Consider the following 52,150-nt stretch of genomic DNA (forward strand, 5'->3'; position numbering starts at 1 on the left):
TATCAGTGTTTTTCTCAATAAACCGTAAGTGTAGACGGTTTAGTCTGGAAACATTTTCATTATAACACATTTTGTGTAGATAACAACACTTAACATCGATTATACGGATTCAAATTTTTACAGTGGTTGTTTGTTTCCCTAACTCACATTTTAGAACTATTTTAAAGCACGAATGCTGGGTTTTTGTTTCATCTGCAAATGATAGATTATGCCTTTAAGTTAGAATTCTTTTGTGTAGTGACGTAGTGGGTAACGTCGCACTGTGTTGATTTGTGTAATACTAATACCGCGACTGGATCTTTGGGGCACGTATCTATCTGAGGCCTGGGTTTATATGACCCGGTGCGAGCGGCAAGGGGAGTGGCATAAAGTGAAAGTTCCCGAGAGTCGTGCGGTGAGGAATATAACTTTTAAAGACATGATGTCTGAAAAGGAAGCCAATATCTTCCCCATCCAAGCTGCAGGCCTCTCACCTCTAAAAAGTGGACAAACCCGATCCCAATCACGTTAAATGTTTTCAGTTTGTCCGTTTGATTGTTTTTACACTGTGAGCTACCGTTTTACAAAGAATGAAGAGAATTTATGGAACTTGCCTGTAATGTATATGTGTCACACACCTGTAAATTCATTGACCAGCCTGAGGCCCATCACATCTCTGTACCAAAGATACCATTTCAAATCTGGGAAAAAAGGGAAATAAAAGTCATATTTACCTGCTTACTGGTATTTCGTATGGCTTATGGGGAAAGAATACCTTTACAAAATCGCCTCATTTGGAGGCTGGACATACTGGGAAGACAATGTAATTCTGTTTTAGCGTATTTATGAAAACAAGTGATTAGGTTATTTTATTTTAATCAATAGTCTTCTTTTCAGGAACTCTGAGCAGAATTTGAATTGAACAGCCTCCTCACTAAGAACTGGAGTAAAATAGTAATCTCATATCATCTGAAACACGAAAAACACTAAATAATACTATTTATAGGGTCTTTTTCTAGTATGTTTAATAATTATTATGTTTTTAATATTTTGTATCATATCATTATAATATATATACATTATATACATATAAAGGCCGAAAGATTGATTTAAAAAAAGATGTAGAGAGCAACATCCGCCACAAACTTGATTTCTTCCACATAAAAATATAAGTGTATCATAGAATGGGTTTGAACACGTGTTGCTGTGGAATCATGGTGGTTTGTATTCAGGTGTAATAACTACATGTATTGTATTGAATTATTTATAGTGCACTCAGAACAAGATGTGATCACTATACGAGTCACGTACAATTCCACGTCTCCTGCTTACCATACATCATGAAGTATATCAAGGTCAAAGTCTTCTCTCAGCTGGCTGCTCTTTTCGAGAGCTTTATGGCTAGTAAGCCCTACGTGCAGTGCTCTTTGGGGCAGCTGATGACCTCCAGTTACTTCAACGACCGTGTCATGATTGTGACAAAGCGACATGAGGACACACCCCCTTAGCTTTCTTGATCAACGGCAGCAGCCTGCTGTATGCGCCACCTACGACCAAGGAGCTTCAAAGACGAAACTCCTTGCTGCGACCCAGAGTGAGCATGGTGATTCTATAAGCCAGTTCGTAATTAGCTCATGTACACCTTGGTACAAATGACCTTTATTTTTTTTTTCTCAGTTGGTTAAGCACATGCATCACTCGTTTTCAAAGCGGTATAATGCATATGCTGCCCAATTTACATAACGATTTATGGAATTCGTGTTCAAACAAAGGATGAACTTATGTTTAGACCGGGGGGGGGGGGGGCATTTCATGAAGGAACTTGTCGGATAAAATATCTGACAAGTCAATCATATCCGACAAGTTTTGAGAAATTCTTTAGTCTGATTGGCTGATTTCTCTGAACTTGTCGGATATAATTGACTTGTCGGACATTTTATCCGACAAGTTCCTTCATGAAATGCCCCCCAGGTGACCAGAATAGTCCGTCAGTTGACACTTTAGCAAGCATCTAATTCATTGTTTCGTATAAATGCAATAACAACCTTTTTCTTTTGCTATTGCCAAATACCAGGCTTGCTGTCAGGTGGATGTGCTGGCAAGTACTATTTACATAAGGATCTCACGAATAATCATCACATTACAGATGCTTATCTCAGTGAATTAATAAACCAAAATGCCTGTTGGTACAAATGACCTTTTTCTGCTTATGCGCAAAGTGGAATTACGAACTGGTCGATTGCTTCAAGGAGTTGGTTGCTTTCAGTCACTGATCAGTGCTTGCAGTGACAGTACGACCGGAGTAGACCGTGTCATGTGACACTGCGTCATGAGGACACACCCCCAGCCTTCAGCTTTCTCGATCATTGGAAGCTGCAGGCGCCACCTACGACCCCTTATAGGGCTCACACCTGTAGATATCATGAATATCCCTGACCACATCACTGAATCGTACAAAGATACTAAAATAAATGAAGAAAAACTAATTTAAAATCAGAAATGCAGTTTGAAAAAAAAAACCATCTGAATTGCTGCAGATATTGAGTACGAATTCCTCTACAAACTGCATTTTTGTTGGACGATGAAATCTGCCTTAGTTTCTCATGGAATTTGAAAGGATTCATTCCATGCATGTACAGGAAATATGTGATTTTTTTTTAGTTAAAAGAACTCGTAGTCTTGCTCTACGAACCCTTGGACAGAGTTTGAGCTGCAGAACCCTCCGTGGAAATTTGAAGGATGAAAGAGTATATCTCACTTTTACAGGTTACTGAAGAAGAAACATTTCATTTCTCCCAGCTATTTTACAGAATTTTTTGAATGTTGAATGTTAACACACGTCTCTATTGTGAAACATTTACCCGCGTGAGCCCTATAGTAAAACGCAACTCAATTATGAGTTTTTCGGGTGATTATTTGTGTGTATGTGTATGTGTGTGTGTGTGTGTGTGTGTGTGTGCTTCAGTAAATAAACAGGGGGAAACTGTGTAGTGTAAATGAATCTTGCAGAACAAATTCATTGAATATTTAATGAACACCTATACATCACTCACACATCAGCGAGTTGTGAGTCTATAAAGCTTCAATTTGCATGAGGAAAAACAGTGTCTCGTGACAGAGATTCAAATCAATTCAATTCAAAATGAAATCTTATTTCCAATAAGACATGTTTGTTTGCACAAATCCAATGAAAACAAAACGTACAATGCATTACAACAAAAATGCATACATTATGATACTAATTGTTCAATAATGACAAATAACAAGATGGCAACTTTCTATTTAATCTTCAAGATCCACACACAATCTAAGCTTCACTTGGCGTATTATGCGTTGCAATAATAGAATAGTTACAACAGAATTAAACAGTGTGTGAGAAAGGAGTGGCATTACCAGTTTTCGAAAATGTCTCCACAAGGTTATGACCCCATTGACTTTTGTATAAGGTTTTACGTGAAAAAAGGAGAAGAAAATGCGATGAGATTAGAGTGCAATTTGCTTATTCGAAGGGCCAATCAAGGGTTTGTGAATAGGTAATATTTGTGACCCTCCACGGCAAAACGACCAATAAGTTGGAAATTTTTGTTTTTTAGATTCCAACACAATCACAAAGTTGAGATTCTAAGCTTTAAAATAATATAAAACACACCTTGTATGGACAAAGCAAGCTTTTTGAAAATACAATGACAAAGTGGGGATGTCAGACAGGGTAATTACAAGAATACTTAGTAGTGGAGAAAACGGGCTCGAAAGAACTGCGACCATTTAGAAGCGCAGAACCGTGTCCTGTTGTCCGAGGGACAAAAGATTGGATCAAATCTCCCTAGCAACTACTAGAAAGGACTAATCGGATTAAGATTAAACTTGGTACAGCTTTTTAAAAGACATACTTCTTAAATAATCTAAAATCTCAAGACCTAATATTGTATACTTCTTGAGTTATGCTTAGTTGTTTCAAAGCTTGAATGTGATAAAATCAAGCCTTTTTCGAATAGTTCATTTTGAAGTATGAGCTGGAGTGTATCAATGACAAGAACTATTTTGAATATTTCTAGTAAACTTTAGACCCTAATTTTGTCAGGTGGTAGATCCATAAATGGACTTTCAGAAAATAGAACATCGACCAGGCTACGAACTTACGAACGGTCTACGAACGGTCTACGAACGGCCTTCCTAAGAAGATCTTACGAAATTGTCTAAAAATCGTTCGTACGGCGTTCGTAGCAGTTCTTCGTAAAGGCATTGTGACCGAGCTTGGAAGACGGACGCCACAGCTATTGCTGCTCAAGTCATGGAGATTGAATTTAGCGACATCTACGCCGAGTTATTCTACAATCGACTTCATTCGGTCGGCACGCCTCTCGTGTTGCCTGACGTCACATGAGAGCAGGTAAACTTTGCAATTACCCCCCCCCCCCTTCACAACTTAAACCTAGTCCAATCAAGTGCTGCTCTTCACTAGGTCTCTCTGTCCCACCATTTACTGCAAACGCAGAAATTTTCATGGTACATCGATTTTCGCGTATTTTGCGCTACTTCTGGCTGGCGCGAAATCTAACACCCGCAAAAATATTTCACAATTTTTCTCTGCCCATTTTGACTGAGTTGACAATTGCGCACCGCGAATTCGAGAACCCGCGAATGGTTTCGAGCCGCTCAGAGCGAGAAATCAGTCACTCGAAAATATCGACATTTACATATCTCACTTTCTCTACATCTATACCAACACTATAAACCCTGACATATATTTTTCGTTAAAAAAGTGCAATGTCAGAACACACTTCAATTCAATACCATTTTATTTCAACCATCAATAAAAGCCTGGCATAAACGTATGCATTCGTCTGCTCATAATTGATCAATTTGACCCCGAAAAAAAGAAATACAGATCATGTTCAAAATAATTTTGACAAGTACAGAATAACAAAACATAGAACAAAGTCACGACTATTCTTACAAGTCAGGCCTAAAATAAGCAAGGGTAAAATTCAAGGTTTCCACTAGATATTGATAGTGTATCAATCAAACTTGCATAAGCAGATTAGATGAGTTAATGAACACGTCACATATACCTACTAGATTCGATTATGGAAAATAGTGATCCACTAAAAAGCAAAGCTTGTTGGACGTGGATGGCTAGGTAAATGATGAGTAAATAATATATTATTCGAGGGGGTTTTTTATAGCTATATTGTATTTGATATAGATTATTTAAGTCATTTGTAAAAAATATACATGTAGTTATATTGAGATACGTAGGTCGGGAAAAAAATAAAAATAGAATATCAATGCTAATGCCCGAACACTGTTGACTGAACCACGTGTACCGTGAAAATATGACAAGGACAATTTACACACTCGTACACACATTACCCACAAACAAATAAGACGCGAGACAGTACCGAGAAGAGAGAAGACGGTAACAATACAAGTCTACGAAGAACAAAAGACAGGAAAGGAAGAAGAGAGAAGAAAGAAGAGAGGTCTGCATACAGAACACGCCAAGTGCTGCGACATCAGGACAGGTGAAAGTCAGTCTGCCTGAAGATCGCCACACAGCGTGAAACCGCCGGTACCGGACAAGACGCCAAAGCACAGGTACGCCTAATATGCTCTGCTTTACAGCATGGAACACTTTTCATCAATCCTCAACAAGCTATATATTCCCGATGGATATATATATACCCAACGAAACCTTCTAGTTGGATCCATGGCGTATTTGAGACTCGTTCTTCTTATAATTATATATATAAACATAATATATATATATATATATATATATATATATGTGACCCGCTACAACAAAAGGATCCTAAAGTCGCTGACGGCTGAGTCAAGAAAATCGAGTTTGAAGTCGCATCATCAAAATTGGTCGAAACAATAGGATTTCTGTTTTTGGCATAATTTTGTAGTCTAATGTTTTGTCTATCATCTGCCGAAATTTCGCAGCTAGATGATCAAAGGAAAGGCAACAAATCAACATTTTTCTGGGTCATGATTTTCCGACTTTCAGCATAACAGAAACGTGTCAGAAGATTTGGATTTAGCGCCGCAGCTAGACTCCGCCCCTAGCAACGAGGGAAGGATCTTATTGGTCAGTGCGTGGCATCTTGATTACTGATTGGTCGTGCGTAGACCGCTGGCACTATTCAAGCTTGAATGAACATGGTGGAGGTCGCTAGGAGCGAGCCTTCTATTGTCAAGCGGTGAAAACTGTCTCGCCTCCCCTTGATAATGATAGCGTCGGGAGGAAAACTTTGAAGGCGTTTTTCTCGGAAACTCTGATTTCCTCAACTACTTGACACGCGGTAATTAAATCATCGATATCTCCGCAACCGAGTACTTTTACAAGTTGTGCTGTATATGAAATTAAAGTAGAAGAGTGAGGGAATAATGTCATGCCATTTTCAGAAAATGGTCCTTCCCCGACTTTCGGATCCTTTTGTTGTAGCGGGTCACATATATATATATATATATATATATATATAAAGAGAGAGAGAGAGAGATAGGTCTATATATACAAATAGATGTAAGAATTCCCTCGCTAGTCTTATCTTCCATGCAACAGGTTGACGTGGAATGTGCAAGTAATCACGTTCGGGAAAATACAAAGTTATTGTAGGTCACCTTGTATTCTTGATTTGTGGTTCTATAAATCTGTCTACTTGGATCCGAGTAGATTTCAAGAGGAGCTAAAACGGTGAATGATATTGACTCTTTCCAACTTGAGCTGACTACATCACGCCCATGATGTATGATAAGAGAAGTAATTGTTTGCATAATAACAAATGAACACACGCATACAAAAAGAAAAAACAAGTTACAAAGCACAATATAATATCGAGCAAACACATAAATGCACTGTTACAATATTCTTATGTGGCTGGGAATGTTTATTGGTGCCCATAAAAGCGACGACTGCAAAATTTGCCAAGTCAGCAAATTTTGCCAGTAGAGGCGTTGACACATCAGGGCTCCGGGTGTAGATATCAAATAATATTGTTTGCCTCGTTCCTCTGCTTTTCTTTTATCATAATAATAATAATAATAATAATAATAATGATAATATATACAGTGTGTATATATATATATATATATATATATATATATATATATATTATCATATATTCCTTTTCAGTTCTGTTCTTTGTTTGATTCTTTTCTAGGCTTTTCTTTGTTTTTTCAAAAAGCTGATATAGTTTGCTTAGAGTAAGGTTAATGGACTGGCTTTGTATGCGTGATTATTTATAATCAATATTATTTTGTTGTCGTGCATGGAAATTCATCATAATTATACATTGCATTAGATGCTGCCTTCCTTTAACAATCATGTGTATAGAAACACGGTCATCTCAGCTGCTTTGTTAGCTGATACAGATCATACTCACACATAACATTTAGGGAATTTGATTATCATTCCTCCTTGTACAATACCCGGTTTATTCAATTCATTGTTGCTTCAACTTTGCCATATTCCTTCAAGTAACGGCAAAGAAATCTTCAAACGTGCCATATTTTTGAAGTAACTATTTACTGATAAACTGAATTGAAAACAAGAATGAAATTCATTTTATCATTTCGTTGATGGTTCAACTCTGACGTATTCCCCCATATAAATAGGCCGTATACAGATAATCTGGATATTTCTGGTTGTTGGGTGCTGGTGGATTATATTGTTCACTGAAACTTCCAGATGATAGTAACAAGGTGTGTGTGACAGCAACCTTTGAAGGAAATGCACAGCAAAATCATAAACACTATTTATGTAGTAAGCAATCCAGATCAAACCGGCTGTGTGGTGTATTTACAACGTCTCTGAATCTCTGATAATGAAACACATACAAGAAGACGAAGGGCATGTTTTTATAATCGTCTATGGACAGATCGCATCATTCTTCTGTATCTGTCTCGCAGCGGGTCCCGACAAGCAGCATCAGCGTTTCCACCGTTTCACAAGCAGACGGGCGAGAAGAAGTAACGCTCAAGTATACAACCGCTGAATTTTGTTGTGCCTTGATTTGGCTCACCGTCATAACGTCCGCAGGAATTGCAATAACTTCATTAGGTATAATCACAGAAAATGGGATTGGGAAGAAACCCAGGGGATCGACCATTCAGAGTCGAGCGGGACGGCAGCGGCGATGGCGTAAAGGGCAGGAGCCAACATGACGAGCTTGCCCCGCTGCTGCCACAGAAAACAGGTAAGTTGATCCGTACTCTACGAGATCCTGCTATCTTCACAGACTTTTTACATCTTCCTATAAAGCAATTAGATTACTTTCCACGTGTATCCTGTCATGTAACTTGAGGGCGTTGGATGTTAAAAAAAAAGAAGAAGAAAGGAATACATGGAAATACAGTAAAATATTCGAAATGGTGGTGTCTGCTTTCCCCCTAAAACATAGCACAGAGAGCCACAACACTTAATCGAAGCAGCGTCACACCGTGTTATTGATTTGCCTATAGCTCATGGAAACACTTATTCATTTCCTTGTCTTTAATATGTATCTGCTCATTCAAACGTTTAAGCATGAAATTATCAATAATTATTCGAAACAAGCGATGTTTTGTGTAACATGAGTTTGTATAAAATTATAGACACAACCAGTTGTAGAGGATATCTAGACAGCAGACATCGTTTGGAGCTCTCCGCATTACCACCTAGTCCTGAGAATGGTCTATGGATAATGGATTGAAATGATTATATTTATGTAAACATTTGAAGCTTTTGATTTGCTTTATTGGTTTCTGTATCATCATTGTACATACACATTCATATACAAACATAAATATAAGTTGCATTTTCTTCTTCATTGCCTTTGTACAATGTACATCAAGAGTACAACAAAACATACAACAATGAATAATACAGAGGGGCTACAGCATAAGCGTGGCTTGATTTACGTGCAGCCCCCGTAGCATTTTTACATAATAATATAATATACATCGGAAGGGGAATAGGAGGGAGGGATGACTTGCTTCGCTTTTGTTTTCACGTTGATGTGATATCCATCACAACTATTATACAATATTTTACATCACAACTATTACACAATATTTTACAAAATTAAGCTAGTTAGGTGAAATTGAATATAAGATTTGCTAAATAGTTTTCCCGCGAGGGGGAGGGACGTGTTCTTTCCCTCAGCACAGGGCAGATCATTGTACAAAGGATGCATAGGGCGTTTTATTTTTTTCTCCTTTAAATGTCTTTTACTTTGATCTCTTACTGCAGATCTAAGAGATCACGGGAAATAAGCCAGTCTCCCAGGACTTTCCCGATACATTTCTCTCTTGTGTCTTGTCCCACACACACGCGTAGATCATTATTCCTTGCACCCCTCATAATCTTGATGATATTATCATTATGCTCTTTTTTTAGACCTACCGGTCAAAAAATATACACGGCCGATACAGAACGGAGATGAAAGCATTGAGTAATGATATGATTGAGAGGTTTATGATTCAATGCAGCATGCGTAATTCATATTTGACATAAACACCCTGCCCTTTCCCGAGATTTGTTTCCTCTTCGCACATTATCCGCAATTTCATAAGTTTTCTTCCTGTAAGTGATAAAAAAGTATTTTGCATAGACACCTCTACAATAACTTATTCTCCGGTAGTCCCTACATAAAGATTCCAATTAAAACAAAAGCAAAGAATTAGGATTCAATACAAACAGTCAGTGACGTCGTCTATTCTGAAATGCCTTGCTGCCTTGTGCTCCTGTCACAAAACAGTTAGAGCGAATAGCTGTATGTCCCATTTCCAAGTCAGTTTAGGTAATATGAAATTTAATTTAATTTTTTGAAAACATTGTTACAGAACAGTAATATGCAAACGTTCCAAACCCCTCTGATATATTATTATTTTGGGCGTCAGACAAATCAAGTGAATGTCGTATTGCTGTTTTCGAAATGTTTGACAAACAATTTCTGACGACTAAAATTCAAAAAATGAATGTCTTTTGCCCACGCTTTCCATCTTATTTTTCACAATTTTTTTTCCATAAATTATACTATAGTAATGAGGAGTTGGGTGTGGGAGGGGAGGGGAATGAGGGAGGGATCGAGATGACAAACAAAACAGAGTATATGCAGTGTGTATGAAATTCATCTGAACATTACATGCATGCATCTGTAAAATGATTATGATAGCTGATAGACTAATTCCATGAACGCAGTGGCGGATCCAGGGGGGGGGGGCGCGCAACCGGGGCACCCCCCTTTATTTTTTCGCAAGAAACAAAATTAATAAAAAGAAAAAAAAAGGAAATGAAACCCGGAAGTGGCACCAGAAATGTTAGTTGTGCCCCCCCCCCCCTTTACAGAATTCCTGGATCCGCCCACATGACCCATGTGAACGTATGTCATCTTCCCCGATGCTATCGTCTAATACTTAAAGCGGAAAGCAATTTGGATCTGTTCACATACTCCACAAGCAATATGTAGCCTGGTACTGTGACATAAATCCGATGTTCCACAATGGCTTGATAGTGCAAAACGAAGGTTACGATCAGTGTTGACTTTAAAGGGAAGCAGTCCTGAGATTTTCACTGTACTGATAATTAAGAAGAGTAAAAAATATAACCTTTCACCAATTTATACGCGTGGACATCAAAAATTGTCTCCGTACGCGATTTTAAAAAAATAATTCCTGCAAGCGATCGTGTAAGAGCCTGCCAAAAGGTGCAACGTCATTGATGCCCTACTCTCAAGTTGACAGCCGTAACTCAGAAAACCAATTTAAGTGTTCAAAATGATCATATCTGATTTTTTCATAAAATGTGACAATATGTGGTTTTATTATTTCAAACAAAATATTTCAACCTTATTTATATATATATATATATATAATTAATATAAAAATAAATAGTAAACATGTATTTATAAATAACTAGGGATGACGAGCAGAACACCGCTGGAAAGAGTTGTGCATCGATGACGTATGACTCTCCGCCAAGACTTGCTCATTTGCAGAGTTACACTTTTTTAACCGAAGTGTACGAGCTTATTTGGTGATTTGAAAGTTTGTTTTTGATGAAAGTAGTTCATTGGAGGTACCAACAACAACATATATTTTTTTTTTAATTTCGTGAGGACTACGTCCCTTTAAGGGGACCTCCGGATGATTTTCAGATTTCTACATTTGAACAACTATAAACTATAGTTAAACTGAGTACAGAGTTTCAGAAATTATAGTGACTGGCATGAGGAATGAGAATGTTTTCAAAATTCATAACAATTTGCAATGAATACGGATGATGAAATGGCAGCCTCACCGTAATCATGAGTTGGGGCTCAAGGAAGCAGAACAAAGAAGAAGGCATGCAAAGATTCTTCACAGGTGAACTGGTTGAGCAAGCGGTATTGTAAGAGAATTATACACTGCTACATTTCTGAAATATGTGAGGCTCTCACATCATCAACACTGTTCAGTGTAGTTTGTTTAAGATTTTTAGTTAATTGGTTTCTCTGCTCAAGGACCACAATAAATTTCACGAATCTATACATGAAGGTTTCGATTTATGTACTGCATTGTGTAAAATTATGAAAATCATCTGGAGTGCCCCTTTAACTGCTTTCGAATTTGTTTTAATCGTTTGTTTGTTTGTTTGTTTTCTTTGTTTCTTCTGTCATTATGAAAAGTGGCGGGAAACAGACTGTGCTCCACTCGTTACATCCTCAGCTACATGATTTGTCTGGGTTTTACTATGAGCTACATAGCCCGTGCTAACATGAGTGTCGCCATAACTGCTATGGTCAATAGCAGCTACAGTGCTACCTACGACAACAGCTTCAACTTTTCATCCATCGAAACCTGCCCACCTCGCTACGATGAAGACAACATTAGTTCGCACGGCAAAGTAAGACCTCATCATAGTTAATAAATAGCTTTGTTTTCACTGGTTGTAGACGGAGGGAGAAAAAAAATACTTGGGCTTCACCAACGGTGAAATTATTTCATATTTTGATAAAACTGTAGGGTGCTGAATTGCAAGCCTAGCTAAATTCGACCGATATAAGAGAGAAGCTATGCATCACACACAACTAAATTTTAACTCAAGCGTGGCGATGAAATAACGCTCCTAAGCGTTAAAGAGGTCCCATTTATTTGTATACACGTATTAAAAAAAAATCGCATTGATGCTTCGTGTCAGAGTCCCGTTCTACAGCATTGTTCAATATTTAAAATCTAAATTTTTGAATATCATATTAAGTTTGTGAAGGTTATTTTGTTAGTAGCTCTGGGCCCTATTTTGTAAAGAGTAAAAATTGATTATACAGTTGGTTTCAACTGTAATTCTATGACAGCCTGTGTGGTAAGGACATTTAAAATCGACTTTATCTTTTGATAAAACGGGGCCCAGAGCGTAGAATATCAACATTATTTATTTAGTTTGCAGTTAAGGGGCACATCAGTCACAAGTGCTATACGCGGACTTGAATGCAAACTACGCCACGAAATAATCCTGTGCATCATTTGTTTTATAAAATGGGTCGAAAACTAACAGCATTTTTCACGTACATTTGTGGGTCGATACCAGTCAGCTACATGTAGCACTCGCTCAAGAGTCTAGATGTCCGAAGATGTTCGTCCCAAACATTTACGCACGTCGCACTCGGAAATCCTGCACATATGAGTCCTGTACGTTTAAGAGTATACGTACGCCACATGTTATGCACAGGAAAGGCCACATCAACGTGAAAACAAAAGCGAAGCAAGTCATCCCTCTCTCCGAACTAGAAGTTGTTTACAGGATTGACAGCGCGGATAGTAGCGCGCGACGCACTTGTAACAACTGATTGAGTGCGCACTACTAGTGTAAACATTATGACGTCAGGCCGTGCATGTTAGTGAGAAATTAATGCACCTACACGTGACTCATTTTAGCGCTTCCAATTGGCTACATTCTTGAACCCATTTTATAAAGGACTACACCCACAGTTGTAGAAAGTATTTTGTGATGGTGTTGAAAGTGTTCACCTGGCACTTCGTGGTGTTAATTTGACGCTGTAGCTAGGGATACTTTTGACATTGCGCTGGTATTGATTTGATAATGAGACTGCATGGTGTTGATTTGATATTGCTGGTGTTAATAATAATGGTTTAACAACCGTCCAGCTTCAATAGGAGACCACACCAACTGGTGTTACTGTGCACCTGTTAATGTGTTCACACGTTTGTTTGTTTTTTTTTTTGCTTTTGTTTTTTTTTATCAATACTTTATCGGAAAATTCTTGATCGTTTTGTTGAAGTTCAAAATCAAGAAGAATAACAGGAAGTAAGAGCTATTAAAAAAATAGCAACAAGTTTATATTTTGAAATGACACCCGGAGGTGCTAATCTAACACCATAAATGAGCACCCGAAATTTAACACCAGCTCGGTGTTTCAAATTTAACACCGAACTTTTTGCGATGTTGTATTACTGATGATTCTCGGGTCTAGTTTGCAATCTATGTGAATGTTATTATCATGATAATGCGTTTTTATTTTATACTATCCCATCACCCTGAAATCAACAACATGCTTAGAACAATCCATTTAGACCTAACAATATATATCCGCAAGAAAATTTAAGTACTACTTTAACCTTAAAAAAGAAAGTCACATGTTCCACTTAAAGGGATGGTACAGTATTGGTGGAGATGAGAAAGGGGCTTTAAACTTTTTGTGAGATACCAAGAAAACACTTATAATATACAAGTACAGAGCATACCATTTTAAGAGGAATTCAAAGTTTATTTGATGAAAATCGGGTTTGGAATGACTGAAACATCTAAAAACAAAGTAAAACAAAGCGATCGTAATAAAGTATGGGTCCCACACTCTATCAGAATCGCTCTTTTTTTGGATATCTCAGCCATTTCAAAAACAATTTTCATCAAATAAACGTTGAATTCCTCATAGAATTACGTGCTCTTTCATATTTCATAAGAGGTTTCTCATTATCTCACCAAAAAATAAACCTGAAATTAGATCTCAACCAAATCTGTACGATCCCTTTAAACTTGAGCAAACCGTATAATCTCGTGTAACTGCTCCTTTTTACCTCTTTGCAGTTCAAAGTCTCCAATAAAGCTGTGAAAAGAAAGTTTCTCTATATATCTTGTTTTTAATTAACAGTTCATGTAATATGAAATGCCAAGATATGAGATACGTGAATTTTTGGATTAGCGGGGACGGAACATGTCTTTGTAACGTTGTTGTTGTTGTTGTTGCTGGTGTTTCGAAACAGGGGAAACATGATTGTTGACGAAATATTAATTTACTAAGAATAATTATATGATAAATAAACATACGCTATTTTCAATCATCAACCATTTTTCCAAAATATTATGACATTATCCCAAATTAAGACGAATGTTACACCGCATACTTTTCCACCTTGTGATATGTATATTTGTTTAAATGGTTGTTAATCTTTTCCCCAGGATGGAGAGTTCCCTTGGGATGCGCACACCCAAGAACTGATTCTGTCCTCGTTCTACTATGGCTTCCCCGTCCTGCAGATTCCCGGCGGACTCCTCGCCGATGCTTACCCGAGATCCTCTCCCTGGGTCATCGGCTTTGGTCTGGTGCTCTCCGCTATCTGCAACTTCTTTGTTCCGCTCGCTGCACGCAGCGGAGTGACGGCGCTCGTCACGATAAGAATCATTCCTGGACTTCTGGAGGTAGGGGATAAAAGTGAATCTATTTCAAAGTCTTCTCAATAATAATGGAATTACAGAATACCGGTTTTGCGTCATATAAATTAGCATATTGGTGCGTTTAAGAGCCGCCGGAGGCGGCTCTCCCTTGGAGATGAATTTCAGCCCGAAGAGCTGAAATTCGTCTTTCCCGTCGTTTGGGGCCCAAAAAAAAGCCCGGGAACGGAACGGCCGTCAAAAAGTAGTTTGACCACACAATTTTTATGAAAACTGAGTGGTTTCGGAGGAAATCATATGAGAAATCATATGAGAAATCATATTAGTGAAATATTAAAGCATACATTTCTAAGAGGAATTCAAGGTTAACTTGAAGAAAATCAGTGTTGAAATTGCTGAGATTTCCAAGAGAAAAGCAACACAAAAATGATCCAGATAAAAGGTGGATCCCAGAGATTTTTATTAAAATCAACAACTTTCAATTTCTCTTACAATCATGTTCTTTCATACTTCATATGAATTGTTTCCAATTATCTCGCAAAACAGTTGCAATCTGAATCCCCATCTCAGCCAAAACTATTTTTCATCCCTTTAAAGTTAGTGCAGTTTTCTTTTTTGGCTTACAGAGCGGTTCATATCCTGCTGTATACTCTCTGCTGACTCGTTGGTCCCCCAGAGCAGACCGGAGCAAACTCCTGGCCATTGCACTGTCTGGTGAGTCCAGATATGTTATCATAAGACCATGATTATTAAAGGTTGGATAAAGCATACCATAAAATGAATATTGATGATGCTTCTTGGGGATATTTTGTATTTGGAAGGCTTTATGTGAGAGCACATGAATCCTATTTGAAAATTTATAGTAGCTTACCCTAATTTCATTCCATAAAATGTGTTTTTGTGTCTTGTGTGTCTTACACATGTCATCACATAAATATGGGCGGTGAGTTAGCTCTGTCGGTAGCGCGTCTGCCTCACAGTCCAAAGGATCCCGATTCGATTCGCGGAGAGAGTCACAACTCGTGCACGTAAAAGATCTCACTTCATTTTTACATCGCAAAGAGCAATGGTGTTTGACCCGGTGAGTGGTCCCGATCCACATCCAACTGGAACTCATAAAAGACCAGCTATTGCAGCTTAATGTTGGCTATCCAGCCATCTTCTCAGATGAAAATGAAACAAATAAACGAACATAATGCATTTTCATTACTTATTCGAAAAATTTAATGGCAGGACAACATTTTCTTGATATTAACAGGAGTATCAAGTGGTCAAATAATTGGTCCTCCGATTTCTGGCGTCATATCCCAGTCTGAAGCTGCAGGTGGCTGGCCAACAGCGTTCTACCTGTGTGGTAAGCAAAATCCAGTTTAATTATGTGCATGGCGTCGGGCGGGGGGGGGGGGGGGGGGTGCGTAAGGTGTTAGCTGCTGAAACCCGGAAGTGGAACCAGAAATGTAAACGCACCCCATTTGGTAACGCCCTAATGTGTAATAACCGTGGTCTCTCTCTCTATCTAGAGATCTTTTCACTTCACTTGCCTTTAATGTGTGAATGAGAAATTCAGCCCAAACCAATCCGTTTCCATACCAAGTGCCGAGTTCTTGGATTTTTATATTCAATGGATCTTGCTGGCCTTCTTTTGCTTATAGTGTCGAGCACGTGGGCTTTATTTCCCTCATCGTGTCTAGCTCGTGGGCCCGTTTTACTTGGTGCCAACTCGTGGAGTATATAATTTGATGGTCTAGGTCCAGTGGCGGATCCAGGCGGGGTTGCACCGGGCGCACGCCCCCCCCCCCCTTATTTTTTGTGAAAACAAAAGAAATTAAAACAAAATTGGGGATGGGGAGCGTACGCCCCCCCCCCCCCTTTGATTTTGTAAAGGCGCCCCCTCTTTACGGAATTCCTGGATCCGTTTCTGAGGTCTCATGGATTTTTCTTTTGTATGGCTCGTGGGTATTTTCTTATTGGATGACCCCGTTTGGCTTTGGAGGATTTCTTCTTTTTTTTTTCTTTTTTTTTGACGTGCGTGGTTTACTTCATTTACACAACATGTATCTGTGCATCTAATCGTCCTTTCAGTCCTTGAGTGCATTTTCGAAAATGACTTGCAAGGATTTCAGAATATTATGACATAACGTGTTACAACAACGACATAGTAATAACCACTATGATCTTGTCATTGTCCATATCGGCAGTGATCATAACATTGCTTATAATTTCGGTTATAATAGATATGACATTGATAAGTTTTTCATCTCGTTCTCACGCAGTGTAGATCAGTACAATAACTTTCGCAGTACGTCAAATACACAATTACACGTTCTGTTCAAGTCACATCAATTTTTCTTCCTCATTAACCAGGGTCTTTCGGCATTGCGTGGTTTATTCTGTGGAAACTGCTTGTCTACGAGTCACCAATGTCTCATCCGAGAATTTTGAATGAAGAAAAAGATTACATCCTGGCAGAGCTGCAGCTCGATAAAAAGGTAAAATTAAAAAGCAAACAAAAGAATTCACAAGACATATTTATACGCATTTTGTAGAAGAAAAAGTTACTCATATATTCATTGATTATAAGTCGGTTTTTTTTTTAAATTTCCAGTTAATAACTTTCATATCGATGAACAGTTTCGAACATTATGTCATCTTACCCCAAGGAATGGTTGTTGATGTTGTAGTGCCCAAGCCTTGTCTCAAGCTACATGTACGCCCATTATCGTCAAAATTGTTGTATAAAACAAAAAATGACTGACCCTTGTTGCGCTGGAAAAAGATATCGCTCTTGGTTGTAAAATTAATGAGACGCTCTAAATATCTTAGTTTTGCCTAGTCGAAAGGAGCATGCAATCGTTTGCCCGGTGTGAAATGTTGAGCCATTGCACTCGTCACCATTTACGACTTGCGTATAATTATTAAAACCGATTCTAAGTCCCGCCATTTTCACGTCTCTTGATATTTGTATGATAAAAGATCCGGTCCAGCAAGTATCCCTGGATGTCGATACTGACCTCACCACCGTTACTGGCCACAGTGTTCGCCGACTTTGCCGTTAACTGGGTGCTATTCATTTTGTCCACAAATCTACCAATATTCCTAACGGAGGTACTTCAGTTCAACGTATCACAGGTAAAAAGCATTCTAGATATTTTACTTTAATAATCAAACCGCATGAGTGTATTTTTACATATCGAACAGGCAGTTAAGAAGTGGTGACTTGTAAAACCAAAATTTGTGTTCTCCCTCAGCAGTGGGAGGAAATGAATTACAAAGCTAACGTCGTTATAAGAGGAACTGTGGTGGGAAAGAAAGTGGTGAAACATGTATGTGAAAATATCTGTATGATGTGTTCAATATACGTACTAGGTATGCAAACTGATAGGCCTTCTATCATAAAAAGCATGCATAAAACCAAATGGGATATGTAATACGATGCTATACAACAGAAATGTAAACATAAATACCAGAGCGATTACTAATAATCAATAATACAGTGCACTCCCGTTATAACGAACACCGCAACATTATCCACTCTATGTATTCTATCGTTTATCTGTTCGGTTATAACGAAATTTTGATATAACGAAAGAAAACTACCGGTCCCGAGTACTTCGTTATAACGGTAATCCACTGTAATAACCACAAATAATCAATAAACACTCACTGCAATAAGAAATAATGAACTAAGTGGTGTTAATTTTTCCCTTTCTCCGTAGGCTGGTTTTATCTCCTCCATTCCCTATATTCTGTTTTTCATCTTCATCACTGGAGGCGGGATTCTTGCCGACGCCATTCATTCCCGGGCCGGGATTTCCATCACAGCGACAAGAAAGATCATGACCACACTCGGTATGCGATTCGCTGCTCTGATTTTCTTGGTCGTATATTTACAGGGCCGGCGGAACCAGTGGGGGAGGGGGGGGGGGGGGGTGGTGGTGGATAATACATAACCGCTTGAAGACCCCCCACTTTTATTTTCTGTTGCCCCGGAAGTGGCACCAGAAAAAAAAAAATAAAAAAAAGCTTGGTCAATTTTTCTCAGTGTTGTCACAGGGGGCTTAAAAGTGCGGGGGACCTTTTTTTGTTTTGTTTTGCTATGTTTTTTTTGGTTTTTTTTTTGTTTTTGTTTTTTGCTTGTCAGCTGAATAAACCCGGAAATGGCACGGTAGTGTACATTAGGCCTAATTCCTCCAATGTTCTTGAATTCCTCGGGCCTTGTCGGAGCCGTGTGCTACAGTAGCACACGATTACTTCTATTATTTTTATTCACGAAATGCAACAATAGCTGTTAATTGACGGTTAATAATTGTTATTTCAAGTAGACGTAGGTAGGCCCCTACTATCTAATTACATATTGTAGAGAGGATACCAATCATCCTTATAATATTAGCATCATGGGATTATTGCCTTCAGGCACTACTGGGCGCTATCCTTCACAATTTTGATCGCTGTTATTGTCATTAAATATTGGTCTTGCAAATACTTCGATGTGAAACCTATACTGTATACTTCACGAGCTACTCTATAGGCTATCTCACTACCATTTGCGCATTGATGTCACTACCAAGATAACCCACGTCACAGAAAGGTCGTAGAACGTTTCCATTTACTTATTTATTTTCTATCTATTCATTTTTTAGAGAGAATTTGGGGGTGGGGTAGGAGAGTCATTTCTTTTTATCCTGTGGGTTTTTTTCTTTTCAAAGTTGAGTTCAGTTGAGTTTATTTATTTGACCACGGTGGAGAGCTTGCTATCAGCTAAAAGCTGTTTTTCAGCAAGGCCGTGAAATGATTAAAAAAAAAAAAAAACATAGAAATCATACAATGAAGAGAATGCAAATAAATACCATAATCATCACAAACGAACACCAAAAAAGAAAAAGTGAAAAAAGTCACAAAGTATGCAAGAGGATTATTATCATCTTGCCCTTTTTTAAGAACCAAAGATAGGGGAGGAGCTGCAGCCCCATGCTCGGCCCCTGATTACGTTATGCCTAATTAGTATGGAAACCTTGGAAAGTTGATGTAGAGTATAGTGCGTGTGAGTTTGATACAAAATTGTCTGCAGACCTTGTAACAAGAATGGTACTTGTAGCAGGTGCATCCGTCCATGTTCTCATTGTGACATCTTGTGGCAACATTGTGACGTTCTTGTTCACTCAGGGCTGCTTCCGTCCGCACTATTCCTCATCCTTGGCGTCTACGTGGGCTGTAACGCGGGTCTAGCCATAAGCTTCCTCTCCCTCGGGCTCGCCTTCACGGGTCTGTCCTACTCAGGCGCCATGATCACGCCCATGGAATTCGCTGCTCCCTACGCAGGTATTACGGTGGCTATCGCGAATACCTTCGCCGTATGCAGCGGATTCATCGGACCACTGGTTCTTGGAATGTATACAGAAAATCAGGCAAGTTCCACTCTGTGAATTAAGACTGACCATAATAGCAATACCATTAATCTAATCATCTGTTAGTAATCACACACAATTTAATACACTTCACTTCTCTCATAAAGAACGCGACCATAACAAAATCTCCATTACAACGAGTTTAAAGTTCAGGTTCGATATCTTTTATATAGGCTACATCTTTAATTTATACATATTACTGGTCGGGTAAAGCGAAATTTCGATATAACGAAAGAAAACTGGCGAAGACTTCGTTATCACTTGAATCACCTGTAAATCCCTTGCTTACGTCGTGGGGGGCACATTACAACTTTAAGTTCAGAGACTCCAACTCTCCCGTTTTCGACGGGAGATCTCCCGCCGACAACCCATTTTTGCTAAATCTCCCGTTCTCCCGCTTGAAATTTAATTTCTCCCGCCCTGGCTCTGTGTCTCCCGTTGGAAAGGATTTCTTACTTATTGCTATCGTATGTTGAAAAATATGCCTTAGATAGCACCAAAGAGCATCTAGAACCCTAGGAACTTCGCGCTTCGCACACATATACTTGGAGTCTCCCGTTTGCTGGGGGTTTCGGGCGGGAGAATCTCCAGATCAGAAGATGCTTGAGGTTGGAGTCTCTGTAAGTTCATTTTGTTTTCTCCGTTTCTTAATTTCAGGCTGACATCAGTGGATGGAGGACGTTTTTCTGGATCACTGCGGGTTTGATCCTCCCAGCCTGGGCTTTCTTTATGGTGTACGGCTCCTCGGAACCCCAGCCATGGGCCATCCTCGAGGTAAAGCAACCAGACAATCAGAACGACGAGAAAAGACACCTGCTTGCAGCAACCCCTTAATTGGTTACTGCATGGCTAGCTGGTAGCGCATCAACGCAATTCCAGCGCGTGCATTTATTTGTCATTTAAAAGAAGCACAGACCTATCAAAAGTTAATCTGATACGAAGAAATAACATTCATTTACTGCAAAAAAAAAAATGTTTAAAAAAATGGTAAGAATCGGATAAGAATTACGTAAGTAATGAAAATTGTGAAATTTCGCTAATTTTCACAGAAGACTTATCAAACAGTCAATATAAATAAGGTCAAATTAGAAATTGAGGTACATGTAGTTGCTGATGTCATCCCCTCGCAATTTATCAATTATAATTTGTACATAAAATCTTCCAGATAATTTTCCATTTTTTGTTTAAACGTATTCCTGCCTCACTCTTAAATTTTGATACATCTTACTAATCTTCTGTTGTTATTCAGTCAGGAATAATATGTTTTGCAACACTGTGGCAGAGGTTGCAATTCCCCATTGCTACGATATATCCCGCTTCTGATTATGAAATACAAGGCAATTTACGAGTTACACTTCACAAAATTGTCGCGTTGTAAGAGGGCATGCACCTCCATTTTCCACACATCCGACATGTAAGAGCTTGGTGATTAATTTTCTCTTTTGTTTCTTTTCTTTACAAATTAAAGATTAAAAATTAAATTGCTAGATACAAGTATGATGGATTCACTTGTAGCGTTTATTTCAGTTATTCAGAGACATTATTATAGCCAATGGAACTCTATCATCGCATCTCCTGAGCAGCCCTGTGCTTTTGACCTTACCTCATTTATCAATGTATTGTTAAATTGCCAAAATTGATTTCTGCCTTATAGAATCAACTGCAGCTGCAATAGTATGGACTTCATCATTCTAGAAAATGATGCATTCACGTTTCAAAGATTCATCTTATTGCAATGAATTAGCTTACATGAGATTTTAAATTGTCAATAGTTAAATCTGTAGACATATACCTATGTATATATCTGCATTTTTATACTTTTCTAATATCTTTGTAGGGGTGAATCGTGGGATTTTGCAATACAATTCACTATATCTAGACACTTGCAATATTGTCACTTGATATTGTTTGTAAATTACATTTTTTGCCAGCTTTGTCTTTTATCTTTGTCGCGATGATATTTTTGTTTTAATAATAAAGAGTAATGTTATGGAGTATTCCGTGTCAATATTTACATTATATTTCTGAACTCATCTTCTTTACGTTATCATTTTCATCTGTGTGTCATGTACCTTTGTCATATTCTATTTCCGATTTATGAAATTAAATCCAGCAAAGCTGGTAGTCTTTGTATTTCTACGTTTATGTTTCGTTATCAATTTGTCAAACCATCAGTGGGATCTATGATTACAGTATTATTATTGAATCTGATGTCGAAAGTTGAAGAGACTGCAGGGAAACTTTTACTAACAAGTACAAGAAGCTTAGCATTAGTCAAAGTATCACGAGCCGAGAATCTATCCTGATAGTGGAGTATTGCTTGAGTAGCAACACTTTGGAGATGTCCAATCTAGACATTTTCGACTTTTTATTTGTAAAGATGCAAAAATCATTCAAAAAACGAAACAAAACAAAAACTAGATATATCACTACGGCTACTGATATGCCTCCGCCATAATGCATGGTTCTCCTAATAGGTCTATAGTAAAATGTCTTGACAATGTGTGATGACAGTTTCACACAATTGGCAAAATATTAAAATGACAGGTTTGACACAAATGTGCTGAACGTTCACTTTCCTAGAACTAGGTTCAATTGGATGAATGATTAAAATGTCAGAGTGCAGGTATTTGGGGAACTGATGATTTTTACTTGACTTTTGACCCTTTTATAAGTTTATGCATGGAGTAATTTTCAAGGTATTGAGAAAAAGTATAATTTCAGTATCAAATGGTAAAATAGCATTATCTAAACCTGGCCTTTGACCTTTGACCTCACAGTTCCAAAGAGAATCACTGTTAGGTTGAACATGCATAAATATGTAAGTTTCATGATGATACCTTGAGTGACTTTCGAGATATGGAGGAAAAAGTGCAATTTAGCACTTTCACTTGACCTTTTACCTTTTGACCTTTGACCTTTTGGCAAGAAACTTCCCAAAAAATATATATTGGGTAATACATGCCATACATCAAGTTTAAAAAAAAAAACTTCGGGCATATTGCATTTTAAGGAAAGTAGTGATATTTTGAGGAGTTGACCTTGACCTTTGACCCCCTGACCTTTGACCCATGACCCCCAACTTCCCTAGATAATCACTGCCCATCGGTACAAGCATATATACTAAGTTCCATGAAGATACCTTGAACCATTTGCGAGATATGGAGAAAAACATGAAATTTCAATTTTTTTTCCACAAAATAACCTGTGACCTTTGACCTTTGACCCTGTGACCCTAAAATCCACACAAAGTATTATCCCCCAAGGATATACCCTCATACCAAGTTTGATATAAAACCACCACACGGTTCTTGAGATATCGACAAAAACAAAACGGGACGGACGGACGTACGGACGGACGGACGACCCGAAAACATAATGCCTCCGGCCACTTCGTGGCGGAGGCATAACAAATGTCCAGGAAGCAAAGGGCATTAAGTTTTCGCTATAGGCTACATGTATAACAAGCCCGATCAGCGCAGCTAGCTGTAGGTGAATGGTGAATACTCTGTAGAAGCATTTTTTACGAAGATAATTTTGATATGTCAAATACACTTTTGTACACTTTTAAGAATAGACTTCACATTTTAATCACCAACGAGTTTCAACACATTACGACCGACACAACTAAATCGTGTTTATGAGAAGACAGGCTTTATTGAAGTTCTGTTAATTATGAAAAGCTTATTTCAGGTTTAGAGAGATTGCAGTTAACATTACATTGTGCGCTACGATGTATTTGACTTGAACATCGTCATAATATTTTTTTTTTCACATAACATGGTCACTTTTTTTTCAAGAATATAGAATATCAGCAATGATAGTGGCACTCTTGTACTTTGTAATCAAGATCTGTTTGAAAGCTATGATCTAAGCCATTATTTCATACAATTAGAATATAGAGAAAAATTACTTCATAGATATAATTTCAATACATCATGATTTCAGTGCGGAGCATCTACTTGATATGACACATTTGATATTTTCGTTGAACATTGCCAGAGTAAACACAGTGGGGTTCTACGAAAGACGTGTGCGTACATCAGTGCAGTGTTCATATGGAACAGACAATAACACACATGTTCATGGAGATAATGAAGAAAACTTGATGGTAATGACGGCAATGATAATAATGAAAAAATTCCAGTTTGATATGAAATATGAGAACTCGGAAGATGTACAAGATGATGACGAAAGGGTGGGGGGGGGGGGGAAGGGGAGAATCGTAAGCAATGTACATGTACATTGTATTTGCAAGTGTAGATTTACATGTATATAGAAAAATCTGCTCAATGATAATCCCAGTACTGTTACTGTTTGTCATCTCAAATATTTTGACAGTGTGTCACCAGTCCAATCCAATGGCTGTGAGAGAGATGACAGCAGTTACTAAAAACCTGCATAAATCCCACTGAGTCTCTTTGAGCAATGTTGCGTGTAATCATACCATCCCCTCTTATTAGTAAAAGGCAAAACACTCTGTTCCTAGGATAGGACATAAAAATTAATGGAGGCCTTGCGTGTGAGAAAGACACAACTCAATAATGGCAGGGCCCACTGGTCGAGCAGTGGCAACACTGAAGAGGCTACCCTGGATAAATAAGACCTTATGATTATTATTACTATTATTATTATTATTATTATTATTATTATTATTATTATTATTATTATTATTATTATTATTATTATTATTATTATAAATACCTCTATACAAGGCTCAACTTCCAGGCCATACCTAGTCTGTTGCAAAGCATGCCGTCAAACCCCCGTTTGAGGCGAGACCCCATCGCCAAACGAAGTTGATGGGGTGCTATACCCCCCTAAAGATTCCTCGTTTGAGAAGTAGGAGTAGATGTATTTGTCCACTGCAAAATAACTTTCTACTCAGGCGCGGCAAACCTGGAGGCCAAGCCAGGGTTTAATGACTGCAACAGCTGTCATTACGTAAGAGCATGATAAGGATATCTGCCTGTGGCAGACCATTCAAAGTGCACTCAATTTTCTCTATTCTTTCTAAAGTTTTAGATTTTATATTCTATTGAGAAATTCTATAGTCATCCGTTTTGAATTTCGAACGAAAAAATCTGACCCATAAATAACGAAAATACAGGAATAAGAAGGAGAGCATTGTAGAAGTTTGCTGACACACACATGCACCATGGAGCTACATAGCCCATGCCAAAACCAAAACAATCTCCTCTCGCGGGTGACTGATGCTTAGATTAGGCCAGGGTCAAGAAACAGGTGTTTTATATCTTTGGTTTTTAAGTCCTTGATTGCCAAGATATACACTGGCATTATTTACGGGGGTGTAGCCTCTTCAAACGAGAGATCTGCCTCATGGGCAGCTCGCAAAGGACTCGCTAGCGAGCAGTGGACTCGCACGCACACAGCGATCATATCGCTACTCTCGCAGCTCGCCAGTCGTGCGCTGTGTGTGGGAGTCCATTGCTCCGTGTGTGTGTGTGTGCTGACATTATAGCGAGCTGCCTTTGCAAAAGGCTAGGCAATACCCAACCAACATGCCTTCACTGCACCAAAAAATCCCCACTGGGAGAACCACACAAAAAAACCTGCTAAAAATAGTCTATTCTATCTCTTATCTGCATACCACCAGTTGCAGTTTCTTGGACAAAAACAGGGACGGATCCAGGAATTCTGTTAAGGGGGGGGGGGGGGGGGCGCAACTAGTATTTCTGGCGCCACTTCCGGGTTTCATTTCATGTTTTTCTTTTTATTTCTTTTGTTTTTAACGAATAATAAAGGAGGGCGTGCACCGGTTACGCCCCCCTCAGGATCCGCCACTGACAGATAATTATATCACACATCTCATACCATTTATTAAGTAGACTGGGAGAGAGGGAGAGAGAGAGAGACAGAGAGAATAATTCAATAGAAATGATCCCTGATTGTCTTCGCAGCAAGAAAGATTTGCCTGGTCTCATGAAACGATATATCCTCTCCTATTCTGAAAAAGTATATCTACACTCTACACAAGGCCTGAAGCTACTCTAATACAATGGAATTACAGTCGAGTACAGTACCCTGTTCTCACACAGAATAATAGCATCACTGACTTTTGTAATGAGCAAATATTTCTCCAAGAGTCTGAAAGTCTAAAAGTCATAAAAAATGTATTATCTGAGTGTTTATTGAATTCACACCAATAACAATTTTGAAGAATATTTACATGTCCTTTGGAGGCTCATGTCCGTAGTTGCCTCTGTTTGGTATGAACTACATCATTTTAACCACACTTAACAAGGAATGATGGTATACAACATTCACAAAATATCATATTACTCCTTATACAATACTTTTAAATCATTTATCAATATATTTTTTAATGCTGAAGTTGCCAGATTATAATTCTTATAGTCTTAGTCTACATCAGAAGGCACATAGTGAAAGAGTGATTGGTTTCTAGTAGAGAATAGAATACTTTGGGCACTTGGCACTGTTATAAGAGGTCATAGAAGTAGTCCAGGCCCTGGCCCAGTTCCCATATTGAGATTCCAGTCCCCAGTTCTCGGGCCAGGTCTAGTCTGGCTGATATCGACTGCATTTAGGAAAACAAAAAACACAAATACAAATAAAAGGAGTGAGAAACATCACAAAGAGAACAAAAACTAAACATAGCATACAAGATTAAAGCTCAAATTAGAGCAATTTGAGCAGAAGAAAGAAACAGTCCTGATTTGGTTTTCTACATTATCTTGTCATAACAGTACACTTGTCTTCCAAAGCACTTAAAGGCATACAATCGGGGCGAGTGGTTTGTGCGGCACCAAGACGAACGCAACACGCTGCCTCCCCCATTCTGTATCAAATGTAGTGACCTCGAATGAGAATAGCACTGGCTCAATGGGTCAGCGAACAACACGCTAGACTACAAGAGTTCTGTGCTACAAATCTCCTAACCCAAAATGGCTGTCCAAGCGAGCCACGAGAGCTTCTGAATGGACACACACTCTCAGGGCGCATGCGCATGAAGAGAGGCCAAAAGAGCCACGCGTCTTCTGGCCTCTCTCCTCCAATCACCACAGCTCGCGGTGACAATGTTTGTGTATGATGCGTACACACACACGCACAACCACACACGTGTCTCAGTGGCAGCATTGTCCCACACGTTTATGGATATAGCACCGAGTCTGGCATTGCGCAATTGCATGCACAAAGTTCGGTCGTTCGGAGTTTACGTACCATTAGGGATGACGATCGTATGCCTTTAATACATTGTACTACTGTAAGGTATTTGTCATTCCAAAAACTCTCTCTCTCTAGATATTGGGTGAGTTTGATAACATGATGTACATGTACAGTGTGCTTACTTCAGCAAATTGTTATCAATTAGTTTGTTTAATTTGTTTCTTTTTTTCACTGTTTTATTACTTGTGTAAGCAAACACGATTTCATATCTGTTTCTGTATATCAAGCTTGCATGAACGGGGTTAATACTCACCTTTAATGTTGGATAATATACTTGTCGTGTGACGGTTCCATCTCTAAAATTGGATAATAATGAAAGACAGAACACATGTGCACGTTAGGTCTGATATCAACTCACACACTGAGTTCTCACGCAGTAAAAGATAAAGAAAAAACATCAGTCTTTATTTTTCAAGTGATATTTCTGACTCTTTGTGAAATGTCCCAGTGATGAATGGTTCAACAAGAAGCCAATGAGATAACCAACAAAATCTCTGTAGCTTTGCTTTCAAGACCAAGAGAGTAGTAATACCAGGAGAGTGAGTGTGCTGAAAATGGCAACGATTGGCAACAAACTTGGTCTGGACTTATTGACCTCAAACAACAAGACAAGTAGGCATGGAAGAATGATAATAACAATAAAAGCAGTAGATGCAGACAAAGCATTTAATCTAACAAATATTCAACTAAAAGCAAGATGCAAACATCTGACTTCAGCTACTTTTTAAATGTTTCTGTGGAGCCTGTGAATCGAATCATCAGTGGAAGAGTAATTTCAGAGAGATGGGCATGCAGAAATAAAAGCCTTTTCCGCTACAGTGAACACAAATTTTCTGAACAAAATATGAAAGAAAGTGCAATAGTTAACTCATGCACATAAAAATGTGGCAAAATCATTGCTTCTTGTCTAGTTTGAATACTACCTACATGAATTTACTGTATGCAGATCTTTTTTTGGGGGGAGGGGGGTGGGGATGACTATGATTATTAGAAGAACAACGGAAAAACAACTGCCCCTCCTGATCAGCCTATAGCTCAAGATAATACACAAGACATAACAAACCAAAAACATGCCAAGGTTATAACTCGTTGAGGACGAACTACACATTAACTTTTGCTATAACACATACTTTCCATAGATACCTGCCCGAGTACGGGACTAGTCTTCAATTGTTTAAGCTGTCAATGTCCAAGTAATGATAGTCAAATTGGGACAATAGAACTAGTGTACTACATGTATTGTGATTTGTGGCCGCACAAGGCTCACCAAACTTGGGTCCAGTTCTGGCGTTTCTGACATTTCTGCAACCTTGAGTAAACATGCCATAACAAAGGATGCAACATGTGTAAGTGCTACATCTTTTGAACAGTTCATGCAAAGACAGAGTGCTCAGCTGAGGTGTAAATTTTTGCAAACTCTACACCTTTATGATTGTACCAACAGAATCAAAAATATGACGTATAAGACCCTTGAAAGACCATTATTAGATTACTGTTCAACAGTCTGGGACCCCCACACTCAGACTTTGATAGACAGGCTGGAAGCTGTGGAGAACAGAGCAGCGCGATTTGTTAGATGTGACTACTCTAGACACAGTAGTGTAACAAAAATGAAGCGTGAGCTGGGCTGGGAACTGCTGGAACATCGACGCAGAGTAGGACGCATTACCACATTCCGTGAAGCGCTTGCGGGTCGCCTATCCATCCCAGTTCGAAAAGTCCCGCGTCCGGTCCGAAGGGTTCTCCGGAAATCATCATCTACAAGTTTCATGCCAGTCACCACAAACAAAAACTGCTATAAATACTCGTTCATCCCAAGAACTATCACAGTCTGGAACACACTCCCATCGACAGTCACAGGCATCACAAACAAAGACTCCTTCAAAGCAGCAATCCTACAGTACACATCCAGGAGCAAAGCAACTAGATCCCACACTTCTCTCTCTGCACAATAAACACCAGCGCACACCCTGTCCGGTTGGCCCCTACTAATTAACCCGTTGAGGACGAGTCCCGAGTATACTCGGGCAGGGGTCTATGGGAAATGCGTGTTGTAGCAAAATCAGTCCGTCCTCAACGGGTTAAGGGGTGTTGGACAGTAACCAAGAAGAAGGCTCCTTAGGGAAGCTCAACAGGGAAAGCCTGACACTTTGTTTTCTTGTGTTTTGTTTGTTTATTTTGTTTCTCTGTTATCACTTGTATTGTTTTGCAAATGCCGAATAAATAATAATAATAATAATAATAATAATAATAATAAAGAAGAAGAAGAAGAAGAAGAAGAAGAAGAAGAAGAAGAAGAAATGGGTGAACAGACCAACGTGCAGCAAGAGGGATAGAGGGCCCACAAACATTACGATAAACTGACTTTGACATTTTTCCTGGCAAGTTAGGCTTGCAGTGGGTAGAAAAATGAACTCACTTGTATTCAAATACATGTTCTGCTGCTCCTGCTTCCCACTTCAGCTTGTGTTTCTTCAATAATTCCAAATACCTGAGCAGAAACATTCCATACAGGATACGATTTGCAGGTAAATATAGACATTTCCAAAGCACCGAAACAATACTAGTGAAATTACATGTACTTATTATATTGAGAAGTTGAGGAGATGTAACTGTAATAAACATGACACAGACTGATTATAACCACATGAAGTTTAATTTTTCATACCCACATTAAAAATCCTTTACACAGTGTACATCTTGATTATCACAACATCACAAATTGATAGGAATTTAAGGGAATTAGCCGAACACCACATTCAAGGGTACTTTTTTCTTCCTCTTTTTGAGAGTCCATCAACCACTGATAAACGAAACATGTAGAAATAATACACACATAGATAATATACTACATAAAAGCCTGAAGTACAGTGTATGATAATACACGCCACATATTCCCATTACTTATTCAAAAAAACAAATTGCTTTCTTCAAGATTAATTGAATCTCATATTCATCATCAACAGGCAAGCTACACTTGTAGACATTAGACATTGATCAGGCTTTACAGGGCTTTCAAAGATTTTGTCAAGCAGAACACATTGCATGAGGTTTTGTGTACACTGCAGTATAAACATCACAAACTCTTACCTTGGTCCTGTGATGGCATCTGCTGCTTGGAGGCCAAAGTCGTAGCCATAGAAATTCAGACCCAGCAGGATTTTGGCCCTGTCTGGTCCTGGCTCCGGAACGAGGGCTTCGACACAGAGTCTGACCCACTCAATGGGGGAATTAGGTCCTGGCCTGGAATTAAAGTATTAAAGACATAGAATGAATGATATGAGGGAGAGAAAGAAAGACTTGGCTCAGAAATCAAGCACACACGAACATACTAATCCAACAGAACACAGCAATATCTTCACCTGATTTCTCTATTCGATGTTGTAAAGGGGGTTTTCTACCAGGATGAAACAAAAACAAAACAAGAGAAGCACTCTGGGAGAGCAGACCTACGCCAAGCAACTCATTTGCATCATTGATCTTGTTCTTCCATAGAGATCCGTGATTTCCACCCATACATATATATGCATGCTGAAAATCGCCCGATTTCCCAATATAGAAGTCTTTTGTTACATCATCAACTTCCAGCTGCACGGGGCACCTTGCCCTAGCAAACACTAGAGCATGCACTTTAGTGCATGTATGCAAATCTAAAATAAATAAAAAAATGCACAGTTTGAACTCCCAAGTTCATTAACCCTACCTGCCAAAATATCGAAAATCCTTCATAAAATCCATAAAAATTCCTGGATCACAACTAAAATCTGTTCATCTGTTTTTTGTGTCATTCTCAACCTTTAAATGTAAGTTTCCTCCTAATCCGTTCACAACTTTTTGACTTATTTTACACACAGACAAACAAACAAACAAACATACACCAATGAAAACATAACCTCCTCCCTTGGCAGAGGTAATAATAGTAACAAGCTATTAAAACATGCCAGATGAACAACTATGACAAGATTTCAGTGGTCCCTTCAAATCAAAATTAAACAAGAAAATGGACATGCAAAATCGCACAATATGAAATGTTTGACATTATTACCTGTGAGAATTTGAAAAGTCATATGTCATGAGGCTGAACCCATCTACGTCAGCAGACAGCATGTCAAAGTTCTCTTTGGAAAATAGTCCTTTTTGTCTGTAAGGAAATCATAATAAGAAAGAGCGATTAGAATGTTTGAATAAGTACGGAATCTATGCATTCATATTATACTGATACTTTAACTCTTTTTGTGCCACGTTATGTCACACGCCCAAATCGGTCGACAGCGTGACAAGTTCAATCATTTTGCTTGAATACACAAACCGATTGGTAAATCACCAAAATGGCACAGTACAATGAAAGTGTTTCTTGTGATTCCATTCCTGTCACATGTAGCTTGCATTTTACGTGTGAGAGACTATCAAGCGGTGTTCCCTACTGGATTTGCGAACAAATTCTAAGTTATCTCTCACTGTTTTGTGTGCAAAATTCATGACTGTACACTAATGTAGCTACTGGTCATTTGAAAGAAAAAAAATAAATAATCATAGACTTCTCACAAAATTTATATCACAGGAAAGCTTGGAATTTTCTCTACTACTTTGCTCATTGCATAACCAGAATAACAATAGTCTACAACACATTACATGGATTTGAAGAAGAGGATGTTTCTCAAAAGGGTGCACCTCCATTGCAGTCTCAGAATAATGTGGCAAACAGGGGGCTTACACTGTGGCGCATTAAGAGTTATAAAGGGATGGTACAGTATTGGTGGAGATGAGAATTGGGCTTTTAACTTTTTGTGAGATACCAAGAAAACACTGATGATATAGTACAGAGCATACCATTTTAAGAGGAATTCAAAATCTATTTGATGAAAATCGGGTTTGGAATGACTGAAACATCCAAAAACTAAGTAAAACAAAGCGATTGTAATACAGTGTGGGTCTCACACTTTATTAGAATCGCTCTTTTTGGATATCTCTGTCAAAACCAATTTTCATCAAATAAATGTTGAATTCCTCATGGAATTACATGCTCTTTCATATTTCATAAGAAATTTCTCACTATCTCACCAGAAAATGTTAGAAACCTGAAATCAGGTCTCAACCAAAATTATACAATCCCTTTAACTCTTTATGTGCCATGGTGGAAACCCCCTGTGTGCCACATTATTCTGAGACACGACGGTAGACATGCTTTGAGAAAGAATTCTGTTTTTCCAATTTGTATAACTTCTACAAATTTCTGTTGAGCTGGACATAATGGTGAGCAAAGTTTAGAGGAATGTCAAACTTTGCTTTGATATAACTTGTATGACAAATCTATTTTCAATTTTTCTTTTGAATGACCAGTTTGCTACATTACTGTGAAGGCATGACTTTTGCACATAAAACCGTGACAGAAACTTAGAATGTACATGCTAATCTAGTTGGGAACACTGCTTGGTAGTCAATCACCGCAGAGAATACAAGCCATATGTTAGAGGAACAAAAGAGCGAGAAACGCTTTCATTGTACCGCGGGATTAGCGATTTATCGATCGGTTTTGGCGGCTTTGTTTGTTGAGCAGAATATGCGAAGTTGGCACGCCGTCCACTGAGTCGGACGTGCGAACGTGGCACATAAAGAGTTAAAGGGAAATATTACCATTGAAAAAGCAACTACACTTGTAGGTGTATTCCCTATTTCATCAAATGCATAAGAGTATCTTTCCTCAGTATTCAATATCAGCAGTTTAATAAAAAATGTTTACATATAGAACCATCACAATTCATACTCACTCTCCTAGTGAAGGGGGTGGGACCACCAGGTAGAAGACCATGTCTGCCTGGTGCACGGCGTCTGCGATGTCGATGACCATGTGAAGGACATCGTCCTCATCCATGGACCGGACTTGACTCCACACCTCTAGTGTTATGCCATCAAACTTGTGTTTCTGGATTCACAAGCCATTAGGTAAATGGAAATGTCAAATGTTTGAAGTTTTCACATAATCATTGCTTCAAGGCATGCTTGGAAATGGCATACAAAAACTAAGAAATAATTCAGTATAACAGTACAAAGGAATGCATTTTCTCAATTACACTTTGTACAAGATCCTCATATTTGCTGTTCATCTTTTTTTTTCTTACTACACTGGCTGAGGTATTCGTCAAATGTCATTCGGTCATCCTCTAATGCATTTATATCTGATTTGTACCTTGATATGTGTTAAATACAATTACTGATATGGGCAGTTCCAGCGTTACGGACATTACATTTCAGACAAAATTTGCAACTTCAAAAGGTCATTAAGATAACAAAATATTTTCATTCTGAACTCATACAATGGAATCACTCACATATGAGGCTAAATCATAAACAGTAAAAATTTCAATCCATTTCACCACATCATATGGCACTTACTGTAAAAAATGTTGGCCGTTACGGACATTACATTTTTTGGACATGACTTTTTGCATGCCTATACAATCATTGAAAAGTCTGTGAGTTTAAGCACATAATTAGACCAATGTAGGAATAAATTGATAGGTAAAGAAATGTTTAAAGAAAATAAAATCAAATTCAGTGAAACAGATGGCACATGTACCTCCTATAGCCATAATTGTGGTGTTACGGACATTACATTCTAAGCGTTACGGACATTACAGATTTGTCCACTTTCATCAAGTGGCAGGAGTCACATGCAAATATTAATATTTTTTATCCTTTTCACTTGGATGGTAATCAATACACATTGGACAATGCTACTATAGCCCTTTCAGGAGATCTTTTATTTCAGGAGTTGCCAATTTGAGGACTATTTGGTCAGTATGGACCCCTACTTTAACAATTTGTTGACTTTTCTATCATATTGGAATTTAATCAACTTATTTAATGCCTGCAATAAAGTTGTGATCTATAAATAACATACAGCTCAGCCTTTTGACTTTCTAATATGATATTCAAACTTTTAATTACTCAAAATGTAATTTTAAAGAAATGTTACGGACATTACACGTTTTATTCACATCTACATAGCCATCACTGAGCATAACTCTGCACGAATAAACAATTTTTATTTTAATCAAAACTAATGCATAATCAAAATCAAATAAAATAATGGTTCAACAAATGCTCAGTATGTATTTTTACACAATGAATGTTTAGTTTTACTTTCTTTTTCCCCCAACAGTTTGTTGAAGTACATCAGTCTTTTCCAGGGTCAGAAAAGTCTGTTTTGGAGAACATTGTTTATTCTGCTTCCAAATCAATCACCTTGGAAGCAAGAAAGGTGTTCTTGACCAATTGTTGGAGAGGGTCTAATACTAATGATTCCATCCTGTTCTAAAAATGGCTCTCCTTCACTACACTCAAGGAAATATTCATGGAACCTTGTCTTTTCAAAATTTCATAATCGATGGACTGTCCTCATTACATAAAGTCCAACCTCAGTTATCCAGCAATCACTTTTCTGGATTGCTCTATTATCCAGATAGGGACAGGCACATTATTTTTTTTTTTGCATAATTCGGTGCAAAATATGACTAAAAGTACATATCACTTTTTAATTCTTTACAAGATAATTGTGATTCAGGACATAAATGTTCGCTATGGTACAACATTATATTTCTAACAACCAAAATACTGTTGCTAGAAGGAATAATGAGGAAGTGTATTTCATTCACATTCAATTTGATTTCCACATTATTGAATAACAAAACATGAAATTTTCATGTACATTATAATATTGAATAGTCAATAATGTCCTACACAATTTGCCTACAAGTGTCATGCGTGGGCTTATCTCCCTTAACCAGCAATATCATTTTATCCAGATGGCTACCGTTCAGGACATGGTTAGAACTTGAGGTTGGACTGTACAGTATTTCTAGTCAGACCACAACTGATCATACATTGTGTAAAAGGCCTTGTCCAGAGATGTTTTTGACTGTTTCTCTTCTTTAACATTGTTTTAACATACATTCTTGCCATCATAGTATAATTACTCAACTTGATATGCTGTTGCTGTAAAGATAGCTTGCATCCATGTACACATATATTTGATGGGAGAAATAAGTAGACACAAGAAATAAGATTGTAGAGGAATGCAGAAGATTAGTCAAAACCTTGTTTAAACATTGCACTTGTTGCTGAGTAAAGTCCCAAATCAATTTTCATGCAAGGGCTAGGGCATTCATTGTAACAGATATCAATATTGTAGGGTAGAATCCAAGCTATTCCTAATAATCATATGTAGCTAATACTTTTGCCACAAATGTGTAATGTCCGTAACGCATTGGTTATGTAATGTCCGTAACGCTTTTTAAAAGGAATTATGCAGGTTCCCGAAAAACTGTGGGGACATGTTGTGTGATATCACATTTTAGCTTTGCATTTGAATTTAGAACAAAATTAGCCCAAAACACAGTGAGTTACAAGAACTTTTACATCTAAAACGTTACGGACATTACACTTTGAAAGAGGTGAAAATTCAAAAAATTGAAATGCTCATCTTTTAAGAAAGAATTATTTTCTTTCAATACCAAGGAGGATGATGTAAAAATGAGTCATCAGCTTTATCATAGCATAAGAATGGTTGCCTGAAAGTCATTTTATAGGGAAAATTTCTACTTCAGAAGAATTACATACAAATTATACTGAATTTTTCTGCAATGTCTTACAAAAAACACACAATTTCAATACCTAAAAAATTACATTTTTTCCAAATTGTACCAAATTTTTTCATTATATCAGTTTGATATGACCCTTCCTGAATACTTTCCAGGGTAAAACAAAGTTGTTCCTTGATTTTCATTTTTCCACCCTCGGGTAACATTTTTCACGGAATTGCCCATATATTGATTATGCCATCATTGCACAGTTTAGTATAAACAAAATATTAGCAACAATGTAATATTGAACAGTATACCATCACACAACTCAACAAATTTGCAATGTATTCTTCACTTCAAAGCTGTCCCCTATAAAACTGACACAAAACAAGCAAAACAGACAAAACAAAACAATAATACAGTTAAAATTACAACACAGTTATAGCAGACTATCTTAGGAAACCCCTATATACATGAGTCTGTAAGGTATAGAGCATTTCCTACACGATATAAGAGAGCAGAAACACAAGTGAAAGCAAAAGTAGCAGGGAAGAAGAGGAGATAGATACCCGATAAAATGCAACGATGGTTGCTGCCAGGCTTTGAATCTCGGCCTCGCTCTTGAAGATGGCGTCGTAGTCACGCCTCGTCCAGCCGTCAAAGAGGAGCCGCGGAGCCAGGCGGACCTGCCGCTTTCCGCGCTTCACGTCCTTGATCCAGCCTGGAAATGAATGGTGTCAGCGGCATGAGAGAAGGTATAAATGTAGTTTCCTTAACCCTTTATGTGCCATGGAGTAAACCCCCTGTGTGCCACATTATTCTGAGACAGCAATATTGCCATGCTTTGGGAAAACATTCAGTTTCTGAAATCTATGTAACTTCATTTGTTACCCTGGACAGGTAATGAGCAAAGTTGTAAAGAAAATGCCCAGTTTTGCTTTGATATAAAATTGTATGACAATTCTATGACTGTTTTTCTGTCAAATGATCAGTAGCTACATTATTGTGGAAGCATGACTTTTGCACACAAAACAGTGACAGAAACTTAGAATTACTCACAAATCCAGTAGAGAGCACCATTTGATAGTCAATCACCACATCAAATGCAAGCTACATGTGACAGGAATAGAATCGCGACAATCGCTGTCATTGTACTGTGACATTTGGCGATTTATCGATCGGTTTGGGCGGGTTTGTGAGTTTGAGTAGAATATGCGAAGTTGGCACGCCGTCGACTGAGTCGGGCGTGCGAACGTGGCCCATAAAGAGTTAACACCCAACAGTGTGGGGATACGTATGCAGTGGGAAGGCTGAACCAGCTTGGATATTTTTAAGAATCCCAGTAATGAATTCTGTACACCTTTATCACTGACTGATTTATATGTAAGTACACACACAGCTTAGGAATCTCAGCTGGAGTCAACCATTACCTATGAGCTTACGATCCGATGCTCATATTCACTCACCAGTGCCATTCATGGCTTCTTAACCAGTTCCTTACGGGAACCTGGTATACCAGGTTCCCAAGATGAAGACAAGTGCCTGCTTTCATGGCCTAAATTTATGTTTCTTTGTGTCATAATGCCAAGAAAAATTAGTTTGATAAAAAGATAAGAGTTCATTTTATCACCATATGTTTTCTTTCTGTCGGGAAAATGCATATATCACAGTATTATTCAACATTTTTCTGATTTAGTGTGCATTTGTTCTGCTATAAAACTATAAAACGATCAAAGCTGAGCGAAGTAGATTTCTGTGTCCGCTGACCCCACTCATCCCATTCAGGTGCCTGGTTTTGTAGAACAAAAGAGTCTGTGAGCCCATTAGCGCACCCTCTATTCATACCTCGCACCCAATCGATATTTTCATTGTTCAAAGGCACATGTATGTTGTATGGTTGACCATGGAAAGGGGATACGTGGTGAATGTGCCGCTTGACTGCTTTCGCACAGGTGGATTACCAACCTGTCCATTCTCTGTCGATGGGCAAAAAGAATCTTGTTTGGGGGCATTAAAGACACTCAGAGAATTGCGGGAGGAACGGGTAACCCTAGCAGTAGGCAGCGAATTATTCAGTCCAACCATGAATCCCCACACTTCAGGGTCTTCAAAAGTCTGAAACATGGTTCACTTGAATTCCAGACGCCAAATCATAATTCACATCTGCAAATGATACTTGGTAGTGACCACAGGTACTAATGATACCATAAGTATGATTTTTTTTTTTTCTGAGTCAGACTTAAATACAATTATTCCTTTTATATTACTCCTTAAGTGGAGGATATTCTCCACTAACATTCTTTCAATGTCATATGCAGGGAATATCCTTCATAATAATGAGGCAGTTAACACTATTTTCCACTTTTCTCACACATGCATCAGGATGAAAGCATATTTCACGACGGAGTTTACCTTGAATTCATGTTTGTTTGTTTTTTAACCCGTTGAGGACAAGTCCCAAGTATACTCGGACAAGAGTGTCTATGGGAAATGAATTAAACCATCCTCAACGGGGTAAGGCATGACATGATAACACTCATATTTGTCTAGATATGCTTTTGGTTTGTTTGTTTGTTTGTTTGGTTGGTTGGTTAGTTGGTTGTTGTGGGGTTTTTTTTGGTTTTTGTTTGTTTTGTTTGTTTGTTTGTTTGGTTGTTTTTTTTTTCAATGCGTACCCAACTGCTGTGATACACTGTATTTAACTATGATATAGCTTCTTTCTAGTCTATGCAAACTGAAGAAAAAAATGAACAAAAAAACACAGAAAGTACTTTCAGTCACCTTAGGATCCAATACATGCTCTTTCGACTTTGGATTGGTCAGGTGACCGATCATGGTCTCAATACGATCATCACAATTGTCCTAGACAAAGTAACACCATCTTCCTTGTTTATAACCATCTTTTTATTAATTAGTAAATGACATCAGTGAGAAATTGCCCATAATCACACTTTTGCTATTCTAAGTTTTGTCTAAATTGTAGATGGCAAAATGCTCTTGCTTCGTGCTCAATATACACACAAGTTACAAGCTATCATTGAATTGAGGGAGAATTTTTAATCTCACTATGGAAGAGGCAGTCTCACAGAGCTGCATACTGTAAAATGAGGAATGTTCGCAAATTTCGTGAGCGCCAAAATTCACGAAATTAAAATGCACGCTTAAATTTTTGCCTACACAATACGCATTGGATGCGAGTGGCAACTCACGAAAATTTCATGCTGTGAGAAAGGCCGTCGGCTCCAATTCGCGAAATTTTCATGCGGCAAATATATCGTGTTTTACAGTATCCAGAATTTGGTAAAGTTGGCATAAAAGGGGACTGTAGAGGGCAGGCTACCAACCTTTATCAATATCATGCCCTCCCGTGATGGTGAAGTCTCCTAGCCCTACTCTCCGTACTTGAAGCCAGACCGGTGAAATGGCGCTGAACTTGCCTCCGAACCATTTAGCCGTGTCATATCCATGTGAATTCCACTGTGGAGAGAGGGAGGGAATTTCAGTATGCACTTAGATGTAAACTACGTGAGAGGATTTCATTGTCCTCATTACAAAGAAATCACAACTCCTTGCATTATACCACTCACAACAAATCAAAACCAAAAGTAAAAACAAAAACAATACTCTTATGGCAATGTGTATATGATAACGGGAAAAAATATCATCACTTCAGCATTGGTTGTGTGACCATGGTCTTCGGCACAATGCTGTACATCTATGATCTGAGTGGGCTTGCTAATTTACATTGTACAACAACATCTAAGTTGAATGGGTGACTGTATGCTGATAAACGAGCTTGACAAGTTGAGCTACGTGTGAACACATAAAGGGCTAAAGGGTGATATTCCTAGATGTTATATGACAGCATGGATTTTCCATCTTATGATTGCAACTAAACAATTTCTAGATGCATTTAGAAATTTGCTGTCTGTAAATTTGTGGCCCTTTCATGTAATTTTCATAAACTTTGTCTACAGTGTAGAAAAAAGGACAAAGATCACATGTAAAGTGTAGATACCATTCTAAAGCTTGGAGCTTACTCTTGTAAACAATCACTGTGTGTAGAAAAAGTTGAAATTCATCTTGGCCTAACTTGTGTGGGATTTGAGCTGGGCAGTCACCTCTTATATTCAAGTGAAGGCTCCAATAATCTGATTTTGAATTCATTCATCCAAGACCACTAGATAAGCACTGAATGCTTATAAGGAAGCAACTGCTGTAGGTCTCTACCAAAGGACAAAGCAATAAAGGTGAAGTGCCTCACCAAGGGGTACAATCATTGCAGCAAGGGGACTTGAATCGCGGACCTTGTGATTAATGGTCTGTGGTCTCATCCACTGAAACCCAATAGCACCTAAAATGATTTAATGTTTTGTATTGTAACATCACACTGAAGACTACTCAGACCCAGAAGGGCTTTGTCATGATTTTGAGGGGTATTGAGTTATTGGTATCATCCTGTAGAGCTCGATGTACTCTACATTATGATGGCAATTGTGAATTATTCTCACTTTTCAGTAAAATGTCCAAAATCAAGACCACAAAGACCACAAGGGCAATTTTTTCATCCTATAATTGGAAAGATATATAAATCGACCCTCCTTTGACTAAATCAACTTTTTATTTCATAAAGATTGATTGTTTTGTTGTTACAGTACTTACACTCAAATCTTACAACATGACAGTGCCCTTCTGATCGCCAGCTAACAAAATTGATATTTTATAAATGGTATGTGCACTTTGTACATACCAAGAGAGAGAGAGAAAAAAAAGAAAAAACAGATTGATGGTGTTACTTACTGGAGTGACATATCCCAGCACTTCGCCTCCAAAGTGTTTGATCTCTGCTTTAGTGTTGCAGTAGTTAGTATGCTCCTTGTGAATATCTTTGGCTTTCATGTTTTCTTGGACCAAGTCTCGCTCCACCACCGTCTTGTCAGACAACTTGACTTCAGCCTATCCAATTAGGGTCAAATAAATGTTAGAGAAACTTTATCTCAGAACGCTATGCATTCAAGAGAATCATTGTGTTCAAGTGTGCTCTATGGCTATGAAACTATGATGTAAAAGTCAAATAAGTGATTGATGAAGATAAGAGTAAGAGCACTTTCAGACTTGATAATTCTAAGGAACTATGAGCATCAGTTCATGTTTTACACTGTCTTTTTTTTCCTTCTTTTTTTTTTCCCTTTTTCTCGAAGGGCTTGTAACTCCTTGATTTTTTTTTTATGTGATTTGTTTATTGTTATGCTTATATGTAAATGCTATGAAATCTTAAAATAAAAAATAATCAAAAAATAGTTATTCCTTCTTGATATCATTTCCAGTTTTCACTGACAAATAACAGTGTGACTTATTTTCTTGACAGATCAAGCACATAGTTAGTTCAAAATTATGTAAAGATTGGTTATTTCAAATAAATTTCATTCAACCTAAAGTTTTCCCATGACAACTCTAAGTTTTCTTAATGACTTTGCCAAGGTCTCATATATAGCACGAACATTCCAACTCCCTCTATCTCTCATTCACTGCAAGGTGAATCTCCATATTCTTTTATGCACATTGTATTCAAAAATATGAAGTTTTCTGAAAGGTTACGTGAGTTGTTTCCTTCCCTTCCCAAGCCCCCACTTCAAAAAGTATTATTACACAAAATTATTGGCAGATCAAGCAAAACTGCACACTGGCACTGGTCCGGCGGTCCAGGACCAGTAAAAATCACTGTCAGACCAGTAACTTTTCCAGGATTGGACAAGTAAAAAAATAGAAAAACAGGGCACATACTGAGGCCTGTCTTATAAAGACTTGTGGTCAATTCCACGGAAAGGTTGCATTTTATGATAATCAAACTATTGAGTACAGATGATTAATGAAGCTTAATTAGATGATCTGGTATTGTTTACTCAAAGCAGCCTTTCACAACCGATATTTTGATACCTCATTTGTGAACATCGGTGAACGTGGAGTGGAGTTATGTCCGAAAAACCTTCATTTTTCATGAAAATTGCCAATTTTTGCAGAATTTATCTATCATTTCTGATACACTAATGACCATAATACAGCTTGTGTAATTCTCAGATGGCTTATTTTCTGAATGTTCTTTGGTCATAGATTGGTTTTATGATGTTCTAGAACTTGTTCCGGCATCAGTAAATATTATTCTCTCAATCTCAAAATGTGGTAGTTGATAGCGTCCCATAAGTCACGTTTTTGTGTCCCATCAGTCACACTGGTTTTCCCTATCCTGCTATTTAATGTACCAATGAGTAGATATTCATACCACTTGGCTCAGGGTAAGCACCAACCCTTTGCTACATTCAGGAAAGAAAATATCTTTCCAGAGTCTCTGTGTGTAAGAATATTTCAGAACTTACTTTCCCACGTGAAAAACGGTGGTCCTCAGATGTCCCATAAGTCACGACAGCAATTTTTTGCTGCTGTAGGTAATGCAATGATACTTTTCAAACTAAGTATGGTGTTTTCATAAACTGTGATATGATGGATCTAACCATGAACTGAGAAAAATGCATTTGATGCAACTATTTTCTCAAAATACTGGTTTGAAATTGCCAAAAATTGTCACTTTGTCCCATAAGTCACAATGAAATTGACCGTGTGATAGAAATCAATCACAAGTTTCTTGTGAGCTGCAATGCAAGTTGCGATTGATTTGGGGACTTGTGATTGATTTGAAGGCTTTATAAGACGGGGCCCTGGTCGGACAGATGGGCCAGACTAGTAGAAAAAATGCTATTGGGTTAGTGTGCAGCCCTGATTAAAGCAACATAAACAATAAAATAAATAACACACACATGGTAAAATAGATAAATGAAATAATTACTGTTCAACTAACATTACAGGGAGCTGGGATGTGATTAATTCATTCTTTTTTTCTTTCTTTTTTTCTTGTTACTGCCTGAGTTTCTGTGGGATTAATTCTCCCTCAAGGACACAATATGAAGCCCCTCACCTGTCCATTCTTGTTTTTCTTAGTTCCCTTTTTGGGAGGTCCCCCGGCATTCACTGGCAGAGTGTTGAGTGAACAGAGGCAAAGGAGCATAACACAGGCATGGCCTGTCACCCGCATTGCTCCTGAGTTGATACACTGGCTTCTGATATGCAAGACCTGCAAATGATGTACAACGTTGACGATAAATGAAACAGACTGACTGCCAGGGAATCTCATTTTTACTGGTACCGGTATTGTATTGTTCACAAATTATAGGAAATTAGAATAATGCTGACAAAAATGAAATATCTGGTCGTAAATGGCAGTGATGGTTATTTTTCAGTACCGGTACTATCATACAGTGCCTAAAAGTCTGAGCCGTCTCACACTGTCAATATGTGACCGTGCACCTCAAAACGAACATAAAGTCGCACACACTGATTTTGCGTGAGGACTGAAAATAAGTGAAGTGGGTCAACCTAACCGAACTTGACTTTTTCATATTTTCTGAAAGAGAGGGTCTTCTTTTACATTATGCTAAAATTTGGTATCATAAAATGGGCAGGAATTACTGTGTTTTTTAGCAGTTTATCTCGAACATTTTTTGGTAGAATAGTGTGGTTAGGTGTGTCTTTAGAATCCCTTTTTCATTTCTGAAAAACCTTGTCCACACTCTTCACTTTCAACTGATAACTTTTGAAAGGATAGTGTTACCGCTTTGAAAGTTGGCATTGATTATGGACAGAATGTGTTAATGAGGCATGCTTAATTTCAGTTTAATCTGATAATCCCTTCATTGTTGTTACTCTGGTGGTTTACTTCCTGTTTTTTTTTTTTTTGTCTCATTCATCGCACAGCCAGCACGGTTTGGTAAAGATTAAGGGCTTGAATAGACACTGTACTTTAATAAGAGCCTCTTTTCTCAGTTCACACTTTTCCTGAGTTTGTGCTTTCTTTCCAATATTTAGATAGGTTAGGAGAGTCCATTTGATTTGAGTTATACATCATTTTAAAGCTTAAAGTGTGCTCTTTCAGAATATGGTCTTAACTAAAAATTCATGTCTGGCGACTTTTTGTTTGTTTTGAGGTGCAGGGTCACATATGTCATTTTCTGTTTACTATGTCTACTATGAGTATGACCCATGAGTATGACTACTATTAGGATTTAGTAGTAGTACTACTAGTTACTACTACTACCAGTAATAATAATAATAATAATAATAATAATAATAATAGTAATAATAGTAATAATAATAATAAAAATGATAATAATACTTAATAGAATCAAGGCTAATAATATTAATTTAATAATAGTCATAATAACAATACCAATAATGATAGTATAGTGTACCGGTAATAGAGATTCTAATTATGACAACAGGAACAATTCTTACACTGAACAACTGATAATAATATGGCAAAATCGTGAAATAGGCCCCACCGCAGTGCACGTGCACCCGTGCGTTAGCAAGCAAGGGTAGGTCCTAGCCTGACCAGACACTGTGCTGCGCACAGGGTCTGACATGTGTTAGTGTTTCAACGTTGTAAACGACCGTCACTATTGACGGCAAAATCACATAAAATACCTTTTATTTTGTATGATTTTAAGAGTAATATAATTTGCAACACTTACCTACAGCGTATTTTCCTGATGGTTGAGTTGAATTCGGCGTTTGTTGGTATCCAGACCTTATCGTTGAATTTTTCGGAGTAGATCGTGCGGTGGCATCTTTTCCTTCGAGAGCTTCACTAAAGCAACAAACTACCTCGCATGCGCATTCAGAAGTGGTTGCTTTTTACGTACGCCCGTGCGCCCGTGCGTTTCATGTGTTACGTAAAGCTTGTAGTAGATCCGCGCGTGCTGCACCGGCAATGATTTGAACTTTTTTAGTAGGGGTCATCCGACTATCTCATCACTTCCGCCCCGACTACCTACATTGTAGTATACAAGAGTGAATGCCATTCATATAACACGCAGATGAGGAGTGAAGCAGTAAGGATGTTTACAGACCTGATTTCAGCCATAGATTTCGGTAAGTTTTATAAATTTAGACGTAATTAAACAAAAAATCGCATACCGGTTATTGAATGATGGTCATAGATTACGATAATTCCTTATATTTTAGTTTTCCACGATTAATAAAGATATTCATGAAGGAAACAGTGAACGATAACAACGTCCGCGAAGGAATAGAGGTGCAGCGATGTCGCGAAGCGACAGCGCTGCGTGTAGTTAGGGTAGGTCCTAGGGTTAGGGTTAGGGGTTAGGGTTTAGGGTTAGGTAGGGTTGTGTATTTATGGTTAAATTGGCCGAGGGACATTAGGGAGTCCTTCCGACAAGAAAGGGAGGACGAAAGATGCTATGCTGTGGAAATCGGCCCCACCGCTGTATCATTCAATTTCGCGTAAACGCCGTTTGGTGGGGCCGCATTCCCATTCACGAGTATTTTACTGTGGAAGGAAGCCCCACCGCCATGCTTACCTACCGAAGAACGCCACACGCACGGTGGGGCTGAATTCACGAGTATGAATAGGCGAGGTATGACAGGTATAACATCCAAGGTATGTAAGACTCTAGACTCTAACTTAGCCTAGTGTTAGTCATAACACAGTCAGTGTACATCACCGCGACCGCCACCCATCCAATCACAGAGCTTACACTAACAGGCATATAAGCATGTGGGACTAAGCTAGTAAATTGCAGCCACTCAAAATAAAGCGAATGAGCAGTTCAGTTTAACAATTCGCTCGGAATTTTGCCTTATTTGCAGCTTATACTTCATTTGTACATGCATATGTCAACTTTAAACTAAAATGGGACATGATGGGGGCAGGAATTCGCAATTACTTACCGTCACCAGGGTACAGAATGCTCGAGGACTTCACGGATCTTCCGAGGTACCGGAGTATGATGCATCGTTGAGGGCAGCAGATCTAGTGTATGTATTATTTTTGTGCATTATACACAATTATGATTGATAGTTTTATTTTCATTACCGGTACTGTATTCAGGATGAAAATTATTAATAATAAAAAAAAAAGAAATGAAATGGAGAAGAAATTATAGTGTATTAATTATTTGCGACGAGGTTTAAAGGTGCGTTCAAGAATAGAATGATCTGAAAAAGGGGAAAATCTATACTATTATGAATAATATTATTGAGGTCGAATAAGAAAAATGAGATACTGGTTAATTTGTGATGGTACAGAGATTCAAAAGATTATCGGGAAAATACTTTCGAAATCTATATAAAGATGGGGAAATTATAAATGATAATGGAGATATATTTTCTAATGAATTGCCTAAATTAACTGAAGAAAAAAGAATTTTGTGAAGGGCAAATTTCATTGAAAGAACATTATCAAACAATAAAGGAAATGAAATGGAATAAGTCAACAGATAAATGATTGTTTTACTATTGACATAATGATCTTGAATTTTATTTTACGTTGTTGGTCAGATTTTTGGAAAGTCAAATTACCAAATATCATCAAACGTAATAGTTACTGATATAAGGGTAAAGGAGGTGTTATGGAATAATATTATTCATTATGATTATAGCCTACTTGAGTGGGTTTCATAATTGGGGAAGCATTGCGATTAATAGATTATTTTTTTTTTCAATCTTTGCACCATAGTCGGCAGGCTTTTTGAATGTGGTGGATTTTGAAAAAGCATTCGATTGTACAATTTAAATATAGTTCGGTTTTTTTATCATCAGAATTACTTTGATTTAGTTAAGAATTATGTTCGTTGATTACGCTTTTTAAGAACAATTGGTTTGATGAACGAGGAGTATTTTGAGGTTAGAGTGGAGGTGAAGGCAAGGTGATCCGTTGTCGTCGTATTCATTTATAATAGTCATTGGATCTTTAGCATAATAATCATGTAAGGAAGGATTGTCTTTATAGAGAGGGAATAGAATTTCGGGGTAGAGAAATAAAAACAAGTGTTATAATATGCAAGAAGATGATATTTTTATAATTGAGAAGAATATGGAGTCTGTTAATAGAGCGAAGAACGTTTTAACTGATTTTGAGAGATTGACTGGATTAAAAAACTAAAATAATGTAGAAAAATATGAAGAGTTTGGTCGCAAAAACCGATAAGTCCATTTTTGAAGAGTTTGAAGTACGGTCTCTGTCATAAAGAACAAAATAATACCTTTTAAATGATATATTGGTCACTACGTATAAAGGTATATTTTTGAAGTTATGGTCAAGAGAAGCAAAAGTTTTCTTATTATTCTCTTTATTTTTCTTGACCTTTAATCGCAAATATCTCCATTTGGCAAATATGGACTTATCGGTTTTTGCAAACAAACTCTTCATATATGGCTGGGAAAAGAGAACAGTGTTGTTGCTGTGTTTGCATCTACTTGGTAATTAATTGGTACCAGTTGTTAGGTGTTTGTTTTTCAAGAAATTTAAGAGAAAAGACGATTTGAATCATAAAGTAACTAAACAGAATTAAAAGATTAATTGATGCGTAGAAGCAACGAGATTGACAATATTCGGAAAAATCAACTACTTGAAAGTGTAGGTGATTTCAAAGTTGAATTATGTTTTGTTTCTTACGATAGTTCCTCATACAAGAAATATTAAAAGAAAACAATCTTTTTATTTTATTTGGGGAGGGAAAGACAGAATAAAAAGGAAAATATTATTTTAAGATTATTGTGATGGGGGACTATCAAGAGCACATTGTTTTGGAGTGTTTATTTAGACTCAAAGAATAAGACGGCTAAAACGATTGTTGTGGGGAAAGACATTCAGACTGGAATGCAACTTTTGATAACTTTTCAAATACTACAAAAAAATTGTTTGAATTTACTTTTTAGATAACTGTGATTGTATAAGTGATATCTTCAAAAATATTCCTTGTTGTGTAACGAGTGCAGTATCATTGAAAAGATTTTACTTTCTCTTTCATTGATGATGACCGCAACTTAAAAAAGAGAATGGCGTATCTTTATTCAGTAGCTTTGCATTTTCTTTTTCTTTTTTTAAGCATAAGATGCATAGGAACCTGAAACATGCCGATTTCTAGTTTAGCAAGGAGAATATTGCTCAGGTAAAGAAAAAAATTATATTTTGGGTATTCGTTTTAACATTCATATTAAAATGTTTTTTGTGTATATACACACTGCTCAATGCAATCACCTCTGTGTATCTATTTGTATACTGTTATCGATTTATTTCACTGCACTTGCTATTCTTTGTCTTTGTACTTTTTGAAATTTGTATTTAAATTGTATTTGATTGAATGCAGAAATAAAACAAATCAAATCAAATCAAATCAAATCAAAACATTCATCTCCGTCATTGTTCAGTGCAATGTTTCGCTCGGGTCTTTATGATACCATGTACTTGCTGTATGCTGAATAAGGAGAAAAACAAATGATGAAATCGAGAAGATAGAGAGAGGGGCTTGAGAGGAAGACCTTCACAATATCATCTGCCATCTAATTGAATCCATATGAACTATAATGTAAACACACTCTCACACACACACGCACACACACACACACATACTTCACTCGCACACGCTATCACAGTGTACACACTATGATAGAGAGAACACACATTGGTTATTAGGGCCTACACAAAAAGTCACAAAAGAAACAGGTGCAAGATTTACATTGTGTGTATATTGCAACATTGCACAAAAATAAGCCCTAAACAGCCATTTATGATTTATATAAATAAAATGTCCAAGAAATAGCATTCGTTCAGGCTCTTTGACAATACAAATTTGAACTGCATCATTTTGTTCGATGTTTTCTTGCTCAATCACCTAACAATGTGGTACAGGATGATTTCAAGGGGTAATCCCTCGATGCCACACATCCACGAGTCATGCGACCCACGAGTTCGACATTGAAAAAAAGGTCCCGTGAGTCATATAGTCCATGCGCTCGACACTAGACAAATAAAGGTCATGGGTCCGACAGCGTATAGGAGAGAAAGAAGCTCACACGCCCGACACTAAGAAAAAAAAGGCCCATGAGTTCGACAGTAGACAAACAGGACCCAATGGTTTTAAACTTGACATATAAGGGCCCACAAGACTAAATCAGGAAAAAAAATGGACACAGTGTACATTAAGCCTCGTGATGTAATGAGTGTGGGACACGTGGGTCTTGTTTGCCTGGTGTCGGATTTATGGGCCTGTTTTGCCTAGTGTCGGACTCATGGGCCGTATTGCCTATATTGTCGAGCTTATGGGCACTGTGTTCGACTCATCGACCGTATGATTCAAGGGCTGGATGTCTCGTGGACTGTATGACTCGTGGGTGTCGAACCTGGGGGTGTCGGACTCGTGATATGCACCCGATAACAATAAGACGGACCCTTCAACTTGTCGAATTGATCACCTTTCACTGCATATTCATGCGAATCTCTAAGAAATGTAAAACATACTGAGTATATTGGCATCATTATAATCAACTATGCTTTCTAGATTGGCTGCAGAGTTTTCGTTCTCACAATCATTTCTGAGTCTGTGCCAAATGAATATTCCTATGATGTCATCATTACCTGTTGCTTAAAGATTGCATTGCATGTTCTGGCTCATAATGAATAAATCATTACATTACGAGGAAGTGTAGTAAAGCCGACTGGTATCGAAAAGACATGACAGACGGATGCAAATACATTTAATAAAAGACAGAATATCATAGATACTTATTATCAAAAGCTTTTAAAGTTGGAATTATATTATCGTGTCGTCGTTACATGATCGTTTTGATCTATTCTAGCGCTAACATTCGACAGGATATTCTTGTCGTTACATGATCGTCTTGACCTATTTTAGCACTAACATTCTAACTAAACAGTCAAATGAAGGGCGACGTGATTCTAAAAGGACGGTGAAAGAATCGTCAAAATTCCAACAACAAAAAACTATGAATGGTAACGTTTTCGTATTTTTATATGAAACAGTAAGTGGTCATAATCACATGACTTGTTATCTAAATCAGATGAACTTGCGATTCATCGTCTTGCAACTCTCCTGTATTCATAGACATTTGAAAACACACAAAAGTACTATGTTAATAAATCATCCAATAATTACGTTTCATTATGTAAACAACTATGATATTTGTCCTACTTAAATATTAGTAGTTACCAAGTCATCACAACTCTTTAGCTGTCACATCATGCACTCTAATGTGTACTTAGTATTATTATCTACTCCGCAAGTATATGTTTCTTCAAATATGAAATTCAATAAAGGAAAACATTTGAGAGGATGACGTCATTACATCGTTTTGTCCGATTTTGTTTCATTTCATTCATTTCATTTCATGAAATGAAAATGAAATGAAAATGAAATGAAATGAGAGGATGACGTCATTACATCGTTTTGTCCGATTTTGTTCACTGTTGGCACCCTTTCTTTCAAGTGTATCGTTTGGGTCACTTGATTATTTATGTGGGTTTTTTCACTTTTGTTTTAGTGTTATTGTTGTGGGGTGGTCAGAAAATGTTTTGCTCGACTAACACGATCCATGTTGTTCACTTGAAATGTGGAAATATAAATGAAAACATGAAATAGAAAATATTCATTTTTGTATGTATGTGTATTATTCTTTAACTTTACCAGTCTTTGCATGGACAAGGTTCATCGTGAAGCTTTTGTAGTGACAAGGTCCAGACATAGCTGGGGATACGGCAGTTTGATAGCGTCTCGAATGGTTGGCCTGTGGGCTTGGTCAGGGCACAGGAGCTGGCGAACGCACGCGCTTATGATGTCTGCGTTGTCACATTTGAGTTGGTCCAATGATTGTAGAAAGTCCTCCTTTTCGCCCAATCGCATACTGAGCATTAGGTCACGTGATTTCAAAATGCTCTGGTGCCTCATGACAGCAACTTCGTAAAGGAAGCATCCTAGAGCCCAGACGTCGGTCGTCGTTCCGTGCGGACCATCAAACACTTCCGGGGGCATCCAGTAGAGAGTCCAGACAACCGACCTCGTCCTCGATCGAAATCGATAAAGATCCTCGACTATCGCTCGAATCCCGATATCGCCGATACACACGTCCATTTCTGGAGTCAGGTAAATATTGCTTGGCTTTAGATTGGTGTGGGCGATTCCGTTGTCGTACAGGTAAACAAGCGCGTGAAGAATTTGTCCGTACCAGCGGCGAAGATCGATTTCCTTGATGGGAGAACTTTTCCTTGACTTCTCATTGATGAAGGTGTCCAGGTCACCAGTCACGAAGAATTTCGAGACGACACAAAGGTAGATGGCGGCCTCCTTTGCACCCCAGTGGAGGAAAACATCGTGAGGTACGCTCACGTGACGATGTCTGAGCTTTGCCAGCCGCTTGACCTCTCGGAGAGCCTTGTGTGCTTCCGGGTCATCATTACACTCGATCTTCTTTAAGACATACGTCGTGTTGTTGACACGATGTCTGACCAAGAAAGCAGCTCCTTGTGGACCTTCTTTTAGCGAATCAATGATCTGGAAATATACAGGGAATAGAAATGAAAATAACGCGTTAACAAAAGAATCCATAGTGTTTTTGTTTTGACTTCTTTTATTTTGTCTGGTTTGGTGGGTATTTAGGGAATGACTGTGAACGTCAATGCTAGTTTTCTTTGTTTTTTTTTTCCATACATAAAAACTGAGAGCATTGTTTGAAAACGGACTATACACCATCTAGGAAGTTCATACAATGTTCAAATGTCATATCGTTCTTGTGCTGACACAAAATTCAGAAATATCATTTTAATGATTTAAAGGTGCAATCCGTTCTAAAATACCATGTATATCTCTAAGAATTTTGAATGCCTTATCAAATTTATAAACATTATGATTGAGGTGTGAGTTTTCTTCAATTTTGTATCCCTCTACAAATGAAATCGTGTCACTGCCGGCAACCAGGAATAGCCTGGCGGTAGTGTCGCTGCCCGAAAACAGTAGGGGACAGGTTCGAGTCCAGTGGTTGTTGTTTTTTCCGACATGTTTGTCAAATTATAGATTCGATATTGTAGTTTCGATCTTAATTAAATTGTAGTTTCGATATTACACATATCGTTTCTAAAGGGAGACAAAAATTGGAAAAAAAACCTCACACCTCAACCTTTACCCCTCTGCTTGATAATTTCTTGCTTTCATGTATATTATGCTGATTATTGATTCTTGTATATTTTGATGACCATGACATTTCACAACGATTATTTTAATAGGAACTATATGATGATGCTAACCAGAAAGCTGTATTTCTCTGATTGGTGACAATGTACAGTATTAGCAATGTAACGTGTGTCTTCCTACTTGGATAGTGCAATGGTATATTTTTGAACCCTGTCAAAAATGATAGTAAACATGTATATAAATTTGCGTACACTCTAGACCAAAACA

At 37.9% G+C, this 52,150-nt stretch overlaps 3 protein-coding genes across 3 annotated transcripts in view; 1 reads left to right on the forward strand and 2 right to left on the reverse strand.

The window, feature by feature from the left end:
* The first annotated feature begins 8,059 nt into the window (after positions 1 to 8,059).
* Positions 8,060 to 20,871, forward strand: LOC139711635 (sialin-like). The gene is made up of 10 exons (XM_071623495.1): positions 8,060 to 8,180; positions 11,631 to 11,848; positions 14,420 to 14,659; positions 15,259 to 15,346; positions 15,891 to 15,986; positions 16,997 to 17,121; positions 17,606 to 17,761; positions 18,349 to 18,481; positions 19,796 to 20,037; positions 20,695 to 20,871. Exons 1-10 carry the CDS (start codon positions 8,060 to 8,062, stop codon positions 20,869 to 20,871), a joined length of 1,596 nt encoding a protein of 531 aa, XP_071479596.1.
* A 5,570-nt stretch (positions 20,872 to 26,441) lies between these two features.
* LOC139711634 (chitinase domain-containing protein 1-like) lies at positions 26,442 to 45,684 on the reverse strand. Its single transcript, XM_071623494.1, has 11 exons — positions 45,630 to 45,684; positions 42,799 to 42,954; positions 40,629 to 40,784; positions 39,173 to 39,305; positions 36,398 to 36,549; positions 33,015 to 33,169; positions 31,292 to 31,387; positions 30,337 to 30,489; positions 29,666 to 29,737; positions 27,500 to 27,542; positions 26,442 to 26,596 (listed from the first exon to the last, which is right to left on the reverse strand). Exons 2-11 carry the CDS (start codon positions 42,913 to 42,915, stop codon positions 26,498 to 26,500), a joined length of 1,176 nt encoding a protein of 391 aa, XP_071479595.1. The 5' UTR covers positions 42,916 to 42,954; positions 45,630 to 45,684; the 3' UTR covers positions 26,442 to 26,497.
* A 4,720-nt stretch (positions 45,685 to 50,404) lies between these two features.
* The window catches only part of LOC139711636 (serine/threonine kinase-like domain-containing protein STKLD1), a 2,504-nt gene continuing 758 nt past the window's right edge, over positions 50,405 to 52,150 (reverse strand). Inside the window, exon 2 of the mRNA XM_071623496.1 lies at positions 50,405 to 51,247. Coding sequence (XP_071479597.1) covers positions 50,405 to 51,247 — 843 coding nt within the window. The remainder of the gene's footprint in view (positions 51,248 to 52,150) is intronic.

The sequence above is a fragment of the Diadema antillarum genome, unplaced genomic scaffold (assembly GCF_040938485.1).
Source record: "Diadema antillarum isolate AM-2024a unplaced genomic scaffold, OU_Dant_1.0 seq00001677_RagTag, whole genome shotgun sequence".
NCBI classification, from domain to species: domain Eukaryota; kingdom Metazoa; phylum Echinodermata; class Echinoidea; order Diadematoida; family Diadematidae; genus Diadema; species Diadema antillarum.

Bases quoted from the DNA above. Each gene is read 5' to 3' on its own strand.
- LOC139711635 (XM_071623495.1), top strand. From the start codon at position 8,060: ATGGGATTGGGAAGAAACCCAGGGGATCGACCATTCAGAGTCGAGCGG. The intron at 14,660-15,258 runs GTAGGGGATAAA...TTTGGCTTACAG, and splicing joins TCATTCCTGGACTTCTGGAG to AGCGGTTCATATCCTGCTGT. The intron at 15,347-15,890 runs GTGAGTCCAGAT...TGATATTAACAG, and splicing joins CCTGGCCATTGCACTGTCTG to GAGTATCAAGTGGTCAAATA.
- LOC139711634 (XM_071623494.1), bottom strand. From the start codon at position 42,915: ATGCGGGTGACAGGCCATGCCTGTGTTATGCTCCTTTGCCTCTGTTCA. The intron at 39,306-40,628 runs GTAAGTAACACC...CTCTCTCCACAG, and splicing joins TGCTGGGATATGTCACTCCA to TGGAATTCACATGGATATGA. The intron at 33,170-36,397 runs GTATCTATCTCC...TTGTGAATCCAG, and splicing joins CCATCGTTGCATTTTATCGG to AAACACAAGTTTGATGGCAT.